The sequence below is a fragment of the Hyperolius riggenbachi genome, unplaced genomic scaffold (assembly GCF_040937935.1).
Source record: "Hyperolius riggenbachi isolate aHypRig1 unplaced genomic scaffold, aHypRig1.pri scaffold_148, whole genome shotgun sequence".
Classification (NCBI taxonomy): domain Eukaryota; kingdom Metazoa; phylum Chordata; class Amphibia; order Anura; family Hyperoliidae; genus Hyperolius; species Hyperolius riggenbachi.
In genome coordinates, this window is record NW_027152362.1 from 296,675 (window position 1) to 368,763 (window position 72,089).

The following is a 72,089-nucleotide window of genomic DNA, read 5'->3' on the forward strand; positions in this document are numbered from 1 at the left end:
GTTGGGGTATAATAAAACATGATTTTTGTCTTTAGTTTGCCAAATATCCCAATAAGTCTGTGATTAGTTAGCCAACAGCACCTACAAAGGGTGAAAGCCAGTATTACACTTGGGTTAAAGATTAGTCACAGAAAGCTCCCATTGATCACTCCCACTGCCCAGTGATAGGCTAGAAGACTTAATCTCCTGGGCAGGACCATAGGTAGTGAGGGGAATAAGATGAGAGGGGTCATTCAATGAGGAGGATCAGACCATCAAGAGATCTGAGCAGACCAGGACATAGAGGATTCATGCCATCTGAACACAACCACGCCTAAAAGGAACACGCCCAGAGGCCATCTTGGTGACTATATTTGAAACCAGTTCTGATTTTTCTTTTTAAGCATATGGCTTATCACAGCACAAATATCTGAACGTTTGATTTATTGACCATTGTCTTTCTTAAGTTTATAGTCATTTATAGCCAAAGGGAGTGCGTTCTTCCAGTGCACAGGAATTACTCATTCCGCATATTTGATAAAACCCATTCAGTGGGTATATTTTTCTTTAGATTGACACAATCAATCGTTCAAGAATCGCTGACTGTGAAATCCATAACTTATTTTTCTTTTTGGATAAAAGCTAGACCTTTCAAGCTACCTCCTCTAGATATTTTGATACTTTGCCGCAGCATGTGCAAGCCACACCTAGCCAAATTTAGGACGACTCAATAGATATCTTATTCCAAAATTATATGTATTTTACCCGCTTGCTCTGTGTAGTATCACAGGCCAGCGGAGGTTAAAGTATAGACAGTGGGAAAATTCCTGTCATTTATAGTTGATTGCATAGCGATTGTGGGGCAACGCCCAGTTGTCAGATCCACTGAGTCATCCTAAATTTGTTATATTGAATGGTATAGCTGACATCAGCCAGTTTATTTTGGATAGCGCATTTTTGATTTTAGACTGCGCAATTTTGATTTTTGATAGCCACCATTTTGTTTTTGATAGCCACCATTTTGTTTTTGATAGCAGCCATTTTGATTTTGATAACAGCCATTTTGTTGTCGTTCAATTCATCCATTTTGTCTCCAGAGACCCTGTGGTAAATTGAGTAACAGGGCCGACGGCCATATTTGATGAGTCATATCTCTGCACTGTATTTGAGTTGACTGCTAATTGGTTTAAGCCTTTTGTATTGGTGAATAAGTATAATAACATTTTGATGTTTTACTGAAATTATTATCCAGCTCATTGCTTATTATAAGAATGACCTTATGAGTTTTGTTTTATATCAAAAGTGCAATATTATATTGTTTTGATATTGTAATATTTATTCGATATTAAATTGATATTTTTATAAATTGGTCCACATTTATTTGCATGTTTAAACCAGTACTGTAAAACCTCGGAAAACGAGCTCATACAGTTAGGCGTGTGTTTGTATCTTTAGCTCCTCCTATTTTTCCCAGGAGCATTACATTTACATTTTTGATTTTATATTTATTTTTAAACAAGTTATACAAACATTGACAAAACGCCCGACAGGAGGAGATTTGGGGGATCAGGGACCCCCGTTAAGCCGTGGGATAGCGGCGTTTTAGCAGGGGCACTTATGCCCCTGCTATCTATGAGGTCTGAAGCGAGATTTATTCTCGCTTCAGACTCTCTTTAACTTGGTGTTTTGTGTGTGTTTGAGTATTTTTTTTCCCTTTAATGCATTTAACCACTTCACAACTGAGGGGCTTTACCCCTTGAGCACTAGAGCAATTTTCACCTTTCAGCGCTCCTTCCATTCATTCGTCTATAACTTTATAATTACTTATCACAATGAAATGAACTATATCTTGTTCTTTTTGCCACCAATTAGGCTTTCTTTAGGTGGGACATTATGCCAAGAATTATTTTATTCTAAATGTGTTTTAATGGGAAAATAGGAAAAAATGTGGGAAAATTATTTTTTAATTTTCCACCTTGGCATTCTATTAACATCACCAGTGTGGTAGTGCAGTATTTTTTTTTTTTTTTTCTTTTTTTAAATCATGTAGCTAGCCTAGCGCTAGCTACATGATTCCCCCCTCCCTGCGACTTCCCTCCCTACCCTCCGATTGCCGCCGGCGCATTAGCTGAATGAATTCTAAACGGGATTTCCTTTATGGCTTCCCCCGTCACCATGGCGATGATTGAGATGTCATCGATGTCGTGATGTCATCTGTAGTCCCGATCCACCCCGCAGCGCTGCCTGGCACTGATTGGCCAGGCTGTGCACGGGGTGTGCGGGGGGCTCCTTTCGCATCGGGTAGCGGCAAGCGGCGGCAATCAAATCCCTCACGCAGCTAGCAAAGTGCTAGCTGCGTGATTTAAAAAAAATTCTGAAACGGCCCAGCGGGGCCTGAGTGGCACCCTCTGGTGGTAATGTACGAGCTGAGCTCGTCCATACCGCTAAGGAGGTTAAAACCCATGAAATTTGTTTGCCCTTTTGTCCCTGTTATAAAACCATTTAAATTATGTCCCTATAACAATGTTTGGCGCCAATATTTTATTTGGAAATAAAGGTGCATTTTTTTTCAGTTTTGCATCCATCTCTAATTACAAGCCCATAGTTTATAAAGTAACAGTGTTATACCCTCTTGACATAAATATTTAAAAAGTTCAGTCCCTAAGGTAACTATTTATGCATTTTTTTTTTTATTGTATTTTTTTTTTTAATTACAAAATAAAAATTGGGGATTGTAGGAGATAATGAGTTAATTTTTAGTGTAAAAGTAATGTATTTGTATATGAAAAATGGTTTAGGGTGTAGTTTTACTATTTGGCCACAAGATGGCCACGGTAACTTTTCGTTTATGCGACCTGCAAGTGTACAGGGTTAGTAGGCTGGAAAACTGTTTATTTTATCTCACAATGATCGCTGCTTCTCGTAGAAGCAGCTGATCATTGCGGGGGCAGAGATCAACGAACGGGAAAGGTTCTTCCCGTTCATTGATCTCCGGGCGGCGGCGTGCGGGGGCGTGCAGACGGGGGAGCGTGGACAGCAGCGGGAGCGACGTCAGGTGCGGATTTCTCCGTCCCTTGGTATTAACAGGGTGGAAAAAGGGAATGAGAAATCCGCACCGCTGGGGGTAAAGTGGTTAAAACCCAGTGCAATGTAAGGGCCTGAGCAGACCCTGAGGCCAGAAACCTACTAGGAGCGACTTCTAATTGCTATTGATTTGAAAAGGCTCTTGCTACTGCAATGCTACAGGGGATTTATTATTTTTTTTTTATAAAATCAAATCGCTCAAGTGGGATCACACCCATAGCATTACATTAGCACGAGTTATCAAATCGCAGATCGCTCAGAAAATCGCACCTAGTGAGTTTCTGGCCTCAAGCTGCATTTATATTCAAAATTTGCATAATGCTAAATACACTTGAAATTATTTGCATCCATTGACCATCCCTACTGCTAATCATTCTGGCATCAGCAGTGTCTGTTAGGCCCAGTGCACACCAAAACCGCTAGCAGATCCGCAATACGCTAGCGGTTTTGGGAGCTGATTTCAGAGCGATTCTAGGTATGTTTAGAGAGGTTTTCTAAACATATCTAGCGGTTTTGCGTGCATTTTTGTGTAGCAGATTACACATATTGTTACAGTAAAAGCTGTTACAGAACAGCTACTGTAACAAAAATGCCTGGCAAACCGCTCTGAACTAGCGTTTTTCAGAGCGGTTTGCGGTTTTCCTATACTTTAGATTGAGGACGAAATGCTTCCGAAAACCGCAAACGCGCAGCAGGAGGCGCGTTTGCGGCTTGGCAAAAAACGCAAACCGCCGGTGTGCACCATCCCATTGCAATAAATTAGACAAGCGTTTTTAGAGGCGGATGCGGCCGGCGGATAGCTCCAAAAAACGCTCGGTGTGCACTGGGCCTTAAAGAGTATCTGTAATGTCAAAACATCCCCTGGGGGGTACTCCCCTCGGGTGGGGGAAGCCTCTGGATTCTAATGAGGCTTCCCACGCCGTCCTCCGTCCCTCAGGGGTCTCGCTGCAGCCCTCCGTACAGCTGCGACGTAAATATTTACCTTCCCGGCTCCTGCGCAGGCTCTCTGGTGGCTGTCTGCTCCGAAGTAGGTAGATCGCCGTCGGGCCTGCTCTACTGCGCAGGCGCAAGTCCCCGGCGCCTGCGCAGTAGAGCGGACCCGACGGAGATCGGATATTTCCGAGCCGAAAGCAGCCACAGCACCCCTGCTGGAGCCAGCAAAGGTAATTATTGAATTTACAGTCTGGTCTGTCGCCGGCTGTTCGGAGGGCTGCAGCGAGACCCCCGTGGGACAGAGGACGGCGCGGGAAGCCTCATTAGCATCCGGAGGCTTCCCCCCCACCCGAGGTGAGTACCCCCCAGGTGATGTTTCTGATGTTACAGAGTCTCTTTAAAGAAAAATATTTTTTTTTCCTTCAGTTTTAACCTTTTTTTTTTTTTTTTTTTTCTTAAAATATTTTTTCGTAAAAATTGGTCAGTGATTCGCTAATTATAATTTAAAGGTGTGTCCGGCTCCGATCTATGCAAGATAACATTTTAGTATTCGCTCAGAACCATTGGCATTATAGTTAGTGTTGGGCGAACATCTAGATGTTCGGGTTCGGGACGAACAGGCCGAACATGGCCGCGATGTTCGGGTGTTCGACCCGAACTCCGAACATAATGGAAGTCAATGGGGACCCGAACTTTTGTGCTTTGTAAAGCCTCCTTACAGGCTACATACCCCAAATTTACAGGGTATGTGCACCTTGGGAGTGGGTACAAGAGGAAAAAATTTTTTAGCAAAAAGAGCTTATAGTTTTTGAGAAAATCGATTTTAAAGTTTCAAAGGGAAAACTGTCTTTTAAATGCGGGAAATGTCTGTTTTCTTTGCACAGGTAACATGCTTTTTGTCGGCATGCAGTCATAAATGTAATACATATAAGAGGTTCCAGGAAAAGGGACCGGTAACGCTAACCCAGCAGCAGCACACGTGATGGAACAAGAGGAGGGTGGCGCAGGAGGAGAAGGCCACGCTTTGAGACACAACAACCCAGGCCTTGCATGAGGACAAGAAGCGTGCGGATAGCAATTTGCATTTTGTCGCCATGCAGTCATAAATGTAATACAGATGAGAGGTTCAATAAACAGGGACCGGAAACGCTAACCCATCACAGTTGTTCATTGTTCATGTTACTTGGTTGGGGTCCGGGAGTGTTGCGTAGTCGTTTCCAATCCAGGATTGATTCATTTTAATTTGAGTCAGACGGTCTGCATTTTCTGTGGAGAGGCGGATACGCCGCCGATCTGTGACGATGCCTCCGGCAGCACTGAAACAGCGTTCCGACATAACGCTGGCTGCCGGGCAAGCCAGCACCTCTATTGCGTACATTGCCAGTTTGTGCCAGGTGTCTAGCTTCGATACCCAATAGTTGAAGGGTGCAGATGGATTGTTCAACACAGCTACGCCATCTGACATGTAGTCCTTGACCATCTTCTCCAGGCGATCGGTGTTGGAGGTGGATCTGCACGCTTGCTGTTCTGTGTGCTGCTGCATGGGTGTCAGAAAATTTTCCCACTCCAAGGACACTGCCGATACCATTCCCTTTTGGGCACTAGCTGCGGCTTGTGTTGTTTGCTGCCCTCCTGGTCGTCCTGGGTTTGCGGAAGTCAGTCTGTCGGCGTACAACTGGCTAGAGGAGGGGGAGGATGTCAATCTCCTCTCTAAAGTCTCCACAAGGGCCTGCTGGTATTCTTCCATTTTGACCTGTCTGGCTCTTTCTTCAAGCAGTTTTGGAACATTGTGTTTGTACCGTGGATCCAGAAGGGTATAAACCCAGTAATTGGTGTTGTCCAGAATGCGCACAATGCGTGGGTCGCGTTCAATGCAGTCCTAGGCCGAAGAGGTCATAGCCTAGGGTCACAAAACCTGTTTATTGGGCAATTTCAATGGTGGCGAGTCTGACGTACATAAATCGCAGCAATGGCCGTTAGCAACGTCTGAATCTCACGAAATGTCTCATGCAGGTAGAAGACATATTGTTAGACTTGGGCTCCAAAGATGGGTTCCCTACATCTCTGCAAACCAGAGTTACAGGGCTCCAAATTTGGTAAAATCCCCCATAGGCTTTCATTGGGCCTCCTATTTACAGTTCCAAAATCTCACATCTTTTCAAAGGGCAATTACTCAGCAGTGGCAAATTTTCTAGCATTGTAGGGACCTTTAGGGGGAACATGACTGGTGAGTTTCGGGCCCTTAGGCCAAAGAGGTCATAGCCTAGGGTCACAAAAACCTGTTTATTGGGGCTATTTCAATGGTAGTGATGGTGACGTACATAAATCGCAGCAATGGCCGTTAGCAAAGTCTGAATCTCACGAAATGTGTCATGCAGGTAGAAGACATATTGTTAGACTTGGATTCCAAAGATGGGGTCCCTACATCTCTGCAAACCAGAGTTACAGGGGTCCAAAATTGGTAAAATCCCCCATAGGATTTCATTGGCTCCCTATTTCACTTTCCAAAATCTCACATCTTTTCAAAGGGCAATTACTCAGCTGTGGCAAATTTTCTAGCATTGTAGGGACCCTTAGGGGTAACATGACTGGTGAGTTTCGGGCCCCTAGGCCAAAGAGGTCATAGCCTAGGGTCACAAAAACCTGTTTATTGGGGCTATTTCAATGGTAGTGATGGTGACGTACATAAATCGCAGCAATGGCCGTTAGCAAAGTCTGAATCTCACGAAATGTCTCATGCAGGTAGAAGACATATTGTTAGACTTAGATTCCAAAGATGGGGTCCCTACATCTCTGCAAACCAGAGTTACAGGGGTCCAAAATTGGTAAAATCCCCCATAGGATTTCATTGGCTCCCTATTTCACTTTCCAAAATCTCACATCTTTTCAAAGGGCAATGGCTCAGCAGTACCAAATTTTCTAGCATTGTAGGGACCCTTAGGGGGATCATGACTGGTGAGTTTTGCCACTGCTGAGCCATTGCCCTTTGAAATGGTGTGAGATTTTGGAACGGTAAATAGGAGGCCCAATGAAAGCCTATGGGGGATTTTACCAATTTTGGACCCCTGTAACTCTGGTTTGCAGAGATGTAGGGACCCCATCTTTGGAATCTAAGTCTAACAATATGTCTTCTACCTGCACGTTCAGGTAAGTGCCTGTTTTTAAATTTTTGGGAGATGGGTGCGGATGGCCCCCCCCGGCGCCGGCCACGCTTGAGGGGGTCGTCTGTGCTACCCAGCCTCCACCTCCGGGGTGTTGCTGTGGTCCCTAGGCAGTGAGAGAGCCTGGGGCCCCACGGCCCCCCCCGGTTGTATGGGGGCAATGGGAAGCCTCCCCGAGGCGCTCCTGGATAGTGCTGTATAGCATGAACTAATTCCCGCAGGGCAACCGCTTCGCGGTATTTGTTTTTGACCCTGCAAAGTTTGGCATGCGAAAGCAGATGCATTTCTGCATGAGCATGTCTCATGATAAGCCATTTTAGCCAGATTTGCACAGCTAGACTTGAAAGGGTTAAGCTTGGCGTAGAGCACGCATACATTTTCTTGTAATTGAGCATATTTGCATTCTGTCCTTTGGAGGCAGGTGGTGGATGGCTTGCTCTACAAGTGGGCTGTCTGTGCCTGTCCTCCCCCCCCCCCCCCCCCCCCCCCCTTCTGGAGTGATGTGTGTGAGCCAGCCCTGAGCCCCACAGCTCGGGGTGACCCATGCGTCACTCCTTTCCCATGCAGTGCCCCGAGTCGATGCGCAGCAGCAGAACGCAATGGACGTTCAGGTAAGTGCCTGTTTTTAAATTTTTGGGAGATGGGTGCGGATGGCCCCCCCCGGCGCCGGCCACGCTTGAGGGGGTCGTCTGCGCTACCCAGCCTCCACCTCCGGGGTGTTGCTGTGGTCCCTAGGCAGTGAGAGAGCCTGGGGCCCCACGGCCCCCCCGGTTGTATGGGGGCAATGGGAAGCCTCCCCGAGGCGCTCCTGGATAGTGCTGTATAGCATGAACTAATTCCCGCAGGGCAACCGCTTCGCGGTATTGGTTTTTGACCCTGCAAAGTTTGGCATGCGAAAGCAGATGCATTTCTGCATGAGCATGTCTCATGATAAGCCATTTTAGCCAGATTTGCACAGCTAGACTTGAAAGGGTTAAGCTTGGCGTAGAGCACGCATACATTTTCTTGTAATTGAGCATATTTGCATTCTGTCCTTTGGAGGCAGGTGGTGGATGGCTTGCTCTACAAGTGGGCTGTCTGTGCCTGTCCTCCCCCCCCTTCTGGAGTGATGTGTGTGAGCCAGCCCTGAGCCCCACAGCTCGGGGTGACCCATGCGTCACTCCTTTCCCATGCAGTGCCCCGAGTCGATGCGCAGCAGCAGAACGCAATGGACGTTCAGGTAAGTGCCTGTTTTTAAATTTTTGGGAGATGGGTGCGGATGGCCCCCCCCGGCGCCGGCCACGCTTGAGGGGGTCGTCTGCGCTACCCAGCCTCCACCTCCGGGGTGTTGCTGTGGTCCCTAGGCAGTGAGAGAGCCTGGGGCCCCACGGCCCCCCCGGTTGTATGGGGGCAATGGGAAGCCTCCCCGAGGCGCTCCTGGATAGTGCTGTATAGCATGAACTAATTCCCGCAGGGCAACCGCTTCGCGGTATTGGTTTTTGACCCTGCAAAGTTTGGCATGCGAAAGCAGATGCATTTCTGCATGAGCATGTCTCATGATAAGCCATTTTAGCCAGATTTGCACAGCTAGACTTGAAAGGGTTAAGCTTGGCGTAGAGCACGCATACATTTTCTTGTAATTGAGCATATTTGCATTCTGTCCTTTGGAGGCAGGTGGTGGATGGCTTGCTCTACAAGTGGGCTGTCTGTGCCTGTCCTCCCCCCCCTTCTGGAGTGATGTGTGTGAGCCAGCCCTGAGCCCCACAGCTCGGGGTGACCCATGCGTCACTCCTTTCCCATGCAGTGCCCCGAGTCGATGCGCAGCAGCAGAACGCAATGGACGTTCAGGTAAGTGCCTGTTTTTAAATTTTTGGGAGATGGGTGCGGATGGCCCCCCCCGGCGCCGGCCACGCTTGAGGGGGTCGTCTGCGCTACCCAGCCTCCACCTCCGGGGTGTTGCTGTGGTCCCTAGGCAGTGAGAGAGCCTGGGGCCCCACGGCCCCCCCGGTTGTATGGGGGCAATGGGAAGCCTCCCCGAGGCGCTCCTGGATAGTGCTGTATAGCATGAACTAATTCCCGCAGGGCAACCGCTTCGCGGTATTGGTTTTTGACCCTGCAAAGTTTGGCATGCGAAAGCAGATGCATTTCTGCATGAGCATGTCTCATGATAAGCTATTTTAGCCAGATTTGCACAGCTAGACTTGAAAGGGTTAAGCTTGGCGTAGAGCACGCATACATTTTCTTGTAATTGAGCATATTTGCATTCTGTCCTTTGGAGGCAGGTGGTGGATGGCTTGCTCTACAAGTGGGCTGTCTGTGCCTGTCCTCCCCCCCCTTCTGGAGTGATGTGTGTGAGCCAGCCCTGAGCCCCACAGCTCGGGGTGACCCATGCGTCACTCCTTTCCCATGCAGTGCCCCGAGTCGATGCGCAGCAGCAGAACGCAATGGACGTTCAGGTAAGTGCCTGTTTTTAAATTTTTGGGAGATGGGTGCGGATGGCCCCCCCCGGCGCCGGCCACGCTTGAGGGGGTCGTCTGCGCTACCCAGCCTCCACCTCCGGGGTGTTGCTGTGGTCCCTAGGCAGTGAGAGAGCCTGGGGCCCCACGGCCCCCCCGGTTGTATGGGGGCAATGGGAAGCCTCCCCGAGGCGCTCCTGGATAGTGCTGTATAGCATGAACTAATTCCCGCAGGGCAACCGCTTCGCGGTATTGGTTTTTGACCCTGCAAAGTTTGGCATGCGAAAGCAGATGCATTTCTGCATGAGCATGTCTCATGATAAGCCATTTTAGCCAGATTTGCACAGCTAGACTTGAAAGGGTTAAGCTTGGCGTAGAGCACGTATACATTTTCTTGTAATTGAGCATATTTGCATTCTGTCCTTTGGAGGCAGGTGGTGGATGGCTTGCTCTACAAGTGGGCTGTCTGTGCCTGTCCTCCCCCCCCCCCTTCTGGAGTGATGTGTGTGAGCCAGCCCTGAGCCCCACAGCTCGGGGTGACCCATGCGTCACTCCTTTCCCATGCAGTGCCCCGAGTCGATGCGCAGCAGCAGAACGCAATGGACGTTCAGGTAAGTGCCTGTTTTTAAATTTTTGGGAGATGGGTGCGGATGGCCCCCCCCGGCGCCGGCCACGCTTGAGGGGGTCGTCTGCGCTACCCAGCCTCCACCTCCGGGGTGTTGCTGTGGTCCCTAGGCAGTGAGAGAGCCTGGGGCCCCACGGCCCCCCCGGTTGTATGGGGGCAATGGGAAGCCTCCCCGAGGCGCTCCTGGATAGTGCTGTATAGCATGAACTAATTCCCGCAGGGCAACCGCTTCGCGGTATTGGTTTTTGACCCTGCAAAGTTTGGCATGCGAAAGCAGATGCATTTCTGCATGAGCATGTCTCATGATAAGCCATTTTAGCCAGATTTGCACAGCTAGACTTGAAAGGGTTAAGCTTGGCGTAGAGCACGCATACATTTTCTTGTAATTGAGCATATTTGCATTCTGTCCTTTGGAGGCAGGTGGTGGATGGCTTGCTCTACAAGTGGGCTGTCTGTGCCTGTCCTCCCCCCCCCCCCCCCCTTCTGGAGTGATGTGTGTGAGCCAGCCCTGAGCCCCACAGCTCGGGGTGACCCATGCATCACTCCTTTCCCATGCAGTGCCCCGAGTCGATGCGCAGCAGCAGAACGCAATGGACGTTCAGGTAAGTGCCTGTTTTTAAATTTTTGGGAGATGGGTGCGGATGGCCCCCCCCGGCGCCGGCCACGCTTGAGGGGGTCGTCTGCGCTACCCAGCCTCCACCTCCGGGGTGTTGCTGTGGTCCCTAGGCAGTGAGAGAGCCTGGGGCCCCACGGCCCCCCCGGTTGTATGGGGGCAATGGGAAGCCTCCCCGAGGCGCTCCTGGATAGTGCTGTATAGCATGAACTAATTCCCGCAGGGCAACCGCTTCGCGGTATTGGTTTTTGACCCTGCAAAGTTTGGCATGCGAAAGCAGATGCATTTCTGCATGAGCATGTCTCATGATAAGCCATTTTAGCCAGATTTGCACAGCTAGACTTGAAAGGGTTAAGCTTGGCGTAGAGCACGCATACATTTTTCCCCACAATCCTTCAGGGCAAAGGTGAGACGTAGCTCCTCCCAGGAACAGGAACAGACAGCACTTCCCCTATAAAAAAGTCACATGGTTAGTCCACCCTCAGTGCTGTTTGTTCCTGCGTCCAGGCAGGTCGGCATCTCCCCTTTGGGTGAAGCCTGTGTGCTGGGCTGCAGGTGGATCTCTCTGGGTGGCTGAGACTGTGGTACTGAGGCAGTCTGGCCATGCGCCCCAGGCTGGAGCTTTCCTGGGGTTTGCCTACCTTTCTCTCCCGCTTCCAGGGAGAGCAAGAGTGGAAGGCGTGGGTTCCCCTTGGCGGCCTTGCGGCGGAGTGAGCAGGACGGAGGTAAGCCGGCGGCCATGTGCAGCGTGGAGCGCATTGCGGCCATTAGGACGCTTGGCCGCGTCCGGATGCGTACTTTCCGGCGGGTATGCCGAAAGTAACAATGTGTAGTGCCGGCTCATTACTCTTTCTGCAGCTTCCGGGCCGCCACTCATCCATTCGCGGCAGGCCAGGTATGTTTCAAGGGGAAGCTGCGCGGGCCTCTAGCACTGTTGCTCAGAGAGAGTTTGTCCTGCGCTGGATGTGTCAGCTGGAAGCATGTCAGACGCTGAGAGGATTGAGAGCAACCAGGCCGCCCAAAAGGTGAGATAATGGTTTCTCTTTCTGGGCTGATTGTGCTATATGTGTGAGCAGAGTTACATGCCTTGTTGTGTTGTTGTTTATGCCAATACTAAGGCTTCTGCTAAATCTGCTGCTGCTGCAGATAAGCATAGGCATCCTCCTAATGATAAAACATGCCCTTTGTGCAATTTTTATGTTGCCCTATGCAAAAACTCTGTCAGTTGTGCATACAGAGGGTTGTAGGGGAGGAGCCGGGTCACTCTGTTTAGGATACATTGAATCCTTTAGAGAGGTGATTAATGCTTCATTGGAATCAATTAAGTCCTCATTATTGAATGCTAATCCATCCACTTCTCAGGTTGCTGTATCTGGAGTATCTGTGATTGAAGTTGATAGTTTCAGACACTAGAGAAATAGAATCTGAATCTGTTTCAAAGTTTAAATTCTGTATTGAGGATGTGGTAGCTGTTTTGTTTATTCATAATCAATTATACAAAGCTGAAGGATCCACTTAATTAAAAGGTGGATGTTTATTTGAAAAGGTCTTGGGAGGCTAGTGCGGCTATGTTTAGGCCGGCTTTTACCTCTACATGTGTGGCCACAACTTTGGAGCTGTGGATTAATCAGCTCAAAGCTAACATACTGGCTGGTGCACCTGTTTTGCAATTGTTTAATTCTATTGCTATTTTCATTTAAACTGCTGCATATTTATCAGATGCTTCTGCTGAAGCAATTAGCTTTACTGCCAGGTCCATTGCTCTGTTTCTATTAGAGCCTTGTGGCTTAAAATATGGGATGGTAATATCTCATCCAAAAACAGGCTGTGTGGTGTCCCTTTTTCAGGTGAATGGTTGTTTGGTCCAGAACTGGATTCAGCTTTGGAAAAAACATTGAATAAAAATAAAGTTTTGCTTAAGAAACAGAAGACTGTGGTAGCAATATTTTTCGTAAGCCAAGGAGTGATCAAAAGGATGCCTCTAAGGATCAAAGTAAAGGCAGGAGGTGGACTTTTGACAAGTCCAGGAAAGGGGGCTTTAAGTCTAAAGCTCTAGAGTCCCAGTCAGAATCCCAATGACTCGTGTCAGGCGGTGGGGGGAAGGCTAAGATACTTTCTCTTAGGTGGGCAAAAGTGTCAAAAAATCCATTTATTCGCCAGACAATAATGTTTGGTTTCCAAATAGTTTGCCCTTCCTCCACCATCAAGATTTGTGATCTCAAAGGCCCTAAGAGATCCCACTCTGGTTCCAGAGATTTTGAGCATATTGCAGAACATGCTAAGACAGAATTATTATTATTATTATTATTATTATTATTATTGATTTATAAAGCGCCAACATATTCCGTGGAGCTGTACAAGGTAATGGAATTCATCCTGTGCCTGATTCTGCACCTAACAAACCTGAGTCGGTTTATGAAAAATTTTCGGATGGAATCAGTAAGGGAGTTATTGTTTCCAGAGGCCTTTATGGCATCTCTGGATCTAAGAGATGCATATTGGCATATGCCGATTCACCAAAAATCACAAAAATTCTTAAGTTTTGCAGTGAGAATAAATGGGATGGTAGAACACTACCAGTTTGTTTGCCTCCTGTTTGGGATCACTTCTTCCCCCTAGAATGTTCACAAAAATTCTGGGAGAAGCATTAATTCCGTTAAGGGAACAATCGATTTTAATCATTCCGTATTTAGACGACTTGCTTATTCTAGGAAGTTCAGCAAAACAGCTGAAAATCCATTTGAATCTGGTATCGGAACATCTCCGATCCCTAGGTTGGATCATCAACCTGGAGAAGTCCTCTCTAATTCCAAGTCAGAGAACTCAGTTTCTTGGCATGCTAGTGGATTCAGTAAAACAGATGATTTTCCTTCCTCCCAAGAAGATTCTGAAGATAAGTTTGGCAGTGAAATCATTACAAGGGGAAGACAAAGTTTCCCTAAGAACGATTTTGTCGGTGTTTGGGTTAATGTCATCCACGATGGTGGCAGTTCCCTGGGCATTAGCGCATATCAGGAAGATACAGAGGTTCCTCCTAGAAAATTGGGACGGTCGTCCACAAACATTAGATTTCAAAGTCAAAATCCCTCAAACTGTGTGTCTCTGCAACGGTGGTTGGAGGAATCCTACCTTATGAAGGGCAGGCCTTGGAAGGGGCCTGTAGACAACGTAATAACTACGGATGCAAGCGCCTGGGGCTGAGGAGCTCATATAGCTCACAGAGCCTTTCAGGGGAAATGGACAAAATCAGTCTCAAAGGTTATCCAATTGAAAGGAATTAACAGTAGTAAGGCTGGCTTTATTTCAGGTGCAATCGATACTGTTGCAGTCCAATGTTCTGATCCAGTCGAACAACGTTACGGCAGTAGCATTTATCAACAAACAGAGGCACGCGATTCCTGTTGTTGCAGGAGGAAGCGGAGGACATCTTGTCTTGGGCAGAAAAGAATGTGTCATCCTTGAGAGCTGTTCATCTCAAGGGAACACTCAATATACATGCAGACAAACTGAACAGAAGCAGGATTCTGTCATCAGAATGGTCTCTAAACAAGGAGGTGTTTTCGCAGACATCATAAAACGATGGGGAACACCGTCAATCGATCTGTTGGCAACAGAAGACAATACCCAGATTCAGACTTTTTTCTCTCTCAATCCAAGAGATCAAAGCAGGGGGGTGAATGCATTCATTCAAGAGTAGAACTTTCCACTTCTGTATGCATTTCCTCCTCTCAATTTGATTCCCGCGGTCATCAGCAAATGGAGAGGTTGTCAAGATTGGATGATTTTGATAGCACCTTGGTGACCGAGAAGGAGCTGGTTTTCAGCTCTCAGGTTAGCATCAGAAGACCCTTGGAGACTTCCTTGCAGGCCGGATCTACTGCTACAAGGGAACCTGTGGCATCCGCATCCAGGAAAATTGAATCTATTAGTCTGGATCTTAAATTAGCCTTACTCAAAAAGTTGGGAGTATCTGAGAAGGCAGCCTTTACATTTGTTACTAGCTGTAAGGAAGTTACTAGGAGGATCTATCTGAAATACTGGAAGACTTTCCATCTTTGGTTATCTGGCTCTAAGTTTGATAGCTTGTCAGTCCCAGCAGTCCTGGTTTCTCCAGGACGGTTGGGATAAAAATATTTGTGAGTACGCTTAAGGTGCAGATTGCTACCTTATCTGCTTTTTCAGGTATCCCCTTGTCTTCCTCTCCAATACTGAGATTTCGGAAGGCTCTATCTAGGAAACTGCCAGTTTACAAGCCATACGTTTCTCCTTGGGATTTATCGTTAGTATTAGAGGGGCTGTCCAAAGGTCCTTTTGAGCCGCTAGGGGACAGTTCTTTTAAATTTCTTACATTAAAGACGGTATTTTTAGTAGCCATCACTACAGCCAGAAGGGTTAGTGAGCTACAGGCCTTGTCTATGAAAAGAATAAACATACATATATCCAGGCACATCGCCTCTAGTTAGGACATTAAATAAATTATTAGGGAAAGGGAGGTGCTGAAGGGGGTGTGGCTAGAAAACAGCAAAAATCTATTAACCCTTCGCACACTCACATGCAAATGTTCACACAATTGCATTCACAGATTCACTCATCCAGGCACAACTGTTATCCCTACAGCTAAATTAAAAGCCAGGGTTTTAGTTCACAGAAGAATGCATTCTTATGCTTAATCACCTATACTGCGCAGAAGTACCCAGGTAAACATAGGTTAGGACACCTATGTTTACCTGGGTACTTCTGCGCAGTATAGGTGATTAAGCATAAGAATGCATTCTTCTGTGAACTAAAACCCTGGCTTTTAATTTAGCTGTAGGGATAACAGTTGTGCCTGGATGAGTGAATCTGTGAATGCAATTGTGTGAACATTTGCATGTGAGTGTGCGAAGGGTTAATAGATTTTTTCTTGTCTATGAAAAGTCCTTATTTTCAGGATAGGTTAGTATTACAGACGGATCCAAAGTCTTGTCCAAAAGTTATGTCTAGGTTTCACAGGTCGCAGGATATTATTTTGCCTACCTTCTGTGAATCCAAGTTGTGGAAAAGAGAGGATTTTTCACTCATTAGATGTTAGAAGATGTGTTCTGGAATACTTGAACAGAGCTGCAGATGTCTGGAAGGCCGATTCCTTATCTGTTTTATTTCAGGGAAAACTGTAGGTCAGATAGCTTCTAATGCTGGGAATACACGGTTCGTTTTTGCCTTCGTTTAAACCTTCGATTCGTTCGGTAAACGAATCGAGTGTTGAAAACGTATGTGAAAATAGTCATAATCTCATTATAGTTTCGATTAATAGACCCCAAAAACGAACGACTAGTGATCGAACATGTTTGATATTATCTCTCTTTATCCATCTAATCGAGCCATTGGTAGGCTTGATGGCTGTTCAGATCGATTATATATTCGTTTATGCTAGTCCGTCCCTGTAAAAAGGGATTTTCGTTTCGTTTCTTTGCAGCCTTCGATCATTGGAAAAACGAAACCATCAGAATCGAAAAAAAAAACGAAACCGTGGGTGGTGATATTAACCGTATGACCGATTATTTCGGGATCGAAAAGGACAAAAGGCACAATCGAAACGAAGGTTTAAACGAAGGCAAAAACGAACCGTGTATTCCCAGCATAAGTCTACTATAGCTAACTGGATTAGGTTAGCTATTATAGAAGCTTTCAGAGTTATGGGAAGTGAGGCTCCTGCCTCATTTGAAGCTCACTTTTCTAGAGCTAGGGCAGCTTCTTGGGCTAATAATGCAGGGGCTTCGCCTGAGCAAATATGTAAAGCAGCAACATGGTCAAGCTTTTCTACGTTCATCTGTCATTACAGAATTGATGCAATGTCTGCACACGACCAGGCGGTTGGTAGAAACGTTCTCCAAGCATTGGTCCCACCCTGAGGTTGTATTACTTGTTAATCGTCTCACCTTTGCCCTGAAGGATTGTGGGGAAAAAGCAGAGTTAGTACCTGCTAACGATGTTTTCAACAATCCTTCAGGGCAACGATCCCACCCGGGTGTTAATTGTCTGTGTCTGATAGTTGCACGGTTATGGGTTAGTGGAATGTTCACCTGTCGGGTACTTGGCTAAACGCACTGAGGGTGGACTAACCATGTGACTTTTTTATAGGGGAAGTGCTGTCTGTTCCTGTTCCTGGGAGGAGCTACGTCTCACCTTTGCCCTGAAGGATTGTTGAAAACATCGTTAGCAGGTACTAACTCTGCTTTTCTTGTAATTGAGCATATTTGCATTCTGTCCTTTGGAGGCAGGTGGTGGATGGCTTGCTCTACAAGTGGGCTGTCTGTGCCTGTCCTCCCCCCCCCTTCTGGAGTGATGTGTGTGAGCCAGCCCTGAGCCCCACAGCTCGGGGTGACCCATGCATCACTCCTTTCCCATGCAGTGCCCCGAGTCGATGCGCAGCAGCAGAACGCAATGGACGTTCAGGTAAGTGCCTGTTTTTAAATTTTTGGGAGATGGGTGCGGATGGCCCCCCCCGGCGCCGGCCACGCTTGAGGGGGTCGTCTGCGCTACCCAGCCTCCACCTCCGGGGTGTTGCTGTGGTCCCTAGGCAGTGAGAGAGCCTGGGGCCCCACGGCCCCCCCGGTTGTATGGGGGCAATGGGAAGCCTCCCCGAGGCGCTCCTGGATAGTGCTGTATAGCATGAACTAATTCCCGCAGGGCAACCGCTTCGCGGTATTGGTTTTTGACCCTGCAAAGTTTGGCATGCGAAAGCAGATGCATTTCTGCATGAGCATGTCTCATGATAAGCCATTTTAGCCAGATTTGCACAGCTAGACTTGAAAGGGTTAAGCTTGGCGTAGAGCACGCATACATTTTCTTGTAATTGAGCATATTTGCATTCTGTCCTTTGGAGGCAGGTGGTGGATGGCTTGCTCTACAAGTGGGCTGTCTGTGCCTGTCCTCCCCCCCCTTCTGGAGTGATGTGTGTGAGCCAGCCCTGAGCCCCACAGCTCGGGGTGACCCATGCGTCACTCCTTTCCCATGCAGTGCCCCGAGTCGATGCGCAGCAGCAGAACGCAATGGACGTTCAGGTAAGTGCCTGTTTTTAAATTTTTGGGAGATGGGTGCGGATGGCCCCCCCCGGCGCCGGCCACGCTTGAGGGGGTCGTCTGCGCTACCCAGCCTCCACCTCCGGGGTGTTGCTGTGGTCCCTAGGCAGTGAGAGAGCCTGGGGCCCCACGGCCCCCCCGGTTGTATGGGGGCAATGGGAAGCCTCCCCGAGGCGCTCCTGGATAGTGCTGTATAGCATGAACTAATTCCCGCAGGGCAACCGCTTCGCGGTATTGGTTTTTGACCCTGCAAAGTTTGGCATGCGAAAGCAGATGCATTTCTGCATGAGCATGTCTCATGATAAGCCATTTTAGCCAGATTTGCACAGCTAGACTTGAAAGGGTTAAGCTTGGCGTAGAGCACGCATACATTTTCTTGTAATTGAGCATATTTGCATTCTGTCCTTTGGAGGCAGGTGGTGGATGGCTTGCTCTACAAGTGGGCTGTCTGTGCCTGTCCTCCCCCCCCCCCCCCCTTCTGGAGTGATGTGTGTGAGCCAGCCCTGAGCCCCACAGCTCGGGGTGACCCATGCGTCACTCCTTTCCCATGCAGTGCCCCGAGTCGATGCGCAGCAGCAGAACGCAATGGACGTTCAGGTAAGTGCCTGTTTTTAAATTTTTGGGAGATGGGTGCGGATGGCCCCCCCCGGCGCCGGCCACGCTTGAGGGGGTCGTCTGCGCTACCCAGCCTCCACCTCCGGGGTGTTGCTGTGGTCCCTAGGCAGTGAGAGAGCCTGGGGCCCCACGGCCCCCCCGGTTGTATGGGGGCAATGGGAAGCCTCCCCGAGGCGCTCCTGGATAGTGCTGTATAGCATGAACTAATTCCCGCAGGGCAACCGCTTCGCGGTATTGGTTTTTGACCCTGCAAAGTTTGGCATGCGAAAGCAGATGCATTTCTGCATGAGCATGTCTCATGATAAGCCATTTTAGCCAGATTTGCACAGCTAGACTTGAAAGGGTTAAGCTTGGCGTAGAGCACGCATACATTTTCTTGTAATTGAGCATATTTGCATTCTGTCCTTTGGAGGAAGGTGGTGGATGGCTTGCTCTACAAGTGGGCTGTCTGTGCCTGTCCTCCCCCCCCCCCCTTCTGGAGTGATGTGTGTGAGCCAGCCCTGAGCCCCACAGCTCGGGGTGACCCATGCGTCACTCCTTTCCCATGCAGTGCCCCGAGTCGATGCGCAGCAGCAGAACGCAATGGACGTTCAGGTAAGTGCCTGTTTTTAAATTTTTGGGAGATGGGTGCGGATGGCCCCCCCCCGGCGCCGGCCACGCTTGAGGGGGTCGTCTGCGCTACCCAGCCTCCACCTCCGGGGTGTTGCTGTGGTCCCTAGGCAGTGAGAGAGCCTGGGGCCCCACGGCCCCCCCGGTTGTATGGGGGCAATGGGAAGCCTCCCCGAGGCGCTCCTGGATAGTGCTGTATAGCATGAACTAATTCCCGCAGGGCAACCGCTTCGCGGTATTGGTTTTTGACCCTGCAAAGTTTGGCATGCGAAAGCAGATGCATTTCTGCATGAGCATGTCTCATGATAAGCCATTTTAGCCAGATTTGCACAGCTAGACTTGAAAGGGTTAAGCTTGGCGTAGAGCACGCATACATTTTCTTGTAATTGAGCATATTTGCATTCTGTCCTTTGGAGGCAGGTGGTGGATGGCTTGCTCTACAAGTGGGCTGTCTGTGCCTGTCCTCCCCCCCCCCTTCTGGAGTGATGTGTGTGAGCCAGCCCTGAGCCCCACAGCTCGGGGTGACCCATGCGTCACTCCTTTCCCATGCAGTGCCCCGAGTCGATGCGCAGCAGCAGAACGCAATGGACGTTCAGGTAAGTGCCTGTTTTTAAATTTTTGGGAGATGGGTGCGGATGGCCCCCCCCGGCGCCGGCCACGCTTGAGGGGGTCGTCTGCGCTACCCAGCCTCCACCTCCGGGGTGTTGCTGTGGTCCCTAGGCAGTGAGAGAGCCTGGGGCCCCACGGCCCCCCCGGTTGTATGGGGGCAATGGGAAGCCTCCCCGAGGCGCTCCTGGATAGTGCTGTATAGCATGAACTAATTCCCGCAGTGCAACCGCTTCGCGGTATTGGTTTTTGACCCTGCAAAGTTTGGCATGCGAAAGCAGATGCATTTCTGCATGAGCATGTCTCATGATAAGCCATTTTAGCCAGATTTGCACAGCTAGACTTGAAAGGGTTAAGCTTGGCGTAGAGCACGCATACATTTTCTTGTAATTGAGCATATTTGCATTCTGTCCTTTGGAGGCAGGTGGTGGATGGCTTGCTCTACAAGTGGGCTGTCTGTGCCTGTCCTCCCCCCCCCCTTCTGGAGTGATGTGTGTGAGCCAGCCCTGAGCCCCACAGCTCGGGGTGACCCATGCGTCACTCCTTTCCCATGCAGTGCCCCGAGTCGATGCGCAGCAGCAGAACGCAATGGACGTTCAGGTAAGTGCCTGTTTTTAAATTTTTGGGAGATGGGTGCGGATGGCCCCCCCCGGCGCCGGCCACGCTTGAGGGGGTCGTCTGCGCTACCCAGCCTCCACCTCCGGGGTGTTGCTGTGGTCCCTAGGCAGTGAGAGAGCCTGGGGCCCCACGGCCCCCCCGGTTGTATGGGGGCAATGGGAAGCCTCCCCGAGGCGCTCCTGGATAGTGCTGTATAGCATGAACTAATTCCCGCAGGGCAACCGCTTCGCGGTATTGGTTTTTGACCCTGCAAAGTTTGGCATGCGAAAGCAGATGCATTTCTGCATGAGCATGTCTCATGATAAGCCATTTTAGCCAGATTTGCACAGCTAGACTTGAAAGGGTTAAGCTTGGCGTAGAGCACGCATACATTTTCTTGTAATTGAGCATATTTGCATTCTGTCCTTTGGAGGCAGGTGGTGGATGGCTTGCTCTACAAGTGGGCTGTCTGTGCCTGTCCTCCCCCCCCCCCCCCCCCTTCTGGAGTGATGTGTGTGAGCCAGCCCTGAGCCCCACAGCTCGGGGTGACCCATGCGTCACTCCTTTCCCATGCAGTGCCCCGAGTCGATGCGCAGCAGCAGAACGCAATGGACGTTCAGGTAAGTGCCTGTTTTTAAATTTTTGGGAGATGGGTGCGGATGGCCCCCCCCGGCGCCGGCCACGCTTGAGGGGGTCGTCTGCGCTACCAAGCCTCCACCTCCGGGGTGTTGCTGTGGTCCCTAGGCAGTGAGAGAGCCTGGGGCCCCACGGCCCCCCCGGTTGTATGGGGGCAATGGGAAGCCTCCCCGAGGCGCTCCTGGATAGTGCTGTATAGCATGAACTAATTCCCGCAGGGCAACCGCTTCGCGGTATTGGTTTTTGACCCTGCAAAGTTTGGCATGCGAAAGCAGATGCATTTCTGCATGAGCATGTCTCATGATAAGCCATTTTAGCCAGATTTGCACAGCTAGACTTGAAAGGGTTAAGCTTGGCGTAGAGCACGCATACATTTTCTTGTAATTGAGATACATACCTGCTTCCGTGCGTTCCATCGGAGACTTCTCCCTCTAGCGGCTGACGTCACTTCCGGAAGTGACGTCAGCCGCTAGAGGGAGAAGTCGTCGATGGAACGCACGGAAGCAGGTATGTATCTGCCCGCCGCTCGCTGCCCGCTGCCCACAGCCCCACACACTAAAGAGCTGGAGGGGAGCACAGAGGGGAGAGCCCCGAGGTGAGGGAGAGGGGGGAACTACCCCTCTCCCTGCCGACTGTGGGCAAGGCTTTCCCCTCATGCTGCCACCCCTCCAGCACCCACAAAACGGCCCCAAGCGGGCCCCAGGGGGGGGCCGGGCCCCCCCGCGGGCGCAGGGGCTGCAGGGCCTATTCCTACGCCCCTGCTCCCGGACCCCAACCAAGTAACATGAACAATGAACATCTGTGATGGGTTAGCGTTTCCGGTCCCTGTTTATTGAACCTCTCATCTGTATTACATTTATGACTGCATGGCGACAAAATGCAAATTGCTATCCGCACGCTTCTTGTCCTCATGCAAGGCCTGGGTTGTTGTGTCTCAAAGCGTGGCCTTCTCCTCCTGCGCCACCCTCCTCTTGTTCCATCACGTGTGCTGCTGCTGGGTTAGCGTTACCGGTCCCTTTTCCTGGAACCTCTTATATGTATTACATTTATGACTGCATGCCGACAAAAAGCATGTTACCTGTGCAAAGAAAACAGACATTTCCCGCATTTAAAAGACAGTTTTCCCTTTGAAACTTTAAAATCGATTTTCTCAAAAACTATAAGCTCTTTTTGCTAAATTTTTTTTTCCTCTTGTACCCACTCCCAAGGTGCACATACCCTGTAAATTTGGGTTATGTAGCATGTAAGGAGGCTTTACAAAGCACGAAAGTTCGGGTCCCCATTGACTTCCATTATGTTCGGAGTTCGGCCATGTTCGTCCCGAACCCGAACATCTAGATGTTCGCCCAACACTACACGTGACCCGTTCGGCCAATCACAGCGCTAGCCGAACGTTCGGGTAACGTTCGGCCATGCGCTCTTAGTTCGGCCATATGGCCGAACAGTTTGGCCGAACACCATCAGGTGTTCGGCCGAACCCGAACATCACCCGAACAGGGTGATGTTCTGCAGAACCCGAACAGTGGCGAACACTGTTCGCCCAACACTAATTATAGTAAATATGTTGACTGGTCTGTCAGAAGGGTGGGGGATGGATGAATTGGGTAGGAGAGGTTTCAGGGGTGTGCACTGGGTGGATCCAAGAAGTTTAATTACTACACAAAAAGTGATATCTACTAGGTAAGGCCACTAATGATACCATTTTTTTTTTACAAATGATTCCTGATATGAATGATTGGAAATGATTGTTTGGCACAACTAATGGGCAAAAATCTCATAACCAATGTGATCAGATTAATGACATATAATAATTTTTAAGGATTCTGTCAATCTGATAGAACTGGTTAGGAGATGTTTGTCTATTAGTGGTCCCAAGGTAGCATTTCCAAATGTTCATGTGAAGATTGTTTGGCAAATTGTACCATTAGTGGCCACGTTTTTTAAAGACTTCCTCATCTTCACTTAAAGGAATCGTCAGGCAAAATAAATAAAAAAAATTCAGCTTTACTCTCCTGGGGCTTTCTCCAGCCCCTTGTAGCCGACTGTCCTACACCGACCGCTCCGCTCTCTGCCGCTTTCCCGGGCTCCCTGCATGGTGCAGAACTACTGTGCCTGTGCAGTGCGCGGCGGACAACGTGGCCATGATTGACAGCGGCGCTTCACACAGGTGCAGTAGGGATGACGTAGCGGTCGTACTCTGCACTGTGCGGGGAGACTGGGATGGCAGCGGAGAGATCAGTCGGCGTGGGACAGTCGGCTGCAAGGGGCTAGAGAAAGCCCCAGGTGAGTAAGGTGTTTTTTTTTTTTGTTTTTTTTCCCCCCCCTGATGATTCCTTTAAGTCAGATGGGGTCAAAAACTATTTTTAATCCTTTGGGTGCCAATGTTCCTATTTCGAGTTATTTATCTTTTGTCTCAGTGTTGCACCTCCTCCAATGGGGTTGTAATTTTTCCAGTGCACAATTTGACGTGTATTTTGGTTTGCATGTGCTTGCCTGCAAGACTTTCTGCATAATTTTGTTCTCCTTATCCATCAGAAAGGCGTATGATTGGCCTGAAATGTAATCTACAGCAGGAATATAACTCCAAACACACAGCCAAATTGAGTAAGAAGTATATTCAGTGTAATGAAGTCCTGGAAGTGATAGTATGGCCCCTACAGAGTCCTGATCTCCACATGGAGTTTGTCTGGGATTACATGAAGAGACAGAAGGCTGTGAGGAAGCCTACAGCCACACACACCAACTTTTGATGTAGAGTTTTCATCTGTTCATTCAATGCATTTTATTTTTTATTTTTTTGATGAAAATAAATACTTGCATTTTTGACAGCATTTTTTGTATGTATTTATGTAAATGTCTAAAATATAGAATGATTAATTTACAAATGCCAACATATGTGTGTGTGCATATATTATGCATGAGTACACAATATATGTATAGTATGTGTACACAATACATGTTAAATGTATGAATATAGATATACTATGTATACACAATAAGTTTGTTAGGGTTGCTCGGAATTGCAAATCCGTGTACCGCGGTAAATTCCGCATACCGCCGCTCCGGAATTCCGTTACCGGGTCATTCCGCGGTATTCCGGATGGTTTCCGCGGTATTCCGGAGGGTTTCCACGGTATTCCGGCTATATTCCGGAATTTTCCGAGTGTATGTTTCCGTATTTTTATTACGGACTTCCGTAAATTACGTTAGCGTTGTTCATTCCGTCTTTTTGCTCATTGAATAAAGTTTTTGTGTATGGTTTAAATTTGTGATAACAGCGTGCTTTCGTCAGTTTCCGCCCATTTTTCCGGAATTCCGTTTTTTTTTTTTTCAATGATACACTGGGGGGCGGATCCCTGGAGGAATTCCGTGGTTTGCTCACTTCCAGGAACTTGTTGTGGAGTCTGGTGAGGCAGAGAGACCTGGAGGAGCAGATTGCACCTGCTATTGAGGTAAGTGAATAATATGTACATATATTTGTTTACATAGATGTTTATTATGTTTAATGATGAATGCAATTATTCCTTTTTTTTAGGTTAGAAAAACAAGTTACCATATTTGTGTGTTTGACACTGACCTGTCAGTCATTTGATTAGGAATAGGATAGCATCATGTTGCATTTGATGGAGATTTGTGGCATGCACTTTCTGTGCATGAAGTTACCTTCGTGGGCATGTAGCGCGGTTTTTATTCCAGACCACATGGTGGAGGAGGGCCAGTGTTAGGAGTTGGACCCAGGAATCTAAATTGGGTTGCAAGGGTTAGTGCTGCTGATGGGCATTATGGGGTTAATGTATGACTTGCATGACTTTGCACGTGTTCAATTTCATTTGTATGCTATTTTGTCGGGTATGCTGAAATGTTGGAACAAAGTGCAGACTGATTAGTCGCAGCTGTGCCCACAAAGTGCAGTCTGATTGGTCGCAGATGTGCCCACAAAGTAAAGTCCGATTGGTCGCAGATGTGTCCATAAAGTGCATTCTGATTGGTCGCAGCTGTGCCCACAAAGTGCAGTCTGATTGGTCGCAGCTGTGCCCACAAAGTGCAGTCTGATTGGTCGCAGCTGTGCCCAGAAAGTGCAGTCTGATTGGTCGCAGATGTGCCCAGAAAGTGCAGTCTGATTGGTCGCAGATGTGTCCACAAAGTGCAGTTTGATTGGTTGCAGATGTGCCACAAAGTGCAGTCTGATTGGTCGCAGATGTGTGCACAAAGTGCAGTCTGATTGGTCGCAGCTGTGCCCAGAAAGTGCAGTCTGATTGGTCGCAGCTGTGCCCAGAAAGTGCAGTCTGATTGGTTGCAGAGGTGTCCACAAAGTGCATTCTGATTGGTCGCAGATGTGTCCACAAAGTGCATTCTGATTGGTCGCAGATCTGGCCACAAAGTGCAGTCTTATTGTTCGCAGCTTTGCCCACTAAGTGCAGTCTGATTGTTCGCAGCTGTGTCCACAAAGTGCAGTCTGATTGGTCACAGCTGTGCCCAGAAAGTGCAGTCTGATTGGTCGCAGATGTGTCCACAAAGTGCAGTTTGATTGGTTGCAGATGTGCCACAAAGTGCAGTCTGATTGGTCGCAGATGTGTCCACAAAGTGCAGTCTGATTGGTTGCAGCTTTGCCCACTAAGTGCAGTCTGATTGGTCGCAGCTGTGCCCACTAAGTGCAGTCTGATTGGTCGCAGATGTGGCCACAAATTGCAGTCTTATTGTTCGCAGAAGTGTCCACAAAGTGCAGTCAGATTGGTCGCAGCTGTGCCCAGAAAGTGCAGTCTGATTGGTCGCAGATGTGCCCAGAAAGTGCAGTCTGATTGGTCGCAGATGTGTCCACAAAGTGCAGTTTGATTGGTTGCAGATGTGCCACAAAGTGCAGTCTGATTGGTCGCAGATGTGTCCACAAAGTGCAGTCTGATTGGTCGCAGCTTTGCCCACTAAGTGCAGTCTGATTGGTCGCAGCTGTGCCCACTAAGTGCAGTCTGATTGGTCGCAGATGTGGCCACAAATTGCAGTCTTATTGTTCGCAGCTGTGTCCACAAAGTGCAATTTGATTGGTCGCAGCTGTGCCCAGAAAGTGCAGTCTGATTGGTCGCAGATGTGCCCAGAAAGTGCAGTCTGATTGGTCGCAGATGTGTCCACAAAGTGCAGTTTGATTGGTTGCAGATGTGCCACAAAGTGCAGTCTGATTGGTCGCAGCTGTGCCCACTAAGTGCAGTCTGATTGGTCGCAGATGTGGCCACAAATTGCAGTCTTATTGTTCGCAGAAGTGTCCACAAAGTGCAGTCAGATTGGTCGCAGCTGTGCCCAGAAAGTGCAGTCTGATTGGTCGCAGCTGTGCCCAGAAAGTGCAGTCTGATTGGTCGCAGATGTGTCCAGAAAGTGCAGTCTGATTGGTCGCAGATGTGTCCACAAAGTGCAGTCTGATTGGTCGCAGATGTGTCCACAAAGTGCAGTTTGATTGGTCGCAGATGTGCCCAGAAAGTGCAGTCTGATTGGTCGCAGATGTGTGCACAAAGTGCAGTCTGATTGGTCGCAGCTGTGCCCAGAAAGTGCAGTCTGATTGGTCGCAGCTGTGCCCAGAAAGTGCAGTCTGATTGGTTGCAGAGGTGTCCACAAAGTGCATTCTGATTGGTCGCAGATGTGTCCACAAAGTGCATTCTGATTGGTCGCAGATCTGGCCACAAAGTGCAGTCTTATTGTTCGCAGCTTTGCCCACTAAGTGCAGTCTGATTGGTCGCAGCTGTGCCCACTAAGTGCAGTCTGATTGGTCGCAGATGTGGCCACAAATTGCAGTCTTATTGTTCGCAGAAGTGTCCACAAAGTGCAGTCAGATTGGTCGCAGCTGTGCCCAGAAAGTGCAGTCTGATTGGTCGCAGCTGTGCCCAGAAAGTGCAGTCTGATTGGTCGCAGATGTGCCCAGAAAGTGCAGTCTGATTGGTCGCAGATGTGTCCACAAAGTGCAGTTTGATTGGTTGCAGATGTGCCACAAAGTGCAGTCTGATTGGTCGCAGATGTGTCCACAAAGTGCAGTCTGATTGGTTGCAGCTTTGCCCACTAAGTGCAGTCTGATTGGTAGCAGCTGTGCCCACTAAGTGCAGTCTGATTGGTCGCAGATGTGGCCACAAATTGCAGTCTTATTGTTCGCAGAAGTGTCCACAAAGTGCAGTCAGATTGGTCGCAGCTGTGCCCTCAAAGTGCAGTTTGATTGGTTGCAGATGTGTCCACAAAGTGCAGTCTGATTGGTCGCAGATGTGCCCTCAAAGTGCAGTCGGATTGGTCGCAGATGTGCCCACTAAGTGCATTCTAATTGGTCGCAGCTGTGCCCACAAAGTGCAGTCAGATTGGTCGCAGCTGTGCCCACAAAGTGCAGTCAGATTGGTCGCAGCTGTGCCCACAAAGTGCAGTCTGATTGGTCGCAGCTGTGCCCACAAAGTGCAGTCTGATTGGTCGCAGATGTGGCCACAAAGTGCAGTCTGATTGGTCGCAGATGTGCCCTAGATTGTCCACGCTCCTCCTATGCAGCGTGGACAATCCAGAACGCCGCACGCTGCCAGCTCCAGATGACACCAACGCTCTCTCCGTGTTCCCAGAGGCGGAAGCAGCGCTGTCTTCCGCCAAAATGGTAATTTTCTTATTCATTACTGCTCCCTAGCAAGTACATCATGAATTTCTAGCACTTCAGAAGTATATGAAAGTATTAGATATCCACTTCCGTATTACTATTACTCAGATGATTTGTAACTAGATAGCCATTTACACAATAGTCATTGTACAGAGTATAGAACGCTATGTCGCTGTGTTTGCCTCAAAACAGCAAACTCATTGCAATTATACATGTTTTGATCATAAATAATTTCTCGTATGTGAAAAAATATATTTGATATTTTGCAATGTTATTATTCATAGAGTTGTACGAACATGGCAGATGCTGCTGAAGCCGGTGGGAGTGGTGGTGGTGGTGGTGATGGTGGGAGGAGCAGGACGTCAGCCTCTGCTGCCTCCGCTGCACGCCTGCGGAAGCGGGAAAAGAATTTGATTATTAAAGTAAGTTTATTTATTTTTTTCTTCACTGTATTAATCCATGACTTTCAATTTATTTTGCTTGACTGTGTAATGCATGCTGCATCTGTAGCTACTTTAATAGTACCATGAAGCTTTGCAATTGAAGGGCTTAATGTTCAGACTACACAACTGTACGCCCCATACACACACTCAAGTCAACACTCAACAGCGGTCTGTAAAGGCCGCCGGGCGGATTGCTCAGAACCTCAGAAAGAGCCTTATCAGTCAGCCGACAGCCTGTAGACACGTCGGACTGTCCACGGAAAATCTGACCAGCGGGAGGTGACTACAGACCCGTCGTTGCCTCCCGTGTAGCGTTTGTACTGGCCTTTAGGCTCTCATAACTTTGATTTCGATTAACTTACCGAAAATCTACTTCTATTGTTCAAGGAGTTGATAAGACTGCTGATGATAAGTCAATTGAACATTAAATTGACTTTTCATCAGTCTTATCATATGTTAGTACAATAGCAAGCGATGTAGGTATTGTAAAGGTTACTTTTAGCGGATCATTAATTTTGTTGTTGTTTTTTTTTTTTCAGACAATGTTACGAGGGGCCTACGATAAGAGGAAGAGGGAGGAGAAGAGGGCTATTCTGGACCAGCTACAGCGGGACCTTGAGACCCGATACCACCGCACATGGTCGGTCAAGAAGATCCAGACCATGTGGAGCGACTTCAAGTCGAAGACACCATGTGCGGTGAGGAGAATTAAAGACCAGCTTCGGGAATGTAAGTAAATAATGTGTTTTTCATATATGTAGCGTGATGTGTACGTGTTTTCAACCTTGGAAATCCTTACGATTTTCATGTCTAACAAATTGTCTCTCCTATTGGGTATGTAACTCACAATTTTAAAAACAATCTCACATTCTTTTTTAGTGGATCGGTCTCAGGCACGCAGGCGGGCCCGTTCCGCCTCTGCTCCTCCCTCTTCCCGCAATATTGTGGACCCCACTCAGGAGGATCCTGCTGCTGCCTCCCCCCCTGCTGATGATGAGGCTGGACCCAGCACCAGCCAAAGGCCCCGTAGCAGCCGGCAGCGTGGGCGAAGGCGCTGCCGGCAGCGTGGGCGAAGGCGCTCCCGGAGCCGATCTGTGGCATGTAAGTATTTTTTTAACAAAGTTGCAACATTAATCAGATGACAGTGCTACGTCTCTTAGGAGATTAGTACATAATGTTTTTTTTGTACAGAATATAATTTTTTTTTTTTTTACAGTCCCAAAAAAAAAAAAAAAAAAGGTGAATGATACCATGTCTTCTTTTTATCTTAGCCTCTATCTCTGTGCGATTGCGCAGACGCCGGCCACGGCAACTTTCCTCCGGCAGGCCAGAAAGTGGTGCCATTGAAACAGCTGAGTGTAAGTGAAATTTATTGTTGTAGAACAAAATACATTAATAAGTGTTTGATGCAGCTTATTGATTTGGAGCCATTGTGTAGTGTATGTATCGTATTGTACTCTAGGGTCTATTCAGGGGGAAGCCAAGTATACTAGTTGTAGATGTTTTGGATGTGGGCGGAAGAATGAGTGCTAGGAGGAAAACAATACAGACCGAAGTAAAAATAATTTTCTTCATCATAATTTTTTATTACATTTCAAATACAGAGTTCCATAGTAATGAAAACAGCTGACTGCATAATATTCATCATACATTCAAATACACTTGCAAACTATTCTATGAATAACACCCCTGGTCTGTCTTATTCCCATGAAGAACAGAGGGAGGTAATACATGAAGCACTCCTATGCGCTTAGTCCAGCCTGGGAGTTTTAACTTGACCCATACTAGGTAACCCCCAGGGCTCGGACATCAATGTACTGTATCAATTCAGTGGCCCGAAGGTTAGCCCTTGATACAGGGTTACAGGGATCCTGTTTCAGTGCTAGAGTGTCTACATAATGCTCGTCGCTGTAGTGAGTATAAAGTACAACACCTGTGGGAAGGACGGACGAGGTCTGACTAGTCTACCATAAGTAACACTACCTACTTAACTTATAGTGTATAGTATACCAGGAGCTATATTGGAAGTGAGATTCTAGTTAGTGTATTCCAACCAGGTACTAGGAAGGGTGAAGATCTTATGGTCCACTGAGGATCTTAGTCTAATTTTATATTCCATATTCAGGTTGCTGTTTACTAGGGAGATTAGTTGGGTAATAGATAGGTAGTCGGCCGATTTCCAATTGCTAGTTATCTGGGAGAGTGCCGACAGAATGATATGCATAACCTGGGGCTGCAAATTTAGTGGGATCTCCTCTAGCCCTACTAAGAGTAAAGCTAATTTAGCTGATAGACGTACGTAAGTAGGGAAGGAAAAAGCTATTAATTAAGGGCTGGTTCAGACGGACGTTTGCAGAGCGTTTACAGCCAGCGTTCAGGGCTTGGTGCTAAACGCTCCCATTCAAGTGAATGGGAGCGTTTGTACCAAGCTTTCAAGCACGTTTACACAAACGCGGCGTTTGGGTCCCGATTTTCCCTGGCGTTCAAGGAGCCCCTGGAAGCTACATGTAGCTTCCAGGGGAGGTTAACCGCGACGGCTAATGTCCCCCTAGGGGAAGAAAAAACGCGACCGCATCCAAACGCACACGAACGCTGCTGAACGCGACGCCAACGAACGCAACGCCTCCAAACGTCTATCTGAACCAGCCCTAAGAGTTCCACATGGTCCCAAAACTGAGCAATATTAGGGCACTCCCATAGCATGTGGAGTAGAGTCCCCACTGAGTTCTTACAATGCCAGCAGTTGGGGGAGTTATCCTCTGAGAACGAGGCCATTCTTCTGGGGGTCAGATACCACCTGAAAATAACTTTACGTGAAAGTTCACAGTGGGAGTTGTTCTTTGAGAGTTTTAGGCTTTTAGAAGTGGTCCTGACTGAGCACATGCTGGTCAGTTATGTTAGATTGTAGGTCATTGGACCAGGCTAAAGCATATCTTTTCAGTGAGGCATCACTCACTTCTAGTATCGACGTATACCAAGTGGAGATACCTCCGGCCAAAATGTGTGTGTGGGGGGGGGGCCTTTATTGTTAATGGCTGTTAGGATTAGGATATGACTATTGAGCTGGGGTATATTAATTGTGTTATTTTTGATCAGGCTATATATCCTATGGTAGGTAAAGAGTTGGTTGAATGGTAATTGGAATTCTTTATGTAATTCCTCAAATGTTTTAAGCTGAGAGCCTTGTGACAGTTGGTTTAGTGAGGTGATTTTAACTTTATCCCATGCGGATAGGTTCAAATGGGGGCTGAGGATTTTAAGGGCATTTAAAGAGATGGTAGGACTATGAGTCAGGGACGACTTAGGCGGGAATTTGATAAAGTGTTCCCATGCCAGCAAGAGAGCCTGGATAGTTGTGTATTGGGAAGATGGTCTCTTTGCTCCCAGGAGCATAGCTTCTGACAGAAGTAAAAACTTAAAGGACCACTATCTTGAACAAAGTTGGCAGTTAAAATGGGACAGATGACAGGTTTTGGGCCAGTCCATGTTTTTAAGGGGGATTCTCAGGGATTTCTTTGTTTGCAACAGCATTTCCTGAACATTTGCAAAATGTCACTGACATAATACAGTGGACTGTTCAAGTGATTAGTGTGGCCGGCTGGTTTCTTGCTAATTTTTCAGTTAATCAGATGTTCAGGAAATGCAGTTGAAAACAAAGCAAACCCTTGAAATACCCTATGAGGAGATGGATTGTCCCAAAATCTGTCGGTTATGTCAGATTTTCAATGCCTACTGTTTTTTGCGCTCGTGGTCCTTTAAGGCATACAGTAAAAAATGGCGCGGAGGAAATAATGGCGCACCGTTCTGCCGATTATAAAACGCTATTTACCGTTTTAATGTAAATACATTAAAACGGTAAATAGCGTTTTATAAAACAGCAGAATGGTGCGCCATTGAAAAATGCAGGGAACTAGCAGAGGGGGTCGGGCTGGCAGCGGGGGTCGGGCTGGAGAGGCAGCGGGCAGTGGGCTGGCAGCGGTGTCAGGGTGGAGAGGCAGCGGGCTGGCAGCGGGGGTCGGGCTGAAGAGGCAGCGGGGTGGAGGGAGGATTACGCAGCATGTGTATATTGTGTATACATTACCTTGTCCCGGCCGGCGATCGCTCCTTCACTTCATAGCTTGCACGAGTTCTGCATCCAGCCAATCACCATGCGGCTTCAGTTTCCGCATGGTGATTGGCTGGATGCAGAACTCGTGCAAGCTATGAAGTGAAGGAACGATCGCCGGCCGGGACAAGGTAATGCCTCTTCAGCCCGACCCCCGCTGCCAGCCCGCTGCCTCTCCACCCTGACACCGCTGCCAGCCCACTGCCCGCTGCCTCTCCAGCCCGACCCCCTACTGCCCGCTGCCTCTCCAGCCCGACCCCGCTGCCAGCCCGCTGCCTCTCCAGCACGATCCCTGCTAAAAAAATTGAACATATAAAACGTTAAATATCGTTGTAATGCAGCGCCATTCTGACACTATTGGCGCTGTGCGCCATTTTTGCCTGTCCCCCCTTTAAGAACTACATCCCGATGTTGAAGGGATTGGAATCGTTGAAAAGCAAGAGCACTAACACACCAACCACCACTACATCACCCTGCCTCCAAATTAGAACACTTCTTCCGGCCAGTGATTATGTCCATAGTAAAACTAGTGTATCATCTGTAAATATAATGTAAGGACATGCTTTAATTTCACAACTTCAAAGGAAGCTTCATTCAAATTTGGCCATAAATAAATGTACATAATGGGGCAACATATCACTTGAAGAAATGTTGACAAGCTGCAGTACTATGCATGTGTGGAATGGTAGTATAAAGGTATTTCACATCCATTGTAGCCACAACAAGTTCTAATACATGTTTGATTTTTTTGGGTGGATTGCAAGGCACTACTTTTGGCAGTCATATTTCATTACTCTTTCTTTACTTTAGGTAAAACCAGGAGTTTTGTTTTTGAATCTGGATGATACCATTCATTGTCAAACTTAGACATGAGTAAACAGTGAGCTTTCGGATTTTAAAATGCCTTCGGCGGACTGGTTCCTGACTAAAAATGAAAACCACACTTTATGTACACTGACATACAGAGTTGAATAATTTTTCGGCAAACATTAATGTATTTTTACATGTCTTAACTGTTACTCAGAACACTTTTCCTGGCCTCTGGGCTAAATTGATAAGTTAAACAGTTCCCTTCATGTAACGTAAAGTACACTCTGGTGATGATGATGGGTAACTATTGGAAATTCCAAGTTGAAATACTAACTGGGCTAGTAGTCATATGCCACATTAATTTTAAACTAAAGAGCATTCTGGCATTTCAAACCAGCATATGCAAGTAAAAAATAATGCATAGTGACAGTAAACAGTAAACACCATCAAACGCAAGCATATAACAGAAAAATTGAATTGAAAAATTAAAAATAAAATAAAAAGAATATTGTAATATTGAAAAGCCATTGTACCAGCAAGAGAAGTTGTAAACAAGAGTCCTGGTTTTAACCATGTTGTACAGATATGATCCAATGTATGTACTTTGTCTCTTTTTTAAATCTCATTTCTGACTTTAAGCCACCCATTAATACAGTGAATGTCAATGTTTGTAAGCCGTGTTTTCAGTGTTGGTCAGGGAAAAGTACAAGGAAGCCTTTTTATAATTAGAAAAATCTCATGTTATTTTTCTCAAAAACAGCCAATAAATGCTATCATCCTGTTTCAAAACTCCTTGTTTTTATGGCTAATACGGTACCACACTGTACTGGTTTGACTTTTATTAAACGTTATTGTACAATGTCCATGTATAGTGTAATTTTGTAATTTTGTACATCTTGTTTTTTACAGCTTCTGAACTAACCGCCCGTGTTGCTGCCCTTGAGCAACAAGTACAGCAGCAGCGGGTGGAATATGAAGCGCGCCTCCAGCAGCTACAAGCTGCTTTTCAGCAGCAGATAGAGCAACTGCAACAACAGCTGGAGGCACAGATTGAGGACCAACGGCAGAGGATTCTGGCCTGCAGGGAGGAGGGAGAACGGCTCCATGAGTATTTTGCCCAGGTTGCCGGGAAAAGGAGGATGTAAGGCGGGTCCTCCTGGAGTCCTCCGGAGTCAGATTAGATGGACAGCGTGTGTGAACAGCTTTTTTCAGATCTTGCCACTGATTCTACATTGGATTTAGATCTGGACTTTGGATGGGCCTTTCTAATACATAGTTATGTTTTGTTTGAAACCATTCCATTGTTGCCCTGCCTTTATGTTTAGGGTCATTGTCCTGCTGAAAGGTGAACCTCCGCCCCAGTCTCAAGTCTTTTGCAGAGTCCAAGAGGTTTTCTTCCAAGTTTGCCCTGTATTTGGCACCATCCATCTTCCCATCAACTCTGACCAGCTTCTCTGTCCCTGCTGAAGAGAAGCACCCCCAGAGCATGATGCTGCCACCACCATATTTGACAGTGGGGATGGTGTGGTCAGAGTGATGTGCAGTGTTAGTTTTCTGCCACACATAGCGTTTTGCATTTTGGACCAAAAGTTCCATTTTGGTCTCCTCTGACCAGAGCACCTTGTTCCACATGTTTACCGTGTCCCCCAACATGGCTTGTGTCAAACTGCAAACTGGACTTCTTATGCTTTTCTGTTAACAATGGCTTTCTTCTTGCCACTATACCATAAAGGCCAACTTTGTGCAGTGCATGACTAATAGTTGTCCTATGGACAGTCTCCCACCTGAGCTGTAGATCTCTGCAGCTCGTCCAGAGTCACCATGGGCCTCTTGACTGCATTTCTGATCAGCGCTCTCCTTGTTTGGCCTGTGAGTTTAGGTGGACGGCCTTGTCTTAGTAGGTTTACAGTTGTGCCATACTCCTTCCATTTCTGAATGATTGCTTGAACAGTGCTCTGTGGGATGTTCAAGGCTTTGGAAATGTTTTTGTAGCCTAAACCAGCTTTACGTTTTTCTATAACTTGATCCCTGACCTGTCTTGTGTGTTCTTTTTACTTCACAGTGCTGTTGATCCAAATATTCTCTTAAGACAACCTCTGAGGCCCTCACAGAGCAGCTGTATTTGTACTGAGATTACATTACAGACAGGTGCACTCTAATCTCTTACCCACCCTGTTTTAAAAGAGCAGGCAAATGGTTGATTTGATGTTGGCAGCCAACCTTTTGTTGAGGTGACAGGGGGCCAGATTTATCAAGAGCGTTTTAAACAAAATATTAGTATTATTTTTAAAAATCCTTGCAGAACTGTCTCAGACAGCCGAAAAAAATCACTAGATAATGAAGATTCCTTCTTAAACTGTAAGGAATAGAAGGAGATAGGAAGGTCTCTCAGGCAGTGCAATGTGTGCGGAAAATTGCTGTGGCTAAGGCTACCAACACACCTGCTGTCAGCAAACTCTGACTGAGAGGGGAGGAGCCCTTCACAAATCACATCTAGCCTACACTATCTGTAGAACTGCTAATGAGCACTTTTCTGCAACATTAAAGGAATGGATTTGCACATTTCTTAAATGTTCAGTTTATTGATTTTTATTATTTAAATGAATCACATATCAGTTACTTCATATGGAGAGCATATCTTTCTCCATAGACCTTGTGTTAAAAAAAATAGTTGCTATCACTTATTTTTGCTTTGGCAGCGAGCTGAGCTGGCTCATTAGCATACTGTACGACGACGGGCTTCAGCCTGCTTATAGCAGACACTCCAGCTGATTTATTATAACGCTGACTCACACACTACAGACAGCTGCTGTTCTGAGTTCTCTGTAACCAGTTAATTGAATAGATAAAGCAGTCGGCTAATTATGTACTTATAAAAAAGCATGTTTGTTTATTTACTTATCTAGTTACAGAGAACCGCAGCTCTCTGTAGTGAGTGAGTTAGCGTTATCAGCTTGAGTGTCTGCTATCAGAGAAGTCCGTCCGGCGCATGACACAGCCCAGCTCTCTGTGGTGTATGAGACAGCCTTATAAATCAGCTGGAGTGTCTGCTAGCCTATAAGCAGGCTGAAGCCTGTCGTCGCATACTATGCTAATGAGCCATCGGCCAAAGCAAAACTAAGTGATAGCATCTACTTTTTTTTAACACAAGGGCGTCAATTCACCAGAGAGGATTTACTAAGAGAAAAAAGGTAGGTAGATTATCTCATGAGGTATTTTAACACTCTGGAGTCAATTCACCAGTGTGAGAGGACAGAGAGAAAAGTGTTCGATAGCAGGGGATAATGGAGAGATATGCATGAGGAAAGTGTGAGAAAGCAGAGATTTAGGTAATAATCGGTATTAATGATTTACATGGGTTACTTCTCCGCTCTGTAAGCATGAAAGTGAAGCATTGTGGGTAGGAGGCAGAGTTTAACCACTACATGACCAGAGTATTCCCGCCTTATACTGCCGGATCACATCATTAATCATATCATTCACGAGTGATTCTGAACGTCTTAACCACCTCTGTCTCAGTAAAATTATCACGAACTGTTCTCACACGAAAAATACGAGGGGCGATTAAACAGACCCTCCTCCTGCGCCTTCGTATCCTCATAATAGAAGCAAGCTCTAAGGCCTAGTGCACACCAGAGCGGTTCGGCTGCATTTTTTGCGATCCGCTTGCGGCTGCGGATACGCGTGGGAGGCGTTTTGCATAAACGCATACTCCCGGGCTGCTGCAGATTTAGGATTGCGGAGGCGTTTCTGACTCAATGTTAAGTATAGGAAAAACGCAAACCGCTCTGAAAACCTGCACTTCACAGCGGTTTGTCAGGCGGTTTTTGTTACAGTAGCTGTTCAGTAACAGCTTTACTGTAACAATACAGAAAATCTACTACACCAAAAACGCTTCACAGAACTGCAAAATGCTAGCTGAAACGCTACAGAAAAACAAGAAAAAGCGTTTCAAAATCTGCTAGCATTTTGCGAATATACTAGCGGTTTTTGGTGTGCATCAGGCCTAACAGAGTAAGCTCAAAAGGCTCCATCTTCCACAGCAGCAGCTGCTGTGTGAAAACCACGATATCTCCAGGTTAATTCAGGGGGTTAAGAGATGTAAAAATTACGAATGACCACACACCGTTTCTTCCCTGGTGAAATGTGATTTGGGGAAAAACTAACTACTAACTATCACTTATTTATCTCATACTTATCTCACATTTATCTCTTGCATTTCTCTCGATCGATAATTTCCCCTATACTTCTGGATAATTGCTACTTGGAGATATCACAGGAGGTTAATTACCTCCCAAGAGATATTTAGGTTGTTAACCTCTGGTGAATTGACGCCAAGGTCGATGGAGAAAGATAAGCTCTCCATATAAAATAACAGATATGTGATTAATGTAAATAGTAATTATCAATAAACTGCCCCTTCAAATAGAGACACTGAAGCGAAAAAAAATTATGCTATTATGATTTGTATGTGTAGTACAGCTAAGAAATAAAACGTTAAGATCAGATACATCAGTCTAATGGTTTCCAGTACAAGAAGTGTTAATAAACTCCAGTTGTTATCTCTATGCAAAGAAGCCATTAATCTCTACGGCTTTCAGAGTCGTGGAATGGGCTGTTTTATGACTTTTATTATCTGTTATTGAACTATTTAATATTTCTCTGCCAGAGGCGAGGTCAGTAGTTCACAGACTGCTCGGAAAGAAGAATTCTGAATGCTGAGTGATGTGTAATCTGAACATAGTGTATAATGATCCAATGTTATAAATACAACTATATACCTAAAAAAAGGGAATATTTTCTTTTCTGCAAATCTTCTAGTAATTATTCATAGTACACTACAAATTCATTATATCATATATTTTTTTTTCTCTTCAGAGTCTTTTTAACTGTAGTGTAGCTCTAGAAATCCACGCTAAACTGTCGCTATTACATAGGCTTTGCGAATTTTCTTACTATCATGCAGAACTATTCTTCAACTGGCTAGAACAGTTTTAGAAGAATAAACTGTCGGTAATGCTTTGAGAAATCTGGCCCAGGGACTATGTTACACAGTGCCAACTGTCCTGTGTCCTGGTCACCCCTCCCAGTTGATAGGCAATGCACTGTTATGTTGATGGAGTAGTAGACATCAGAAGTTTCCTGTCTCGTCCAACTACAATTCTCGCAAACTCTTTCTGTTGTAAGAAAGGAAAGTTTTATGTTTTCCTGTGTTTCTTGTTTTGTACCTTTTTTAAAAAAAATTGACAAAACTTATTGCAAATTGCAATAAAAGTTTTTAAAAAAACCTGGTCTTTGTTGTATTGTATGTATTGCACAATGCATATCTAACTGGCTGGTGATGACAACCATTAGGCTCTTGCCTGCCTGGCATTACTTTTTTGTCTGTTGTAGGCACCACAACGTCCGGTAGTTGAATTGTCACAGGCTCAGCAGCAGAAGTACGTCTCATAAGGTTTGACACAAAAGGTAATTGGCAGCAGAGTACACACAGGTCCTCGCACACTAGAGACCTTGGTTGAGGGATATCATGTCCGGTAGTTGACTGGTCGCAGCATCAGAAGCAAAGTAAGTATCACAAGGTTAGACACAACAGGTAATTGGCAGCAGAGTAGACACAGGTCCTCGCACACTAGAGACCTTGGTTGAAGGATATCATGTCCGGTAGTTGACGGGTCGCAGCAGCAGAAGTAAAGTAAGTATCATAATATTTGACACAACAGGTAATTGGCAGCAGAGTAGACAGGCCCTTGCCCCTTAGGGACATGGTTTGAAGGATATAACGTCCAGGAAATGGACTTGTCACAGCAGTAGTAAGTATCATTAGGTCTTAGAGTCTTGAAACAGCAGGTAACGGCAGCAGAGTAGACAGGCCCTTGCCCCTTAGGGACCTGTGTAGAAGGATATAAAGTCCAGGAAATGGACTTGTCACAGCAGTAGTAAGTATCATTAGGTTTTAGAGTCTTGAGACAGCAGGTAACGGCAGCAGAGTAGACAGGCCCTTGCCCTTTAGAGACATGGTTTGAAGGATATAACGTCCAGGAAATGGACTTGTCACAGCAGTAGTAAGTATCATTAGGTCTCAGAGTCTTGAGACAGCAGGTAACGGCAGCAGAGTAGACAGGCCCTTGCCCCTTAGGGACCTGTGTTGAAGGATATAAAGTCCAGGAAATGGACTTGTCACAGCAGTAGTAAGTATCATTAGGTTTTAGAGTCTTGAGACAGCAGGTAACGGCAGCAGAGTAGACAGGCCCTTGCCCTTTAGAGACATGGTTTGAAGGATATAACGTCCAGGAAATGGACTTGTCACAGCAGTAGTAAGTATCATTAGGTCTCAGAGTCTTGAGACAGCAGGTAACGGCAGCAGAGTAGACAGGCCCTTGCCCCTTAGGGACCTGTGTTGAAGGATATAAAGTCCAGGAAATGGACTTGTCACAGCAGTAGTAAGTATCATTAGGTTTTAGAGTCTTGAGACAGCAGGTAACGGCAGCAGAGTAGACAGGCCCTTGCCCCTTAGGGACATGGTTTGAAGGATATAACGTCCAGGAAATGGACTTGTCACAGCAGTAGTAAGTATCATTAGGTCTTAGAGTCTTGAAACAGCAGGTAACGGCAGCAGAGTAGACAGGCACTTGCCCTTTAGAGACATGGTTTGAAGGATATAACGTCCAGGAAATGGACTTGTCACAGCAGTAGTAAGTATCATTAGGTTTATGAGTCTTGAGACAGCAGGTAACGGCAGCAGAGTAGACAGGCCCTTGCCCCTTAGGGACATGGTTTGAAGGATATAACGTCCAGGAAATGGACTTGTCACAGTAGTAGTAAGTATAATTAGGTTTTAGAGTCTTTAGACAGCAGGTAACGGCAGCAGAGTAGACAGGCCCTTGCCCATTAGAGACATGGTTTGAAGGATATAACGTCCAGGAAATGGACTTGTCACAGCAGTAGTAAGTATCATTAGGTCTTAGAGTCTTGAGACAGCAGGTAACGGCAGCAGAGTAGACAGGCCCTTGCCCCTTAGGGACCTGTGTTGAAGGATATAACGTCCAGGAAATGGACTTGTCACAGCAGTAGTAAGTATCATTAGGTTTTAGAGTCTTGAGACAGCAGGTAACGGCAGCAGAGTAGACAGGCCCTTGCCCCTTAGGGACATGGTTTGAAGGATATAACGTCCAGGAAATGGACTTGTCACAGCAGTAGTAAGTATCATTAGGTCTTAGAGTCTTGAAACAGCAGGTAACGGCAGCAGAGTAGACAGGCACTTGCCCTTTAGAGACATGGTTTGAAGGATATAACGTCCAGGAAATGGACTTGTCACAGCAGTAGTAAGTATCATTAGGTTTATGAGTCTTGAGACAGCAGGTAACGGCAGCAGAGTAGACAGGCCCTTGCCCCTTAGGGACATGGTTTGAAGGATATAACGTCCAGGAAATGGACTTGTCACAGCAGTAGTAAGTATCATTAGGTCTTAGAGTCTTGAAACAGCAGGTAACGGCAGCAGAGTAGACAGGCACTTGCCCTTTAGAGACATGGTTTGAAGGATATAACGTCCAGGAAATGGACTTGTCACAGCAGTAGTAAGTATCATTAGGTTTATGAGTCTTGAGACAGCAGGTAACGGCAGCAGAGTAGACAGGCCCTTGCCCCTTAGGGACATGGTTTGAAGGATATAACGTCCAGGAAATGGACTTGTCACAGCAGTAGTAAGTATCATTAGGTTTTAGAGTCTTGAGACAGCAGGTAACGGCAGCAGAGTAGACAGGCCCTTGCCCCTTAGGGACATGGTTTGAAGGATATAACGTCCAGGAAATGGACTTGTCACAGCAGTAGTAAGTATCATTAGGTCTTAGAGTCTTGAAACAGCAGGTAACGGCAGCAGAGTAGACAGGCCCTTGCCCCTTAGGGACATGGTTTGAAGGATATAACGTCCAGGAAATGGACTTGTCACAGCAGTAGTAAGTATCATTAGGTTTTAGAGTCTTGAGACAGCAGGTAACGGCAGCAGAGTAGACAGGCCCTTGCCCTTTAGAGACATGGTTTGAAGGATATAACGTCCAGGAAATGGACTTGTCACAGCAGTAGTAAGTATCATTAGGTCTTAGAGTCTTGAGACAGCAGGTAACGGCAGCAGAGTAGACAGGCCCTTGCCCCTTAGGGACCTGTGTTGAAGGATATAAAGTCCAGGAAATGGACTTGTCACAGCAGTAGTAAGTATCATTAGGTTTTAGAGTCTTGAGACAGCAGGTAACGGCAGCAGAGTAGACAGGCCCTTGCCCTTTAGAGACATGGTTTGAAGGATATAACGTCCAGGAAATGGACTTGTCACAGCAGTAGTAAGTATCATTAGGTCTTAGAGTCTTGAAACAGCAGGTAACGGCAGCAGAGTAGACAGGCCCTTGCCCCTTAGGGACATGGTTTGAAGGATATAACGTCCAGGAAATGGACTTGTCACAGCAGTAGTAAGTATCATTAGGTTTATGAGTCTTGAGACAGCAGGTAACGGCAGCAGAGTAGACAGGCCCTTGCCCTTTAGAGACACGGTTTGAAGGATATAACGTCCAGGAAATGGACTTGTCACAGCAGTAGTAAGTATCATTAGGTTTTAGAGTCTTGAGACAGCAGGTAACGGCAGCAGAGTAGACAGGCCCTTGCCCCTTAGGGACCTGTGTAGAAGGATATAAAGTCCAGGAAATGGACTTGTCACAGCAGTAGTAAGTATCATTAGGTTTATGAGTCTTGAGACAGCAGGTAACGGCAGCAGAGTAGACAGGCCCTTGCCCCTTAGGGACCTGTGTTGAAGGATATAAAGTCCAGGAAATGGACTTGTCACAGCAGTAGTAAGTATCATTAGGTCTTAGAGTCTTGAGACAGCAGGTAACGGCAGCAGAGTAGACAGGCCCTTGCCCCTTAGGGACATGGTTTGAAGAATATAACGTCCAGGAAATGGACTTGTCACAGCAGTAGTAAGTATCATTAGGTCTTAGAGTCTTGAGACAGCAGGTAACGGCAGCAGAGTAGACAGGCCCTTGCCCCTTAGGGACATGGTTTGAAGGATATAACGTCCAGGAAATGGACTTGTCACAGCAGTAGTAAGTATCATTAGGTTTATGAGTCTTGAGACAGCAGGTAACGGCAGCAGAGTAGACAGGCCCTTGCCCCTTAGGGACCTGTGTTGAAGGATATAAAGTCCAGGAAATGGACTTGTCACAGCAGTAGTAAGTATCATTAGGTCTTAGAGTCTTGAGACAGCAGGTAACGGCAGCAGAGTAGACAGGCCCTTGCCCCTTAGGGACATGGTTTGAAGGATATAACGTCCAGGAAATGGACTTGTCACAGCAGTAGTAAGTATCATTAGGTCTTAGAGTCTTGAAACAGCAGGTAACGGCAGCAGAGTAGACAGGCACTTGCCCTTTAGAGACATGGTTTGAAGGATATAACGTCCAGGAAATGGACTTGTCACAGCAGTAGTAAGTATCATTAGGTTTATGAGTCTTGAGACAGCAGGTAACGGCAGCAGAGTAGACAGGCCCTTGCCCCTTAGGGACATGGTTTGAAGGATATAACGTCCAGGAAATGGACTTGTCACAGCAGTAGTAAGTATCATTAGGTCTTAGAGTCTTGAAACAGCAGGTAACGGCAGCAGAGTAGACAGGCACTTGCCCTTTAGAGACATGGTTTGAAGGATATAACGTCCAGGAAATGGACTTGTCACAGCAGTAGTAAGTATCATTAGGTTTATGAGTCTTGAGACAGCAGGTAACGGCAGCAGAGTAGACAGGCCCTTGCCCCTTAGGGACATGGTTTGAAGGATATAACGTCCAGGAAATGGACTTGTCACAGCAGTAGTAAGTATCATTAGGTTTTAGAGTCTTGAGACAGCAGGTAACGGCAGCAGAGTAGACAGGCCCTTGCCCCTTAGGGACATGGTTTGAAGGATATAACGTCCAGGAAATGGACTTGTCACAGCAGTAGTAAGTATCATTAGGTCTTAGAGTCTTGAAACAGCAGGTAACGGCAGCAGAGTAGACAGGCCCTTGCCCCTTAGGGACATGGTTTGAAGGATATAACGTCCAGGAAATGGACTTGTCACAGCAGTAGTAAGTATCATTAGGTTTTAGAGTCTTGAGACAGCAGGTAACGGCAGCAGAGTAGACAGGCCCTTGCCCTTTAGAGACATGGTTTGAAGGATATAACGTCCAGGAAATGGACTTGTCACAGCAGTAGTAAGTATCATTAGGTCTTAGAGTCTTGAGACAGCAGGTAACGGCAGCAGAGTAGACAGGCCCTTGCCCCTTAGGGACCTGTGTTGAAGGATATAACGTCCAGGAAATGGACTTGTCACAGCAGTAGTAAGTATCATTAGGTTTTAGAGTCTTGAGACAGCAGGTAACGGCAGCAGAGTAGACAGGCCCTTGCCCTTTAGAGACATGGTTTGAAGGATATAACGTCCAGGAAATGGACTTGTCACAGCAGTAGTAAGTATCATTAGGTCTTAGAGTCTTGAAACAGCAGGTAACGGCAGCAGAGTAGACAGGCACTTGCCCTTTAGAGACATGGTTTGAAGGATATAACGTCCAGGAAATGGACTTGTCACAGCAGTAGTAAGTATCATTAGGTTTATGAGTCTTGAGACAGCAGGTAACGGCAGCAGAGTAGACAGGCCCTTGCCCTTTAGAGACACGGTTTGAAGGATATAACGTCCAGGAAATGGACTTGTCACAGCAGTAGTAAGTATCATTAGGTTTTAGAGTCTTGAGACAGCAGGTAACGGCAGCAGAGTAGACAGGCCCTTGCCCCTTAGGGACCTGTGTAGAAGGATATAAAGTCCAGGAAATGGACTTGTCACAGCAGTAGTAAGTATCATTAGGTTTATGAGTCTTGAGACAGCAGGTAACGGCAGCAGAGTAGACAGGCCCTTGCCCCTTAGGGACCTGTGTTGAAGGATATAAAGTCCAGGAAATGGACTTGTCACAGCAGTAGTAAGTATCATTAGGTCTTAGAGTCTTGAGACAGCAGGTAACGGCAGCAGAGTAGACAGGCCCTTGCCCCTTAGGGACATGGTTTGAAGAATATAACGTCCAGGAAATGGACTTGTCACAGCAGTAGTAAGTATCATTAGGTCTTAGAGTCTTGAGACAGCAGGTAACGGCAGCAGAGTAGACAGGCCCTTGCCCCTTAGGGACATGGTTTGAAGGATATAACGTCCAGGAAATGGACTTGTCACAGCAGTAGTAAGTATCATTAGGTTTATGAGTCTTGAGACAGCAGGTAACGGCAGCAGAGTAGACAGGCCCTTGCCCCTTAGGGACCTGTGTTGAAGGATATAAAGTCCAGGAAATGGACTTGTCACAGCAGTAGTAAGTATCATTAGGTCTTAGAGTCTTGAGACAGCAGGTAACGGCAGCAGAGTAGACAGGCCCTTGCCCCTTAGGGACATGGTTTGAAGAATATAACGTCCAGGAAATGGACTTGTCACAGCAGTAGTAAGTATCATTAGGTCTTAGAGTCTTGAAACAGCAGGTAACGGCAGCAGAGTAGACAGGCCCTTGCCCCTTAGGGACATGGTTTGAAGAATATAACGTCCAGGAAATGGACTTGTCACAGCAGTAGTAAGTATCATTAGGTCTTAGAGTCTTGAGACAGCAGGTAACGGCAGCAGAGTAGACAGGCCCTTGCCCCTTAGGGACATGGTTTGAAGGATATAACGTCCAGGAAATGGACTTGTCACAGCAGTAGTAAGTATCATTAGGTTTATGAGTCTTGAGACAGCAGGTAACGGCAGCAGAGTAGACAGGCCCTTGCCCCTTAGGGACATGGTTTGAAGGATATAACGTCCAGGAAATGGACTTGTCACAGCAGTAGTAAGTATCATTAGGTCTTAGAGTCTTGAGACAGCAGGTAACGGCAGCAGAGTAGACAGGCCCTTGCCCCTTAGGGACATGGTTTGAAGAATATAACGTCCAGGAAATGGACTTGTCACAGCAGTAGTAAGTATCATTAGGTCTTAGAGTCTTGAGACAGCAGGTAACGGCAGCAGAGTAGACAGGCCCTTGCCCCTTAGGGACATGGTTTGAAGGATATAACGTCCAGGAAATGGACTTGTCACAGCAGTAGTAAGTATCATTAGGTTTTAGAGTCTTGAGACAGCAGGTAACAGCAGCAGAGTAGACAGGCCATTGCCCTTTAGAGACATGGTTTGAAGGATATAACGTCCAGGAAATGGACTTGTCACAGCAGTAGTAAGTATCATTAGGTCTTAGAGTCTTGAAACAGCAGGTAACGGCAGCAGAGTAGACAGGCCCTTGCCCCTTAGGGACATGGTTTGAAGGATATAACGTCCAGGAAATGGACTTGTCACAGCAGTAGTAAGTATCATTAGGTTTTAGAGTCTTGAGACAGCAGGTAACGGCAGCAGAGTAGACAGGCCCTTGCCCTTTAGAGACATGGTTTGAAGGATATAACGTCCAGGAAATGGACTTGTCACAGCAGTAGTAAGTATCATTAGGTCTTAGAGTCTTGAGACAGCAGGTAACGGCAGCAGAGTAGACAGGCCCTTGCCCCTTAGGGACCTGTGTTGAAGGATATAACGTCCAGGAAATGGACTTGTCACAGCAGTAGTAAGTATCATTAGGTTTTAGAGTCTTGAGACAGCAGGTAACGGCAGCAGAGTAGACAGGCCCTTGCCCCTTAGGGACATGGTTTGAAGGATATAACGTCCAGGAAATGGACTTGTCACAGCAGTAGTAAGTATCATTAGGTCTTAGAGTCTTGAAACAGCAGGTAACGGCAGCAGAGTAGACAGGCCCTTGCCCCTTAGGGACATGGTTTGAAGGATATAACGTCCAGGAAATGGACTTGTCACAGCAGTAGTAAGTATCATTAGGTTTTAGAGTCTTGAGACAGCAGGTAACGGCAGCAGAGTAGACAGGCCCTTGCCCTTTAGAGACATGGTTTGAAGGATATAACGTCCAGGAAATGGACTTGTCACAGCAGTAGTAAGTATCATTAGGTTTATGAGTCTTGAGACAGCAGGTAACGGCAGCAGAGTAGACAGGCCCTTGCCCCTTAGGGACCTGTGTTGAAGGATATAAAGTCCAGGAAATGGACTTGTCACAGCAGTAGTAAGTATCATTAGGTCTTAGAGTCTTGAGACAGCAGGTAACGGCAGCAGAGTAGACAGGCCCTTGCCCCTTAGGGACATGGTTTGAAGAATATAACGTCCAGGAAATGGACTTGTCACAGCAGTAGTAAGTATCATTAGGTCTTAGAGTCTTGAGACAGCAGGTAACGGCAGCAGAGTAGACAGGCCCTTGCCCCTTAGGGACATAGTTTGAAGGATATAACGTCCAGGAAATGGACTTGTCACAGCAGTAGTAAGTATCATTAGGTTTTAGAGTCTTGAGACAGCAGGTAACAGCAGCAGAGTAGACAGGCCATTGCCCTTTAGAGACATGGTTTGAAGGATATAACGTCCAGGAAATGAACTTGTCACAGCAGTAGTAAGTATCATTAGGTCTTAGAGTCTTGAAACAGCAGGTAACGGCAGCAGAGTAGACAGGCCCTTGCCCCTTAGGGACATGGTTTGAAGGATATAACGTCCAGGAAATGGACTTGTCACAGCAGTAGTAAGTATCATTAGGTTTTAGAGTCTTGAGACAGCAGGTAACGGCAGCAGAGTAGACAGGCCCTTGCCCTTTAGAGACATGGTTTGAAGGATATAACGTCCAGGAAATGGACTTGTCACAGCAGTAGTAAGTATCATTAGGTCTTAGAGTCTTGAGACAGCAGGTAACGGCAGCAGAGTAGACAGGCCCTTGCCCCTTAGGGACCTGTGTTGAAGGATATAACGTCCAGGAAATGGACTTGTCACAGCAGTAGTAAGTATCATTAGGTTTATGAGTCTTGAGACAGCAGGTAACGGCAGCAGAGTAGACAGGCCCTTGCCCCTTAGGGACATGGTTTGAAGGATATAACGTCCAGGAAATGGACTTGTCACAGCAGTAGTAAGTATCATTAGGTCTTAGAGTCTTGAAACAGCAGGTAACGGCAGCAGAGTAGACAGGCCCTTGCCCCTTAGGGACATGGTTTGAAGGATATAACGTCCAGGAAATGGACTTGTCACAGCAGTAGTAAGTATCATTAGGTTTTAGAGTCTTGAGACAGCAGGTAACGGCAGCAGAGTAGACAGGCCCTTGCCCTTTAGAGACATGGTTTGAAGGATATAACGTCCAGGAAATGGACTTGTCACAGCAGTAGTAAGTATCATTAGGTCTTAGAGTCTTGAGACAGCAGGTAACGGCAGCAGAGTAGACAGGCCCTTGCCCCTTAGGGACCTGTGTTGAAGGATATAACGTCCGGCAGTTGAATTGACACAGCAGTAGTAGTAGTAGTAAGTATAATTAGGTTTATGAGTCTTGAGACAGCAGGTAACGGCAGCAGAGTACACAGGCCCTTGCCCCTTAGGGACCTGTGTTGAAGGATATAACGTCCGGCAGTAGACTTGTCACAGCAGTAGTAGTAAGTATCATATTAGGTTTGAGACTGCAGGTTTTTGATGTAAAATTCACGGGGGAAAAAATCAGATACAATATTCGCCAAGTTTGTAAGGGATAATTTTCATTTTCTTCAACAATTTTATTTTATTTGGTCTCCTTAAGGATCAATAAGAGGGGCATTAAAATCATCATTAATCCAGGATTCGTTCATTTTGATGAATGTGAGTCTGTCCACATTTTCTGCAGACAGACGTGTCCGGTAGTCAGTGACCACGCCACCTGCCGCACTAAACACTCTCTCAGATAGAACACTTGAGGCGGGGCATGCAAGTACCTCCAGCGCATACTGAGCAAGTTCTGGCCAGGTGTCAATTTTTTTGGTCCAGTACTCCATGGGGTCATTACTCTCTATGTTATCAGGAGCACTAGCCGACCCTAAATAGTCACTCACCATACGGTCCAGCCGCTGGCGGTGACTACTATTGCTGCTGGTGCTGCTGCATGGAGCATTGGAAGACTCTGGCTGATAAAAGTCATAAAACATACTCAGCAAATTTTGTGGTTTTTTGGTACTGCTGGGACCACCACAAGTTTGCTGAGTACTTTGCAGAGGAGTGAAAACTGTGGCCCGGGGTGAAGGTGCGGGAAAAGCATCTTCAACCCAGCGAGCAAGGGCTTCATGGATCTTTCGCATCATGTTGTCTGCCTGGGATGGGGGAAGGAACTGCCTTAATTTCCCTTTACAGCGGGGATCTAAAATGGTGGCCACCCACATGTCCAGCCTCACTTTCAATTTCTTTATCCGGGGGTCACTCTTGAAGCACTGGATCATGTGAGCAGCCATAGGAAAGAGGTGCCTGCCAGAAATCTCCTCTTCCGGCCTGTTATCACAGCTGTCACCATCCTGCTCCAGCAGCTCATCAATCTCTTCCCACCCCCGTACAATTGCCTCTTCCTCCTCCTCCTCCTCAACCTCTGCCTCTCCTACGTCCTCTTCCTGGGCATCAGCATGATCAGACACTCCCAAATTTGCCTGTGCACTCTGATCTCCACGTCCAAGCAAGTTAAACAACATTTTGTCAAGCATGAAGATAAGGGGGAGTACTTGTGAGATGCTACAGTTCTCCATGCTGACCAACTTTGTGGCTTGCTCGAAAGGCTGCAAAACTTGGCAAACCTGACCAATTTGCTCCCACTGGTCCCCAGTAATGTAGTCCAGTGACAAATTTGAGGAAGCTGTCTCAGAAAGATAGATTCTGACTGCCATTCGCTGCTCCCACAACCTCTGCAACATGTAGAGGGTGGAGTTCCACCGCGTTGGGCAATCACTTATGAGTCTGTGCTGCGGAAGATTATGACGGCGCTGCAACAACTTCAAAGAAGCGGAGGCGGTTGCTGAGCGCCGGATGTGAGCTGACACCTTTCGTGCTGTTGAAACAGCGTCCTTTAACCCTTCATATGTTCCTAAGAACTTACTAACTATAAGATTGAAGACGTGGGCCAAACAGGGAAGATGGGTGTAGCCACCTAGACGCATAGCAGACAGCATATTAGACCCATTGTCAGAGACGACAATTCCTGTAAGAAGTTTCCGTGGGGCCAACCACTGGCGGATCTGATCTTCAAAGGCACTAAGGATTTCAGATCCTGTTTGCCTCTTCTCTTCCATCGATACCAGCTTCAGCATTGCTTGGCATCGATGGTGCTGCATGCCAGTATACGAGCGAAACTGCTTGATGGGAGGCTCATCAACTACCTGGCCTGCCACAGAACAGGTGGCAGAGGGGAGTGGAGCGGGCCTCCCCTTGACCCCACGAGGTGGCACCACAAGCTGTTGAGATACTGGACAAGATCTTCCACCATCCCCAGCACGATGTAGAGTGACCCAATGGGCTGTATAAGTTATATACTTCCCCTGCCCATGCCTGCTGCTCCAGGCATCTGTAGTAAAATGGACCTTTCCACCCACCGCATGGTCCATTGACCGGGCTACACACGCCACCATTTGCTGGTGTAGGGCAGGTATCGCTTTCCTGGCAAAATAATGTCGGCTGGGGATCCTCCATTGTGGCGCCACACTGCTCATAAGTTTGCGGAAGGGGGCACTGTCCACAAAATTGTAGGGTAGCAGCTGTTGGGCCAACATTTTTGCCAGGAGCCCATTATTTTTTACAACAAATTTGTCATTTGCAGGGAGCATACGCTTCCTCTGCAACATTTCAGGAACCGAAGGCTGGCGCTGAAAACCTAATGAGGTGGATTGGTGCACTATTCCAGCCTGGCATGCAGAGAGAATCGGACAGGATTGGGAAGGTGCAGGCTGAATAGGGACAGGCCGAAGGCTGGAAGGAGGAAGGGGTGGGCCTGCTGTTGCTGCTGTTCCAGCCACACTCTTCCCAGAATTCTGTACCCACTGAAATGCACTGTGGTGATGGACGCGCAGATGGCTTCTCATGCCAGAAGTGCCAAAGCCGCTGCCCTTTTGGCCTCTGCTTACCGCTTTGCGGCATATGGTACAGACCACCTTGCAAACGTCCTCTGCATGGTCTGTAAAGAAATGCCATGCTGGGGATGACCTTTCTGCACTCCTACTGGTTTTTTTGGTTGTTTTTTTACCAGCATTGGAATTGGCAGCAACAGGAATTACAGCTGGAAGTTGCTGGCCAACTGGATGATCACTTTGACCATGGTGATTGTGCCTACTGCTGCTGACACCTAGGCCACGAGATGCCGTCCATGTAGGAACATTAGCCTCACAATCATCTACTTCAACCACAGAATTATCATCTTGTTCCTCCACCTGCACACTGTGCAAATCAGTGGTTGTATTAAGAAGTTGAGTAGTACCACTGGTGTCACAAGCTTGTGGAGCTTTTCTGCATGACAAAAAAATGGGGGCCATTTCTGTCAAAACATCACCCACTATTTCTTGAGAGCTTGGACCCAAGGTCTCTGCCAATGCCTCATCCAAATCTTTTTGCAAATCCCTCTCCTCATCCTGAAATGTTAAATTTAGCTCTGGAGAAGAGCACTGGGAGGAGGCAATCACATCACAATCAGCAACTGCCGCCAGGGTTTTCGCAGCCTCACGAGGAACATGAGAACTGGTGCTGCTGTGACTGTCAAGACTACCTAACAATTCCTCAGACTGGGTACAGGGCTCCTTTTCAAAATAGTTCAGGACAGTATTGGCTCGTTCCTCATTAATAGTTATCCTGCGACCAAACACAGGGAACAAATTGCGTACCAAAGGGGATCTATTCCTGCTGCCACCTTCTGCCTGATCACGTGCTTTGCGTGATCCACCATCGCTCCACTGTCTTTTTGGAGTGAAAGGTGCATCCTGCTGCTTTCGATCCATTGCCTTTGGACTCAGTAGATAAAATAAAAATTTTATATATATATATATAAAATTATAAATATATGTATATATATATATATATATATACACACACACACTCTCTCTGTCACACCACAGTAAGCTAACTATCCCTGACCCTCGCACACTACAGCAAGTACACTCTCTATCACACTACACCTGACTCTCTCTCTCTATATATATATCACTCTAAGCTAAACCTGACTCTCTCTCTCTATATCACACTAACCTAAGCCTGAATCTCTATCACACTAACCTAAGCCTACCTCTCTGATTCTCCTCACAGCAAATATTACACACTACACTACAATCTAGCTCTCACACTCAATCTACAATCTGTCACAAATACCCAGCTAACTCACTAATCCTCACTCTAGTCTAAGCTCACTCACACACAGTCTTTAAAAAGACTATTGGTTTATTATTTATACAGTAAAGTATATATCTCAAACTCAGTCAGTAACAAAATATGGGTCTGTCTCTCTCCTCTGCTCCATAAGACTGAAACCCACAAAATGGAGGACAGCCTCTCCTCTATTTTATACAAGATGGGTGGGATAAGTTGTGATAGGTCGCTAGGAAATGGTTGCTAACGTATGATTGGTCTATCTTTTTAAAGCAGCCCTATTTGTTCAGCAATTTCGCGGATTTCCGCGGAATTCCGAATTCCGGCAGTTGCCTGATTGGTTCATTCATTCCGAATGCAATGATTGGCTTAAAAATACCGTTCTGCCGGAATCGCGGAAATTCCGCGGAATTCCGTTTCCGTTAACGGAAAATTCCGCGTTCCGCGTTCCGATGCGGAAACGTAATTTCCGGCCGGAATTGCGGAAATTACAATTCCGCGATATCCGAGCGAGCAACCCTGAAGTTTGTATAGTGTATGTACACAATATGTTTAAATTCTGTGTGTATACACAATGCATGTTTGTATATATTGTGTGTATGTATACTCGATACATGTTAGTGTATCTTATGTGTTTATATACTATGTATACACACAAATGTTTGTACATGTATGTGTATATATTATGAATACACAATGTTTGTATCTAGTGTGTCTACTATGCATACACAATACATATTTGTATATACAATGTAGTATGTATACACAATACATGTTTATATAATTATATGATGTATTAAGATAGTGTATATACTATATATACACATTACATGTTGGTGTGTATATACAATACGTTTGTATATATTGTAAGTATAGATACAAAATATTGCATGTAGTATGTATACTCAATACATGTTAGTGTATATTATGTGTGTATATTCTATGTACACACAATACGTGTTTGTGTATATACTATGTATACACAATATATGTTGGTGTATTTACTATGTATACACAATATGTTTGTATATTTTGTGTGTATACACAATATGTATGTGTTTGCTCGATACATGTTAGTGTATATACTATGTATACACACAATACATGTTTATACATTGTATGTGTATATATTATGTATACACACAATACTTGTATATATTGTGTGTATATTCTACGCATACACACAATACTTGTATATATTGTGTGTACATTCTATGCATACACAATGCATGTTTGTATATACTATGTCTGTATGTAGAATGCATACACAACAGTGCTGGTCGTAATGGAAAAAGCTATGCTTACGGATCATTACGCGTAATTTTACGCTATTACGCATTACGAAATTACGCTTACGGCATAGACAATTAATTTCGGTACATGTCTGTAATTACGCATTGCCCTTACGCAATTACGTGTAAGAATACCGTAATTCAGGTTGTTACGTTATAGGCTTACGTGTAAAATCCTACTAGCAATTGATGCGTAAGGTCATGCTGCCAAGCGGAAAAGTTGACGCATGGATCAATGTTAGGTAGCCGCCGACTTTAAGGGTTAATAGCAAAGCCCCCTTAAGTGCTAAGAGCCTCAAATTTGGAGAATATATTAAGGAGATCAGAAGGAATAAGAGGAAAAAAATTTTTTTCAAAAAGACCTTATAGTTTTTGAGAAAATCGATGTTAAAGTTTCAAAGGAAAAATATATACATTTAAAAACCCGCCGACTTTAACGGTTAATAGCAAAGCCTGCTTAAAATTTAGGAACCCCAAATTCACAGGGTATATTAAGGGGATCAGTGGGAATAAGAGGAACATTTTTTTATTTTTTTTCAAAAAGACCTTATAGTTTTTGAGAAAATCGATTTTTACGTTTTTCAAGGGCAAAAATGTCTTTTAAATGCGGAAAATGTCAGTTTTTTTTGCACAGGTAACAATAGTGTTTTATTTTCATAGATTCCCCCAAGTGGGAAGAGTTTTACTTACTTCGTTCTGAGTGTGGGAAATATTAAAAAAAAGACGTGGGGTCCCCCCTCCCAGACCTCTTTAACCCCTTGTCCCCCATGCAGACTGGGATAGCCAGAATGCGGAGCACCGGCCGCGTGGGGCTCCGCACCTTGACTATATCAGCCCGCATGGTCCATGGATTGGGGTGTCTCGGAAGGGGAGGGGCAGCCAAGCTTTCACCTCCCCCTCCGAGCCCTTGTCCAATCCAAGGACAAGGGGCTCTTCTCCACCTCCGATGGGCGGTGGAGGCCGCGATTTCCTGAAGGGGGGGGGTTCATGGTGGCATCTGGGAGTCCCCTTTAAAAAGGGGTCCCCCAGATGCCCACCCCCCCTCCCAGGAGAAATGAGTATAGAGGTACTTGTACCCCTTACCCATTTCCTTTAAGCGTTAAAAGTAAATAAACACACAAACACATAGAAAAAGTATTTTAATTGAACAAAAAACATAACCACGAAAAAAGTCCTTTAATATTCTTAATTAACCATTAATACCTGTCCCTTTAAAAGCCAGTTCCCACGCAATATCCTCGGAAATATACTAATCAGTTACAATGTAACAAAGTTATTACAATGTAACAACTTTGTTACTTTGTAACACCACCGCACCCGACGTCACCCGCCGGCCGCCGCATACACGCTAAGTCCCCGCCGGCTACCGCCGTCCACTCCGCCCACACCTGTCACCCATATACATGCTGGCACCCATGGGTGCCAGCATGTATATAGGTGACATGTGGGAGAGGCGGGGAGGGCAGCGGAGCCGGCGGGGACTTAGCGTCCCTTCACCCGACAGAGCTCTGAGCTATATAGCTCAGAGCTCTCGAAAGCATCTTTGTATTTGGGCTCCAAGGAGCCCCATTGGTCCTTAGCAGACCATGGGGTTCCTTCAAATCAGAAGGAACCCCATTGGTCTGCTAAGGACCAATGGGGCTCCTTGGAGCCCAAATACAAAGATGCTTTCGAGAGCTCTGAGCTATATAGCTCAGAGCTCTGTCGGGTGAAGGGACGCTAAGTCCCCGCCGGCTCCGCTGTCCTCCCCGCCTCTCCCACATGTCACCTATATACATGCTGGCACCCATGGGTGCCAGCATGTATATGGGTGACAGGTGTGGACGGCGGTAGCCGGCGGGGACTTAGCGTGTATGCGGCGGCCGGCGGGTGAGCGGCGAGTGACGTCGGGTGCGGTGGTGTTACAAAGTAACAAAGTTGTTACATTGTAATAACTTTGTTACATTGTAACTGATTAGTATATTTCCGAGGATATTGCGTGGGAACTGGCTTTTAAAGGGACAGGTAAGTATTAATGGTTAATTAAGAATATTAAAGGACTTTTTTCGTGGTTATGTTTTTTGTTCAATTAAAATACTTTTTCTATGTGTTTGTGTGTTTATTTACTTTTAACTCTTAAAGGAAATGGGTAAGGGGTACAAGTACCTCTATACTCATCCCTCCTGGAAGGGGGGGTGGGCATCTGGGGGACCCCTTTTTAAAGGGGACTCCCAGATGCCACCATGAACCCCCCCCCCCCCCCCCAGGAAATCGCGGCCTCCACCTCCACCGCCCATCGGAGGTGGAGAAGAGCCCCTTGTCCTTGGATTGGACAAGGGCTCGGAGGGGGAGGTGAAAGCTTGGCTGCCCCTCCCCTTCCGAGACCCCCCAATCCATGGACCATGCAGGCTGGTATAGTCAGGGTGCGGAGCCCAACGCAGCCGGTGCTCCGCATTCTGGCTATCCCAGTCTGCATGGGGGACAAGGGGTTAAAGAGGTCTGGGAGGGGGGGACCCCACGTCGTTTTTAATATTTCCCACACTCAGAACGAAGTAAGTAAAACTCTTCCCACTTGGGGGAATCTATGAAAATAAAACACTATTGTTACCTGTGCAAAAAAAAACTGACATTTTCCGCATTTAAAAGACATTTTTGCCCTTGAAACTTAAAAATCGATTTTCTCAAAAACTATAAGGTCTTTTTGGAAAAAAAAAATTTCCTCTTATTCCCACTGATCCCCATAATATACCCTGTGAATTTGGTGTTCCTAAATTTTAAGCAGGCTTTGCTATTAACCGTTAAAGTCGGCGGGTTTTTAAATGTATATATTTTTCCTTTGAAACTTTAACATCGATTTTCTCAAAAACTATAAGGTCTTTTTGAAAAAAAAATTTTTCCTCTTATTCCTTCTGATCTCCTTAAAATATTCTCCAAATTTGAGGCTCTTAGCACTTAAGGGGGCTTTGCTATTAACCCTTAAAGTCGGCGGCTTTTTTTGTATTATACGGGAGCGTAATATTACGCGATTACGGCAGACTGTGTAATTTCAATGGGAGTTTACTGTCTTACGCGTAATTTGTTACGCGTAAAAACGTAACCCATGGTCTACGCGTAAATTAATTACGCGTAATACCGTAACCTTACACGTAACGCTTACGGTGCATTTGTAGTGAATTACGATGCGTAATTACGCTAATGCGTAATTTCGGCCCAGCACTGATACACAATGCATGTTTGGGTAATTATATAATGTATGAATATAGTGTATATATTATGTATACAGTTTGGCCTAAAGTTTTTTTGAGACTGTCAAAAATGAGTTTTCACAAACTTTGCTGCTAAACCGCTTTTAGCTCTTTGTTTCAATTGTTTGTGATGTACTGAAATATAATTCTAAGCACTTCATACATTTCAAAGGCTTTTGACAATTACATGAGATTTATGCAGAGAGTTAGTATTTGCAGTGTTGGCCCTTCTGTTTCAGGACCTCTGCAATGCGACTAGGCATGCTCTCGATCAACTTCTGGGTCAAATCTTGACTGATAGCAACCCATTCTTTCATAATCACTTCTTTGAGTTTCTCTGAATTAGTTGATTTTTGTTTGTCCACCCGCCTCTTGAGGAATGACCACAAGTTCTCAATGGGATTAAGATCTGGGGAGTTTCCAGGCCATGGACCCAAAATTTCGATGTTTTGGTCTCCGAGCCACTTAGTTATCACTTGCTTTATGACACAGTGCTCCATCGTGCTGGAAAATGCATTGTTCATCACCAAACTGTTGTTGAATTGTTGGAAAAAGTTGCTGTTGGAGGGTGTTTTGGTACCATTCTTTATTCGTGGCTGTGTTTTTAGGCAAAATTGTGAGTGGGCCCACTCCCTTGGATGAGAAGCAACCCCACACATGAATGGTGTCAGGATGCTTTACTGTTGGCATGACACAGGACTGATGGTAGCGTGAGTACATTTGAAATCAGCGCTGGTAGACTTGGGTGCAGGATACAGCGGTATATGGCTGATCCTGCTTCTTGCACAAGTCCGGGCCGGTTTAATTACTATTCCCCCTCCAGGCCGCCATGGATAGTGGGGGAATGAAATAATTCGGCTTCCAGCGATCGCTGGGAGCCGAATTACTGTTTTTTTTTTTGCAACTTTGGCTCCGTTTTCTGACGGAGCCGACGTTACTCACTGAGCGTGGCTATAGACTGATTGCCATTATAGTCTATGGCAGCGCTGGCTGCACCCAAATCTAGCAGCGCTGAAAGGCACTGCCCCGTGGTAGCGCTCACCTTTTTCTTCTCCTGACAAGCCTTTTTCCAGATGCCCCAAACAATTGGAAAGGGGCTTCATTAGAGAATATGACTTTGCACCAGTCCCCAGCAGTCCAGTCACCATACTTTCTGTAGAAGATCAATCTGTCCCTGGTGTTTTTTTTTTTTTTGGGGGGGAGGAGAAGTGGCTTCTTTGCTGCCCTTCTTAACACCAGGCCATCTTCTAAAGTCTTTGCCTCACTGTGCGTGCCGATGTGCTCACACCTGCCTGCTGCCATTCCTGAGCAACCTCTGCACTGGTTGCACTCCGATCCTGCCGCTGAATCCTCTTTTGGAGACGATCCTGGTGCTTGCTGGACTTTCTTGGATGCCTGAAGGCTTCTTAAGAATTGAACCTCTTTCCTTGAAGTTCTTGATGATCCTATAAATTGCTGATTTAGGTGCAATCCAAGTAGCCACAATATCCTTGCCTGTGAAGCCATTTTTATGCAACACAATGATGGCTGCATGCATTTCTTAGGTGGTGACTATGGTTAACAATGAAAGATCAATGATTTCAAGCATCACCCTCCTTTTTACATGTCAAGTCTGCCATTCTAACCCAATCAGCCTGACTTAATGATCTCCAGCCTTGTGCTCGTCAACATTCTCACCTGAGTTAACCAGACGATTACTGAAATGGTCTGTCAGCAGGTTTTAACCTCCCCGGCGTTCTATTGAGATCGTCAGGGCGGCTGCGGGAGGGGGTTTTTTTTTATTAAAAAAAAAAATCTATTTTCATGCAGCCAACTGAAAGCCCACTAGAGGGCGCTCCTGTTGCATATTTCTGATCACCTCCGGCGATCAGAAATAACAAGAAGGGCCGCGATGAGCGGCCCTCCTTGTTTTGCTTTTCTCGTCGCCATGGCGACGTGCGGAGTGACGTCATGGACGTCAGCCGACTCCGATCCAGCCCTTAGCGCTGGCCGGAACTGATTGGTCCGGCTGCGCAGGGCTCGGGCGGCTGGGGTGACCCTCTTTTGCCACTGCTCGCGGCAGATCGCCGCAGAGCGGTGGCGATCAGGCAGCACACGCAGCTGGCAAAGTGCCGGCTGCGTGTGCTGCTTTTTATTTGATAAAAATCGGCCCAGCAGGGCCTGAGCGGCACCCTCCGGCGGTAATGGACGAGCTGAGCTCGTCCATACCGCTCAGGAGGTTAATGACCGCAATGAAATGCAGTGGAACGGTTCTTTGGGACTCAGTTAATTTTCAGGGCAAAGGACTATGCAATTCATCTGAACACTCTTCATAACATTCTGTAGTATATGCAAATTACTATTATAAAAACTAAAGCACCAACTTTTCTAATTTGCAATATTTTTACAGTCTCAATTTTGGCCAGGACTGTACACAATGTTTGTATATATTGTGTGTATGTATACACAATAAATGTTTGTATATATTGTGCGTATGTATACGGAATACATAGTGTGTATGTACTATGCATACACAATATATTTGTATAGTGTGTGTGTATACTCCATACATATTTTTATATATTTTATATGTATACTCAATACATGTTGGTGTGTGTGTGTGTGTGTGTGTGTGTGTACCATGTATACACAATTTTTCTATATTTTGTTTGTGTATATACAATAAATGTTTGTATATATTTGTGTATATGTATATATGATGTTTGTATGCTTGTTTATAGTGTGTGTGTGTGTGTGTGTACTCTGTGTATACACAATACACGTTTGTATGACTCTATAATGTGTGAATATAGAGTATATACTATGTATACACAATACATGTTTGTATATAGTGTGTGTGTGTGTATATACCATGTATATACAATTTTTTGTTTCTATATTCCGTGTGCATATACTATATATATACAATTTTGTTTCTATATTGCGTGTGTATAGATTGTCTACACAATGTTGTTTCTATATTGCATGTGTATATATTATGTATACACAATGTTGTTTCTATATTCCGTGTGTATACACAATGTTGTTTCTAGATTCTGTGTGTATATACTATGTATACACAGTTTTTGTTTCTGTATTCCGTGTGTGTATATACTATGTATACACAGTTTTTGTTTCTATATTCCGTGTGTGTGTGTGTATATACTATGTATACACAGTTTTTGTTTCTATATTCCGTGTGTGTGTGTGTATATACTATGTATACACAGTTTTTTTGTTTCTATATTCCGTGTGTGTGTATATATATACTATGTATACACAGTTTTTGTTTCTATATTCCGTGTGTGTGTGTGTGTGTGTATATATACTATGTATACACAGTTTTTGTTTCTATATTCCGTGTGTGTGTGTGTGTGTGTGTGTGTGTGTGTGTGTGTGTGTATATACTATGTATACACAGTTTTTGTTTCTATATTCCGTGTGTGTGTGTGTATATACTATGTATACACAGTTTTTGTTTCTATATTCCGTGTGTGTGTGTGTATATATACTATGTATACACAGTTTTTGTTTCTATATTCCGTGTGTGTGTGTGTGTGTGTGTGTGTGTGTATATACTATGTATACACAGTTTTTGTTTCTATATTCCGTGTGTGTGTGTATATACTATGTATACACAGTTTTTGTTTCTATATTCCGTGTGTGTGTGTGTGTATATACTATGTATACACAGTTTTTGTTTCTATATTCCGTGTGTGTGTGTGTATACTATGTATACACAGTTTTTGTTTCTATATTCCGTGTGTGTGTGTGTGTGTGTGTGTGTGTGTGTGTGTGTGTGTGTGTGTGTGTGTGTGTATAATATGTATACACAGTTTTTGTTTCTATATTCCGTGTGTGTGTGTATATACTATGTATACACAGTATTTGTTTCTATATTCCGTGTGTGTGTGTGTATATACTATGTATACAGTTTTTGTTTCTATATTCCGTGTGTGTGTGTGTGTGTGTGTGTGTGTGTATATACTATGTATACACAATTTTTGTTTCTATATTCTGTGTGTGTGTATATACTATGTATACACATTTTTTGTGTGTGTGTGTGTGTGTGTGTGTGTGTGTGTGTGTGTGTGTGTGTGTGTGTGTGTGTGTGTGTGTGTGTGTGTGTGTGTGTGTGTGTGTGTGTGTGTGTGTGTGTGTGTGTGTGTGTGTGTGTGTGTGTGTGTGTGTGTGTGTGTGTGTGTGTGTGTGTTCGTTCCTGGGCAAAAGTTTTGAGACTGTGAAATATATGGGTTTTTACAAAGTTTGCTGCTAAACTGCTTTTAGATCTTTGTTTCGGTTGTTTATGTGATGTACTGAAATATAATTATAAGCACTTCATATATTTTTAAAGGCTTTTATTGACCATTACATGAGATGTATGCAGAGAGTTAGTATTTGCAGTGTTGGCCCTTCTGTTTCAGGACCTCTGCAATTCGACTAGGCATGCTCTCAATCAACTTCTGGGCCAAATCTTGACTGATAGCAACCCATTCTTTCATAATTACTTCTTTGAGCTTCTCAGAAGTAGTTGGTTTTTGTTTGTCCACCCGCCTCTTGAAGAATGACCGCAAGTTCTCAATGGGATTAAAATCTGGGGAGTTTCCAGACAATGGGCCCAAAATTTCAATGTTTTGGTCTCCGAGCCACTTAGTTGTCACTTGCCTAATAACATGGTGCTCCATTGTGCTAGTAAATGCATTGTTCATCACTAAACTGTTGTTGGATTGTTGGAAGAAGTTGCTGTTGGAGGCTGTTTTGGTACCATTCTTTATTTGTGGCTGTGGTTTTTTTGGGGGGGCAAAATTGTGAGTGAGCCCACTCTGTTGGATGGGAAGCAACCCCACACATGAATGGTGTCAGATATATTGGTAGGTGAACAGAGGCGCCAGAAGGATAAAAGTACATAAAATTTTAAAAAAATTGCTGGGAGGAAGTGGTGGACTTGCCTCCGTTAAAGCAGACACCAAGGACTGTAAATATATAGATATACACATTTATTGAAAATACCCCAAAGATGCAACGCGTTTTGTGGGCACAGCCCACTTCTTCAGGGGATAAACAGCAATTCAGTTATAGCAAGCAGAGCGCCTCTGCTTGCTGTTGTTTTATCCCCTGCTTATTGCCTGAAGAAGTCGGCTGTGCTCGCGAAACGCTTTGCATCTTTGGGGTATTTTCAATAAATGTGTATCTATCTATATATTTACAGTCCTTGGTGTCTGCTTTAACGGAGGTGAGTCCACCACTTCCTCCCAGCAATTTTTTAAAAATTTTAGGTACTTTTATCCTTCTGGCGCCTCTGTTCACCTACCAATATATTTGAGTCCACCCCAGGTGGAGGGGTGATCTACCCCCTTTCTACCTATCTACAGAGAGCGACTTCTTAATCCTGAGTGAGGATAGGTCTAATCTCCTCATCTGCCTAATGAGTGGTTACCTAGGTGGTAACCCGTGTTTGTGAGGATTACCATCTCACTGTTTCATTTATCCAATCAATTTTGACATACTACACCATATTGGGCTCTCGATTTCTCTTCAACTTTATAAATGGTGTTAGGATGCTTTACTGTTGGCATGACACAGGACTGGTGGTAACGCTCACCTTTTTCTTCTCCTGACTAGTGACTAGCCTTTTTCCAGATGCCCCAAACAATTGGAAAGGGGATTCATTAGAGAATATGACTTTGCCCCAGTCCTCAGCAGTCCAGTCACCATACTTTCTGCAGAAGATCAATCTGTCCCTGATGTTTTTTGGGGGGGAGAGAAGTGGCTTCTTTGCTGTCCTTCTTAACACCAGGCCAACTTCTAAAGTCTTCGCCTCACTGTGCGTGCCGATGTGCTCACACCTGCCTGCTGCCAATCCTGAGCAACCTCTGCGCTGGTTCCACCCCGATCCCGCAGCTGAAACCTCTTTAGGTGATTATCCTGGCACTTGGTTGACTTTCTTGGATGCCTGAAGCCTTCTTAACAAGAACTGAACCTTTTTTCTTGACATTGGTGATGATTGTATAAATTGTTGATTTAGGTGCAATCTTAGCCACAATATCCTTGCCTGTGAAGCCTTTTTTTTTTTTTTTTTTTTTTTTTTTTGTGTGCTATGCAATGATGGCTACATGTTTCTTTGCTGGTCACCATGGTTAACAATGGAAGGTCAATGATTTCAAGCATCACCCTCATTTTAACATGTCAAGTCTGCCATTCTAACCCAAGCAGTCTAATGATCTCCAGCTTTGTGCTCAACATTCTCAACTGAGTTAATTACTGCAATTTTCTCAGCAGGTCCTTAAGTATCGATGTAGGTATATGTCTGTGTGAACAGAACAGAACAGAACAGAACAGAACAGAACAGAACAGAACAGAACAGAACAGAACAGAACAGAACAGAACAGAACAGAACGTCAAGACAAGCAGCAGTAATGGCCTGGAGGTGCCTGGCTGGGCCCGACCCGCGGTCCGCAGCGTCGGCACCCCAGGCCTGCGGCCTGGAGGTGCCTGGCTGGGCCCGACCCGCGGTCCGCAGCGTCGGCACCCCAGGCCTGCGGCCTGGAGGTGCCTGGCTGGGCCCGACCCGCGGTCCGCAGCGTCGGCACCCCAGGCCTGCGGCCTGGAGGTGCCTGGCTGGGCCCGACCCGCGGTCCGCAGCGTCGGCACCCCAGGCCTGCGGCCTGGAGGTGCCTGGCTGGGCCCGACCCGCGGTCCGCAGCGTCGGCACCCCAGGCCTGCGGCCTGGAGGTGCCTGGCTGGGCCCGACCCGCGGTCCGCAGCGTCGGCACCCCAGGCCTGCGGCCTGGAGGTGCCTGGCTGGGCCCGACCCGCGGTCCGCAGCGTCGGCACCCCAGGCCTGCGGCCTGGAGGTGCCTGGCTGGGCCCGACCCGCGGTCCGCAGCGTCGGCACCCCAGGCCTGCGGCCTGGAGGTGCCTGGCTGGGCCCGACCCGCGGTCCGCAGCGTCGGCACCCCAGGCCTGCGGCCTGGAGGTGCCTGGCTGGGCCCGACCCGCGGTCCGCAGCGTCGGCACCCCAGGCCTGCGGCCTGGAGGTGCCTGGCTGGGCCCGACCCGCGGTCCGCAGCGTCGGCACCCCAGGCCTGCGGCCTGGAGGTGCCTGGCTGGGCCCGACCCGCGGTCCGCAGCGTCGGCACCCCAGGCCTGCGGCCTGGAGGTGCCTGGCTGGGCCCGACCCGCGGTCCGCAGCGTCGGCACCCCAGGCCTGCGGCCTGGAGGTGCCTGGCTGGGCCCGACCCGCGGTCCGCAGCGTCGGCACCCCAGGCCTGCGGCCTGGAGGTGCCTGGCTGGGCCCGACCCGCGGTCCGCAGCGTCGGCACCCCAGGCCTGCGGCCTGGAGGTGCCTGGCTGGGCCCGACCCGCGGTCCGCAGCGTCGGCACCCCAGGCCTGCGGCCTGGAGGTGCCTGGCTGGGCCCGACCCGCGGTCCGCAGCGTCGGCACCCCAGGCCTGCGGCCTGGAGGTGCCTGGCTGGGCCCGACCCGCGGTCCGCAGCGTCGGCACCCCAGGCCTGCGGCCTGGAGGTGCCTGGCTGGGCCCGACCCGCGGTCCGCAGCGTCGGCACCCCAGGCCTGCGGCCTGGAGGTGCCTGGCTGGGCCCGACCCGCGGTCCGCAGCGTCGGCACCCCAGGCCTGCGGCCTGGAGGTGCCTGGCTGGGCCCGACCCGCGGTCCGCAGCGTCGGCACCCCAGGCCTGCACATTTTCAGCTGCTTTTGAGAATTCTAAAATAATGTAGAGAACTGCAGTGCATTTTTTGAACTCTTGGAGTGCTGTTGAGTAGATAGGTAGTGCATAAAAAGGCAATTTTAAGCCTCTGTTCTGTGTTTTTAGGTGGGAGCCGTGAGAGTCTCTAGTTCAGAATCATCATGATGGTGGCAGACCGTGCTGAGCGAGAGGAAGATGGCAACATGGAGATTGTATTGAGCGGTAACATCTTTGGATCTTTTACAGAGAGCAAACGGACAAGAGACCTGATTGTCAACCTGCAGATGTCCTGTATGGAGCCGGTGAGCAGAGAGGTTTGCGCACAGAGGTTTAATGGTGAGTGAACCAGACTGCGAATCACTAGATCCATATGTGTGTGACTGCGGGACATAGTGAGTCCTGCTGATCCAGAATCTGTTTGTGGGTAGAGGTGGAGGGGGGATTGCCGGGGTAATAGATTGAACTCTGCGCGTGGGGATTAGGCAGGGGTAGGAGACGAAAAGCCTGTATGTTCCTTGTCTGAGTCTCACAATCCTCTCTTCTTTCATTGTAGTTATGGACAATTATCAGGAGCAGCCTCACCTTCTGGATCCACATCTAGGTAAGTTATTTTCATAACCATAGACAATAGAGTCAGGACCAGCAAGGCACCTCCAGGCTGCAGAGAAATGTTGCTAATGTTAATAAGTGTGGAGCCAGTTGACACTTCACTTTGTAAACAGATCACTTTGTGAACCTGTCAGGGCCACTATATCAGGATCATGGCTTCAAAGTGATAGGTTCAGATCAGGGTCATGGCTACAGAGTCATTGCTTCAGATCAGGTTCATAGTGTCAGAACAGGGTCAGGACTCCAGTCAGTGGCTCAGATAAGTCTGCCGTGGAGTCGTGGGTTCAGATCAGGGGTGTGGCTCCAGAGTCATGGGTTCAGATCAGGGGTGTGGCTCCAGAGTCATGGGTTCAGATCAGGGGTGTGGCTCCAGAGTCATGGGTTCAGATCAGAGTCATGGGTTCAGTTTAGGATAATGGTGTTTACATTTCGAACCAATTTCTGACTCTGATGCCTATTATAATTTGTATGTAATCAAAAGTAAACCCATTCAGTTAGAACGTTTTTTTATTATTACTATTTAGTATTTATATAGCTCTGACACCTTATGCAGAGCTGTACTCAGTATATAGTATTGTCACTTAAAGAGGAATGTTAACCAAGGAATAAACTCCATTCCAGTCAGTAGCGGATACCCCCTTTCCCCTGAGAAATCTTTACCTTTTCTCTAATAGATCATCAGGGGAGTCTGTATGGCTGATATTGTGGTGAAACCCCACCCATAGTGTAATGTCAGGGCCATGGTCCTGACCGTTTGCTTTCTGAGAACCTCATTGCATTGTGGGAAAGAATGGCTTGTTCCAACTGTCAAGCAAGCAGTATTTCACTCTGTGCAAAGAACTCTCAGTAATAAACATTCCGCACAGATCACCTGGCAGAACTAAAGATGTCACAACCAGTGATACATTTCAGAATGTTAATCAGGAAGAGGTAAGATTTTTACAATGGGCAAACACTGACTAAATAATCTGTAAATACTATTGTAAACCAATGTTTCTCACACCTGTCCTCGTGACTCCCCAGCGGTGCACGGTTTGCAGGCAACCTCACTTATGCACAGGTGGGGTAGTTAGTGTCTCAGCTTGGTGGATTGCATGTAGCTGAGACACTAATTACCCCACCTGTGCATAAGTGAGGTTGCCTGCAAACTATGCACCGCTGGGGAGTCATAAGGACAGGTTTGAGAAACTCACAATAAGCCATTTTATTATTGTTTTCACTACAATTCCTATTTTACTGTCCCTCAGAGGGGCTCCCAATTGAATGCCTACCATGTCTATACTGTGTAGTGTATGTATCATAGTCTGTATGTTTTTGGGATGTGGGAGGAAACTGGAGTGCCCGGAGGAAACACATAGACACGGGGAGAACATACAAACTCTGTCCTTTGTTATAAGGTTACTGAATAGCCAATAAGATGCAAATAATTCATAGATGTAGAATTATGCATCCTTCTGGTTAGTTCATTTAAATTGCATATATTTGCATAATTCTGCATAATCTCAGTTTTATTTGCATCTCATTAACCACTGACACGTCTATAGCCTTTCATTTGTGAGGGTTGTATATTATCTTCAGTATTCACTGGCAGGGATGACACGTCTTGTATGGTAGGAAATGTATATTTACCATTTATTTCCTGTATGTGTGTGTAATTGGAGGAGGTTGGACATGCTGTGGATAAAGAAATCTGAGTTGGGAGTTTTGCTTGTCCGAAGCCCTGCATAGCAGTGTGAGTTATGGGCCCAGCACACTTCCGTTGCACTGTGAGCTTGCTTTTGACATACTAAAGATCTATCAATTATTTAGTATGTCAAAAGCAAGCTCACAGTGCAGCGGAAGTGTGCTGGGCCCATAACCCAGAGGTTGATGGATCAAAACCATCCTCTGCTAGGCATGATTTCATTTTTGCACCTCGCTTTATCGCATGGGTAAAACTGTTTGCATAGCCCAGTAAGAGAAAGTGTAATAAGGGCCCTGCCGTAACATAGATATTACGGTAGCTGAGACTACTCCTGGGCTTTTCTTGTGGTTGAAGAGGTGAGTGAACTGTGACACCACGCTTAAAACCAAAAACAAAACAAAAACAAAAAACACAGCAAACAGAGAAGCTTCCCTATATTGGAGCATTGGATTTGGTAAAGTCTTAAGCCAATGTGTTGACTCACCACACAGCCCTGCACCCGGCATGTGTCTCATATGACTGTCTATAGGATCACTCACCACACAGCCCTGCACCCGGCATGTGTCTCGTATGACTGTCTATAGGATCACTCACCACACAGCCCTGCACCCGGCATGTGTCTCATATGACTGTCTATAGGATCACTCACCACACAGCCCTGCACCCGGCATGTGTCTCATATGACTGTCTATAGGATCACTCACCACACAGCCCTGCACCCGGCATGTGTCTCATATTACTGTCTATAGGATCACTCACCACACAGCCCTGCACCCGGCATGTGTCTCGTATGACTGTCTATAGGATCACTCACCACACAGCCCTGCACCCGGCATGTGTCTCATATGACTGTCTATAAGTAAGCTTTAGGTTAGCAGGAATGGTTGCATGGCCACCTAGCTTTTCATCCTTCCCACCCTTGCCCTGGAATCTTCCAGACTTCATAGTGCTGTCCTTTGCTGTGTGTGTGGTTGTTGGTATAGTGGTGAGCATAGCTGCCCTCCAAGCAGTGGACCTGGGTTCGATTCCCAGCCAAGGTATGTGAGCTTGCTTTTGACATACTAAAAACCCCAGAGAGAGAGAGAGAGAGAGCTAGAAATGGTGGTCTTTTTTTACTATTGAATTGTAATCCGTGTTCGGATATCTGGGAGAAATCCGCGGATATCCGGGTCGGTGGTGAAACTGTCTGCAGATAGCTATCCAGATATTTGCCCAACTATCTGGAATCCGGATCCGGACGGATAGGGTTAAAATGGTCGGATATCCAAATTACCCAGATACCCGAAATCCGGATGAGCATCCCTGTTACTCATGTTTTACCACTAGGAGTCTCCAGAGCTCTCGTCTCTCTCCTGGCTCAGTGCAGTGATAGTAGTCCTGCTTTGTCTTGCAGGGTGGATGTATGAGTTACTGCTGGAAATTATACAGGATAAATCATCGCCTGATTTCTTCCACCGGGCCTTCAAATTCCTCCTTATCATTTCTGAGGTAAATCAGACAAACACTGGCCTGGGTTTGCTCTCTGGAGGCCGGTGACACCGATATAGACTTTAGAGTATCGTACCATGTCAGCCAAAGCAAGAAGATTTTAATCAGCATGATGCTATTTACAGTGTTACCCATAATTAGTCATATTCCTGACAAATTTTGACTTAGTTACTGTAATACAATAGCAAGTAATTTTTTTGATGGGAAATATGTGTGTCCCAAAGGATAAGACAATGTACAAGGTGTGTGTGTGTGTGTGTGTGTGTGTGTTTACATTTCAGCAAAAAGTGTCCAGTCCAAAATTATTCATACCCTTCTCAATAATCAATAGAAAAACCTCCATTGGCTATTATAGCGATCAAACGCTTCCTATAATTGCAGACCAGCTTTTTGCATGTCTCCACAGGTATTTTTGCCCATTCATCTTTAGCAATAAGCTCCAAATCATTCAAGTTGAAGGGTCTTCTTGCCATCACCCTGATCTTTGTCTCCCTCCACAGATTCTCAATTAGTTTCAAGCAGAGATGGTCGTAGTCAGCCAACTTTGCTACGCTGGAACTACACGTAGTTTTACGCAATTACGCTTTGCCAAACTACGACTTTCGAAATCAAATTTTTGGAGGCAGAAAAGGCACAAACTGCAATGGGAACGGGTGCAGCATCTTCAGACGCTTTCTCCCTTGCACCTTCACAGCCACCCTTCTCCACTCTACCTCTGACCTTGAGCGGTTCCTGTTTATCTGCCCTCAACAGTCAGGTGTCTGTGAAGGGAATCCTTGAGCGGAAGAAGCCAATTTCTGCCAGTCACCCTCTTGCCCGGCGTCTGACAGCTGGCTTGGCGGAACTGTTAGCTCGTCAGCTGTTACCACACCAGCTGGTGGACTCTGAGGCCTTCCGTAAATTTGTGGCCATTGGGACTCCACAGTGGAAGATACCAGGCCGCAATTATTTCTCTAAAAAGGCGATACCCAAACTGTGCCGTGAAGTTGAGGCAAGTGGTGTCATCTCTGGCACACAGCGTTGGGTCAAGGGTCCACCTGGCCATGGATGCCTGGTCTGCCAAGCACGGTGAGGGCAGGTACATTACTTACACAGCCCATTGGGACAACCTGGTGACCGCTGGCAAGCAGGGAGTACGTGTCTGTGCAGCGACCAACTTGTGACACCTCCACGGCTTGCAGGCAGGCCTCCTGCCACCTCCTCTCCTCCTGCCACCTCCTCTCCTCCTGCTACATCCTCTTCACTGTCGTCATCCTCATCCTCCTCCTACTTGGTGGAGTGGCAGTTCAACTCTGGTGGTGCTGTGATCTCCTCTCCAGCTACACAGCCCCAATTCCCCAGGGCCTATGCTGTATGCCAGGTACGACGGTGTCATGCCATCTTAGACATGTCTTGCCTCAAAGCGGATGAGTCACACTGGAGCAGCTCTCCTGGCTGCTCTTAACAAACAGGTGGATCAGTGGCTGACCCTGCACCAGCTGGAGATCGGCAACGTGGTGTGTGATAACCGCAGCAATCTCATTTCCGCTTTGAATTTGGGAAAACTGACGTACCCTGCATGGCACGTGCTGATTTGAATCATTTAAAGATTTGTGTCAAAGTACCCAGACTTAGAGGACATCCTGAAGCAGGCCAGGAAGTTGAGTGGGCATTTCAGGCGGTCTTACATGGCCATGGCACACTTTGCGAATATTCAGCGGAGAAACAAGTTCGCTGGAATTCGACCCTCCTTATGTTCTCTCGTCTGCTAGAACAGGAGAAAGCTGTCACTCGGTAACTCTACAATTACAGTAGAAGGACACACTCTGGGGAAATAGGGATGTTCTGGCCCAATAACTGGACACTCGTGTGAAATGCATGCAGGCTCATGCAGCCGTTTGATGAGGTGACCAACCTGGTGAGTCACAGTGAAGGCAGGCACCATCAGCGACTTGATCCCGTATGCTTACTTCCTGGAGCGTTCCGTGCGTAGAGTGGTGGATAAAGCTGTGGAGGAGCGTGAACAGGAAAAATTACAGGAGGAAGCATTGTGGGATCAATTCTCATCAGAACTAGTGTTGGGCGAACAGTGTTCGCCACTGTTCGGGTTCTGCAGAACATCACCCTGTTCGGGTGATGTTCGAGTTCGGCCGAACACCTGACGGTGCTCGGCCAAACCGTTCGGCCACATGGCCGAACTAAGAGCGCATGGCCGAACGTTCCCCGAACGTTCGGCTAGCGCTGTGATTGGCCGAACGGGTCACGTGGTTCGGGCCCGAACGCGCTCTGATTGGCCGAACGGTCACGAGGTTCGGGTAAATAAATACCCGAACCACGTCATATCTCCACCATTTCTCTGTGGGTTTAGCTTTGGGTAGGCAGGCAGGGTAGTTCGCTCTCCAGCCACGCTAGCCAGGGTCCCCCCCAGTCATTGTGTGTCGCTGCTGGGAACAGTAGTACACCGCTCGCTCAGCCACACTATATATATATATATATATATATATATATATATATATATATATATATATATAGCATTGTTTACTGCCACTGTGTGTACACGACTCAGCCTGACTATATAGCATTGTGTGTACTGCCACTGTGCACCTCGCTCAGCCACGCTATATATAGCATTGTGTTTACTGCCACTCTGTGTACACCGCTCAGCCAGACTATATACCATTGTTTACTGACACTCTGTGTACCTCGCTCAGCCACGCTATATATAGCATTGTTTACTGACACTCTGTGTACACCGCTCAGCCAGACTATATAGCATTGTGTTTACTTCCACTCTGTGTCTGCTGGGCCTGGGAACAGTAGTACACCGCTCACCTGCCACTGTATAGCATTGTGCTCTGTGTCGCTGCTGGGAATAGTGGTACACCGCTCACCCGCCACTGTATAGCATTGTGCTCTGTGTCGCTGCTGGGAATAGTGGTACTGTATAGCATTTCTGTACTGCCACTGTACTGCTGCCAGTCAGCGTGTACTGTAAGGATAAGTGAAATGAGGAAGAAATCCGGTGAAAGAGGAAGGGGCAAGGGAAGAGGTGTTTCCCCTGACGGTTCACGTACAGGCCACAGGGGAGCACCCAAGAAAACCCACTCAATACCGCCCATGTTGTCCAGGACAACAACCCTCACAGATCCAAAAGAACAGGACCAGATAATTGGATGACCTCTCAAGCGTCCAGCAGTGGGTTAAGCAGCACCAGCACATCACGCACGAGGTCCGAGTCCTCAGCCAGTTACAAGGAGCCAGTGGGCACAAAGCTGACACAACCGGCAGCGACACCACGCACACAACTGCCAGATAACCAGTCCGATGAATTACCTCAGGACACAATGGGGTATTCGCAGGAGCTATTCCCAGCCCAACAAACTTCCACCTTTGAAAGGTCAATGGAGGAACAGCCAAAAATGTTGTGCCCGGATTCACAACCATTAACTGTGGGAAATGCACCGCGCACTGAAATACAAGGCGAGTCCGAGGAGGACTCGGAAACCCAAATCCCAGAGCAAGTTGGGCAGGAGGGGTTGCAATTTCAGGAGGTCGGCCGACAAGATCTGGAAGACGACGTTGGAGTGAGCTGCGCAGAGGTTGTTCTGGGGAGCTCTACTCCACGGCGGCAGCCCCCCACAATGACATATGACGAGTTTGAGGAGATGGAAGAGGAGGGTATGGACAATGTGGACATAGACCCAGATTTTGTTTGTGAACGAGAACATCGCCGTCGTAGCAGCAGCACAGATGAGTCTGTTGAAGAACCCACTGCTGCACGAGTTCGCCTTGTGCCACAAGGTAGGCAGCGCGCAATTTCAGGCACCACAAGCGTGGAGGTTCAAGTGAGAGGCAAAAGAGGAGCAAACAGAAATCGCCAGCAAGGAGGCAGGTGCTCCAAAGTCTGGGCTTTCTTTGAAGACTGCACTGAGGATGTTACCATGGCGATTTGCAAGGTGTGCAAGACCCGCCTGAGCAGGGGGAAAAGTATTAACAACCTCTCCACCACCAGCATGAGCCGCCACATGCTATCCAAACATCCCACTCTGTGGGCAAACGCGGCAGGACAGGGTACCAGCAACACTGCCTCCCTTGGGTTCACCAGACTCACCACCAGACCCGCCTCAGCAGCAGCAGTAGCCCAGCCATTGCGTGGTTCACAACATTCACAAACATCAGACGACGCTGACACTGTCACTTTCCGGAGTAGTGCTCTTGAGGTCTCCCAGTGTTCATCAAACACAACAACCAACAGCCCTTCCGTGTGCAGCGCTACGGTTCAGTTGTCTGTGTCGGAGATGTTTGAGCGCAAGAGGAAATTGCCAGCAAATGACCCCCGGGCCGTGGCAGTAACAGCCAGCATAGCCAAGCTTCTGGCCTGCGAAATGCTGCCATATCGAGTGGTGGAGACAAACAGCTTCAAGGGCATGATGTCAGTGGCCATCCCACGTTACGTGGTTCCCAGCCGCTACCACTTTGCGCGCTCTGCAGTGCCTGAGTTGCATGAGCACGTGGTCAGCAAAATAACGCGAAGCTTGAAGAATGCCGTTGCCTGCAAGGTTCACCTCACCACTGACACTTGGACGAGTGCGTTCGGACAGGGTCGATACATCTCCCTTACCGCGCACTGGGTGAACCTTGTGGAGCCTGGCAGCGATTCCTCACCTGCTACGGCGCGGGTGTTGACCACGCCGCACACAGCTGCACCGCCGTCCCTCCCACTGGATAACAACAGCAGCACCTACCTCTCTGACTCCTTCTCCTCCAACGCATCTCAAAGCTGTACCTCATCCGGAAACGCTAACCCAGCAGCAGTAGGATCGTGGAAGCAGTGCAGCACAGCTGTTGGCATGCGTCAGCAAGCGTTGCTGAAGCTGATCTGCCTTGGGGATAAGCAGCACACAGGGGAGGAAATTTGGAAGGGAATAAAGGAACAGACGGATTTGTGGCTGGCACCGCTGGACCTGAAACCGGGCATGGTTGTGTGT

General features: G+C 46.9%; 1 protein-coding gene across 1 annotated transcript; it reads left to right on the plus strand.

Moving 5' to 3' along the window:
* The first annotated feature begins 23,095 nt into the window (after positions 1-23,095).
* On the plus strand, positions 23,096-35,524 carry LOC137543663 (uncharacterized). The gene is made up of 7 exons (XM_068264790.1): positions 23,096-23,237; positions 23,490-23,668; positions 27,846-27,983; positions 28,544-28,733; positions 28,884-29,105; positions 29,276-29,362; positions 33,829-35,524. The coding sequence occupies exons 1-7, from the start codon at positions 23,096-23,098 to the stop codon at positions 34,062-34,064; spliced, it is 1,194 nt and encodes a 397-aa protein (XP_068120891.1). The 3' UTR covers positions 34,065-35,524.
* The last annotated feature ends 36,565 nt before the right edge of the window (positions 35,525-72,089 follow it).

What these genes read in the sequence shown, in the direction of transcription:
- LOC137543663 (XM_068264790.1), top strand. Translation starts at nt 23,096, where the DNA reads ATGATTGACAGCGGCGCTTCACACAGGTGCAGTAGGGATGACGTAGCG. An exon ending in ACATGAAGAGACAGAAGGCT is followed by an intron (nt 23,669 to 27,845) that starts GTGAGGAAGCCT and finishes TATTATTCATAG; the next exon opens with AGTTGTACGAACATGGCAGA. An exon ending in AAAAGAATTTGATTATTAAA is followed by an intron (nt 27,984 to 28,543) that starts GTAAGTTTATTT and finishes TTTTTTTTTCAG; the next exon opens with ACAATGTTACGAGGGGCCTA.